Source organism: Mchenga conophoros, linkage group LG22 (genome assembly GCF_057382185.1).
Source record: "Mchenga conophoros isolate Kocher_MC1m ecotype Shallow Benthic linkage group LG22, M_conophoros_male_GT1.1, whole genome shotgun sequence".
In the NCBI taxonomy this organism is placed as follows: domain Eukaryota; kingdom Metazoa; phylum Chordata; class Actinopteri; order Cichliformes; family Cichlidae; genus Mchenga; species Mchenga conophoros.
This window is the reverse complement of record NC_140546.1, coordinates 1,613,276-1,683,622: the sequence shown is the minus strand read 5'-3', so window position 1 is coordinate 1,683,622 and position 70,347 is coordinate 1,613,276. Positions and strand designations below refer to the sequence as shown.

The following is a 70,347-nucleotide window of genomic DNA, read 5'->3' as shown; positions in this document are numbered from 1 at the left end:
GTTGTTGTTGGAGCAGCTGTAGTTGTTGTCGCTGCAGTTGTGGTTGTTGTTGGAGGAGCTGTGGTTGTTGTTGGAGCAGCTGTAGTTGTTGTTGGAGCAGTTGTAGTTGTTGTCGCTGCAACTGTGGTTGTTGTTGGAGCAGCTGTAGTTGTTGTCGCTGCAGCTGTAGTTGTTGTCGCTGCAGTTGTGGTTGTTGTTGGAGAAGCTGTGGTTGTTGTTGGAGCAGCTGTGGTTGTTGTCGCTGCAGTTGTGGTTGTTGTTGGAGCAGCTGTGGTTGTTGTTGTTGGGGCGGTTGTTGTTGTTGGAGCTGCAGTTGTGGTTGTTGGAGCAGCAGTTGTGGTTGTTGTTGGAGAAGCTGTGGTTGTTGTTGGAGCAGCTGTGGTTGTTGTCGCTGCAACTGTGGTTGTTGTTGGTGCAGCTGTAGTTGTTGTCGCTGCAGTTGTGGTTGTTGTTGGAGGAGCTGTGGTTGTTGTTGGAGCAGCTGTAGTTGTTGTTGGAGCAGTTGTAGTTCTTGTCGCTGCAACCGTGGTTGTTGTTGGAGCAGCTGTAGTTGTTGTCGCTGCAGTTGTGGTTGTTGTTGGAGCAGCTGTGGTTGTTGTCGCTGCAACTGTGGTTGTTGTTGGAGCAGCTGTAGTTGTTGTCGCTGCAGTTGTGGTTGTTGTTGGAGCAGCTGTGGTTGTTGTCGCTGCAGTTGTGGTTGTTGTTGGAGCAGCTGTGGTTGTTGTTGTTGGGGCGGTTGTTGTTGTTGGAGCTGCAGTTGTGGTTGTTGGAGCAGCAGTTGTGGTTGTTGTTGGAGCAGCTGTGGTTGTTGTTGTTGGAGGAGCTGTGGTTGTTGTTGTTGGGGCGGTTGTTGTGGTTGTTGTTGGAGCTGCAGTTGTGGTTGTTGGAGCAGCAGTTGTGGTTGTTGGAGCTGTAGTTGTTGTTGGGGCAACAGTTGTTGTTATTGTTGGGGCGGCAGTTGTGGTTGTTGTTGGGGCAGCTGTAGTTGTTGTTATTGGGGCAGCAGTTGTGGTTGTTGTTGGAGCAGCTGTGGTTGTTGTCGCTGCAGGGTTAGGGTTAGGGGTTGTCGCGGCAGCTGTGGCAGCTGTGGTTGTTGTTGGAGCAGCTGTGGTTGTTGTTGGAGGAGCTGTGGTTGTTGTTGGAGCAGCTGTAGTTGTTGTTGGAGCAGTTGTAGTTGTTGTTGGAGCAGTTGTAGTTGTTGTCGCTGCAACTGTGGTTGTTGTTGGAGCAGCTGTAGTTGTTGTCGCTGCAGTTGTGGTTGTTGTTGGAGCAGCTGTGGTTGTTGTCGCTGCAACTGTGGTTGTTGTTGGAGCAGCTGTAGTTGTTGTCGCTGCAGTTGTGGTTGTTGTAGGAGCAGCTGTGGTTGTTGTCGCTGCAGTTGTGGTTGTTGTTGGAGCAGCTGTAGTTGTTGTCGCTGCAACTGTGGTTGTTGTCGCTGCAACTGTGGTTGTTGTTGGAGCAGCTGTAGTTGTTGTTGTTGGAACTGCAGTTGTGGTTGTTGGAGCAGCAGTTGTGGTTGTTGTTGGGGCAGATGTAGTTGTTGTCGCTGCAACTGTGGTTGTTGTTGGAGCAGCTGTGGTTGTTGTTGGAGGAGCTGTGGTTGTTGTTGGAGCAGCTGTAGTTGTTGTTGGAGCAGTTGTAGTTGTTGTCGCTGCAACTGTGGTTGTTGTTGGAGCAGCTGTAGTTGTTGTCGCTGCAGTTGTGGTTGTTGTTGGAGCAGCTGTGGTTGTTGTCGCTGCAACTGTGGTTGTTGTTGGAGTAGCTGTAGTTGTTGTCGCTGCAGTTGTGGTTGTTGTTGGAGCAACTGTGGTTGTTGTTGGAGCAGTTGTAGTTGTTGTCGCTGCAACTGTGGTTGTTGTCGCTGCAACTGTGGTTGTTGTTGGAGCAGCTGTGGTTGTTGTTGGAGCAGCTGTAGTTGTTGTCGCGGCAGCTGTGGTTGTTGTTGGAGGAGCTGTGGTTGTTGTTGGAGGAGCTGTGGTTGTTGTTGGAGCAGCTGTAGTTGTTGTTGGAGCAGTTGTAGTTGTTGTTGGAGCAACTGTGGTTGTTGTTGGAGCAACTGTGGTTGTTGTTGGAGCAGTTGTGGTTGTTGTCGCTGCAACTGTGGTTGTTGTCGCTGCAACTGTGGTTGTTGTTGGAGCAGCTGTGGTTGTTGTTGGAGGAGCTGTGGTTGTTGTTGGAGCAGCTGTAGTTGTTGTTGGAGCAGTTGTAGTTGTTGTCGCTGCAACTGTGGTTGTTGTTGGAGCAGCTGTAGTTGTTGTCGCTGCAGTTGTGGTTGTTGTTGGAGGAGCTGTGGTTGTTGTTGGAGCAGCTGTAGTTGTTGTTGGAGCAGTTGTAGTTGTTGTCGCTGCAACCGTGGTTGTTGTTGGAGCAGCTGTAGTTGTTGTCGCTGCAGTTGTGGTTGTTGTTGGAGCAGCTGTGGTTGTTGTCGCTGCAACTGTGGTTGTTGTTGGAGCAGCTGTAGTTGTTGTCGCTGCAGTTGTGGTTGTTGTTGGAGCAGCTGTGGTTGTTGTTGGAGCAGCTGTGGTTGTTGTTGGAGCAGTTGTGGTTGTTGTTGGAGCAGCTGTGGTTGTTGTTGTTGGGGCGGTTGTTGTTGTTGGAGCTGCAGTTGTGGTTGTTGGAGCAGCAGTTGTGGTTGTTGTTGGAGCAGCTGTGGTTGTTGTTGTTGGAGGAGCTGTGGTTGTTGTTGTTGGGGCGGTTGTTGTGGTTGTTGTTGGATCTGCAGTTGTGGTTGTTGGAGCAGCAGTTGTGGTTGTTGGAGCTGTAGTTGTTGTTGGGGCAACAGTTGTTGTTATTGTTGGGGCGGCAGTTGTGGTTGTTGTTGGGGCAGCTGTAGTTGTTGTTGTTGGGGCAGCAGTTGTGGTTGTTGTTGGAGCAGCTGTGGTTGTTGTCGCTGCAGGGTTAGGGTTAGGGGTTGTCGCGGCAGCTGTGGCAGCTGTAGTTGTTGTTGGAGCAGTTGTAGTTGTTGTTGGAGCAGATGTAGTTGTTGTCACTGCAGTTGTGGTTGTTGTTGGAGCAGCTGTGGTTGTTGTCGCTGCAACTGTGGTTGTTGTTGGAGCAGCTGTAGTTGTTGTCGCTGCAGTTGTGGTTGTTGTTGGAGCAGCTGTGGTTGTTGTCGCTGCAGTTGTGGTTGTTGTTGGAGCAGCTGTAGTTGTTGTCGCTGCAACTGTGGTTGTTGTCGCTGCAACTGTGGTTGTTGTTGGAGCAGCTGTAGTTGTTGTTGTTGGAACTGCAGTTGTGGTTGTTGGAGCAGCAGTTGTGGTTGTTGTTGGGGCAGATGTAGTTGTTGTCGCTGCAACTGTGGTTGTTGTTGGAGCAGCTGTGGTTGTTGTTGGAGGAGCTGTGGTTGTTGTTGGAGCAGCTGTAGTTGTTGTTGGAGCAGTTGTAGTTGTTGTCGCTGCAACTGTGGTTGTTGTTGGAGCAGCTGTAGTTGTTGTCGCTGCAGTTGTGGTTGTTGTTGGAGCAGCTGTAGTTGTTGTTGGAGCAGTTGTAGTTGTTGTCGCTGCAACTGTGGTTGTTGTTGGAGCAGCTGTAGTTGTTGTCGCTGCAGTTGTGGTTGTTGTTGGAGCAGCTGTGGTTGTTGTCGCTGCAACTGTGGTTGTTGTTGGAGCAGCTGTGGTTGTTGTCGCTGCAACTGTGGTTGTTGTTGGAGTAGCTGTAGTTGTTGTCGCTGCAGTTGTGGTTGTTGTTGGAGAAGCTGTGGTTGTTGTTGGAGCAGTTGTAGTTGTTGTCGCGGCAGCTGTGGTTGTTGTTGGAGGAGCTGTGGTTGTTGTTGGAGCAGCTGTAGTTGTTGTTGGAGCAGTTGTAGTTGTTGTTGGAACAGCTGTGGTTGTTGTTGGAGGAGCTGTGGTTGTTGTTGGAGCAGCTGTAGTTGTTGTTGGAGCAGTTGTAGTTGTTGTCGCTGCAACTGTGGTTGTTGTTGGAGCAGCTGTAGTTGTTGTCGCTGCAGTTGTGGTTGTTGTTGGAGCAGCTGTAGTTGTTGTTGGAGCAGTTGTAGTTGTTGTCGCTGCAACTGTGGTTGTTGTTGGAGCAGCTGTAGTTGTTGTCGCTGCAGTTGTGGTTGTTGTTGGAGCAGCTGTGGTTGTTGTCGCTGCAACTGTGGTTGTTGTTGGAGCAGCTGTGGTTGTTGTCGCTGCAACTGTGGTTGTTGTTGGAGTAGCTGTAGTTGTTGTCGCTGCAGTTGTGGTTGTTGTTGGAGAAGCTGTGGTTGTTGTTGGAGCAGTTGTAGTTGTTGTCGCGGCAGCTGTGGTTGTTGTTGGAGGAGCTGTGGTTGTTGTTGGAGCAGCTGTAGTTGTTGTTGGAGCAGTTGTAGTTGTTGTCACTGCAACTGTGGTTGTTGTTGGAGCAACTGTGGTTGTTGTTGGAGCAGTTGTAGTTGTTGTCACGGCAGCTGTGGTTGTTGTTGGAGGAGCTGTGGTTGTTGTTGGAGCAGCTGTGGTTGTTGTTGGAGCAGTTGTGGTTGTTGTCGCTGCAACTGTGGTTGTTGTCGCTGCAACTGTGGTTGTTGTTGGAGCAGCTGTGGTTGTTGTTGGAGGAGCTGTGGTTGTTGTTGGAGCAGCTGTAGTTGTTGTTGGAGCAGTTGTAGTTGTTGTCGCTGCAACTGTGGTTGTTGTTGGAGCAGCTGTAGTTGTTGTCGCTGCAGTTGTGGTTGTTGTTGGAGCAGCTGTGGTTGTTGTCGCTGCGACTGTGGTTGTTGTTGGAGAAGCTGTGGTTGTTGTTGGAGCAGTTGTAGTTGTTGTCGCTGCAACTGTGGTTGTTGTTGGAGCAACTGTGGTTGTTGTTGGAGCAGCTGTGGTTGTTGTTGGAGGAGCTGTGGTTGTTGTTGGAGGAGCTGTAGTTGTTGTTGGAGCAGCTGTAGTTGTTGTTGGAGCAGTTGTAGTTGTTGTCGCTGCAACTGTGGTTGTTGTTGGAGCAGTTGTCGTTGTTGTCGCTGCAGTTGTGGTTGTTGTTGGAGCAGCTGTAGTTGTTGTTGGAGCAGTTGTAGTTGTTGTCGCTGCAACTGTGGTTGTTGTTGGAGCAGCTGTAGTTGTTGTCGCTGCAGTTGTGGTTGTTGTTGGAGCAGCTGTGGTTGTTGTCGCTGCAACTGTGGTTGTTGTTGGAGCAGCTGTGGTTGTTGTCGCTGCAACTGTGGTTGTTGTCGCTGCAACTGTGGTTGTTGTCGCTGCAGTTGTGGTTGTTGTTGGAGCAGCTGTAGTTGTTGTTGTTGGAACTGCAGTTGTGGTTGTTGGAACTGCAGTTGTGGTTGTTGGAGCAGCAGTTGTGGTTGTTGTTGGGGCAGATGTAGTTGTTGTTGGAGCAACTGTGGTTGTTGTTGGAGCAGTTGTAGTTGTTGTCGCTGCAACTGTTGTTGTTGTTGGAGGAGCTGTGGTTGTTGTTGGAGCAGCTGTGGTTGTTGTTGGAGCAGCTGTGGTTGTTGTTGGAGCAGTTGTAGTTGTTGTCGCGGCAGCTGTGGTTGTTGTTGGAGGAGCTGTGGTTGTTGTTGGAGCAGCTGTAGTTGTTGTTGGAGCAGTTGTAGTTGTTGTCGCTGCAACTGTGGTTGTTGTTGGAGCAGTTGTAGTTGTTGTCGCTGCAACTGTGGTTGTTGTTGGAGCAACTGTGGTTGTTGTTGGAGCAGTTGTAGTTGTTGTTGGAGCAACTGTGGTTGTTGTTGGAGCAGCTGTGGTTGTTGTTGGAGGAGCTGTGGTTGTTGTCGCTGCAACTGTGGTTGTTGTTGGAGCAGTTGTAGTTGTTGTCGCTGCAACTGTGGTTGTTGTTGGAGCAGCTGTAGTTGTTGTTGGAGCAGCTGTGGTTGTTGTCGCTGCAACTGTGGTTGTTGTTGGAGCAGCTGTAGTTGTTGTCGCTGCAGTTGTAGTTGTTGTCGCTGCAGTTGTGGTTGTTGTTGGAGAAGCTGTGGTTGTTGTTGGAGCATTTGTAGTTGTTGTCGCTGCAACTGTGGTTGTTGTTGGAGCAACTGTGGTTGTTGTTGGAGCAGTTGTAGTTGTTGTCGCGGCAGCTGTGGTTGTTGTTGGAGGAGCTGTGGTTGTTGTTGGAGCAGCTGTAGTTGGCGTTGGAGCAGTTGTAGTTGTTGTCGCTGCAACTGTGGTTGTTGTTGGAGCAACTGTGGTTGTTGTTGGAGCAGCTGTAGTTGTTGTCGCTGCAGTTGTGGTTGTTGTTGGAGCAGCTGTGGTTGTTGTCGCTGCAACTGTGGTTGTTGTTGGAGAAGCTGTGGTTGTTGTTGGAGCAGTTGTAGTTGTTGTCGCTGCAACTGTGGTTGTTGTTGGAGCAACTGTGGTTGTTGTTGGAGCAGCTGTGGTTGTTGTTGGAGGAGCTGTGGTTGTTGTTGGAGCAGCTGTGGTTGTTGTTGGAGCAACTGTGGTTGTTGTTGGAGCAGTTGTAGTTGTTGTTGGAGCAGTTGTAGTTGTTGTCGCTGCAACTGTGGTTGTTGTTGGAGCAACTGTGGTTGTTGTTGGAGCAACTGTGGTTGTTGTTGGAGCAGTTGTAGTTGTTGTTGGAGCAGCTGTAGTTGTTGTTGGAGCAGCTGTAGTTGTTGTTGGAGCAGCTGTAGTTGTTGTCGCTGCAGTTGTGGTTGTTGTTGGAGCAGCTGTGGTTGTTGTTGGAGGAGCTGTGGTTGTTGTTGGAGCAGCTGTAGTTGTTGTTGGAGCAGTTGTAGTTGTTGTTGGAGCAGTTGTAGTTGTTGTCGCTGCAACTGTGGTTGTTGTTGGAGCAACTGTGGTTGTTGTTGGAGCAGCTGTAGTTGTTGTCGCTGCAGTTGTGGTTGTTGTTGGAGAAGCTGTGGTTGTTGTTGGAGCATTTGTAGTTGTTGTCGCTGCAACTGTGGTTGTTGTTGGAGCAACTGTGGTTGTTGTTGGAGCAGTTGTAGTTGTTGTCGCGGCAGCTGTGGTTGTTGTTGGAGGAGCTGAGGTTGTTGTTGGAGCAGCTGTAGTTGGCGTTGGAGCAGTTGTAGTTGTTGTCGCTGCAACTGTGGTTGTTGTTGGAGCAACTGTGGTTGTTGTTGGAGCAGCTGTAGTTGTTGTCGCTGCAGTTGTGGTTGTTGTTGGAGCAGCTGTGGTTGTTGTCGCTGCAACTGTGGTTGTTGTTGGAGAAGCTGTGGTTGTTGTTGGAGCAGTTGTAGTTGTTGTCGCTGCAACTGTGGTTGTTGTTGGAGCAACTGTGGTTGTTGTTGGAGCAGCTGTGGTTGTTGTTGGAGGAGCTGTGGTTGTTGTTGGAGCAGCTGTAGTTGTTGTTGGAGCAGTTGTAGTTGTTGTCGCTGCAACTGTGGTTGTTGTTGGAGCAACTGTGGTTGTTGTTGGAGCAACTGTGGTTGTTGTTGGAGCAGTTGTAGTTGTTGTTGGAGCAGCTGTAGTTGTTGTTGGAGCAGCTGTGGTTGTTGTTGGAGGAGCTGTGGTTGTTGTTGGAGCAGCTGTAGTTGTTGTTGGAGCAGCTGTGGTTGTTGTCGCTGCAACTGTGGTTGTTGTTGGAGCAGCTGTAGTTGTTGTTGGAGCAGCTGTGGTTGTTGTCGCTGCAACTGTGGTTGTTGTTGGAGCAGCTGTAGTTGTTGTCGCTGCAGTTGTGGTTGTTGTTGGAGCAGCTGTGGTTGTTGTCGCTGCAACTGTGGTTGTTGTTGGAGAAGCTGTAGTTGTTGTCGCTGCAGTTGTGGTTGTTGTTGGAGCAGCTGTGGTTGTTGTCGCTGCAACTGTGGTTGTTGTTGGAGCAACTGTGGTTGTTGTTGGAGCAACTGTGGTTGTTGTTGGAGCAGCTGTGGTTGTTGTCGCTGCAACTGTGGTTGTTGTTGGAGCAGCTGTGGTTGTTGTTGGAGGAGCTGTGGTTGTTGTTGGAGCAGCTGTAGTTGTTGTTGGAGCAGCTGTGGTTGTTGTCGCTGCAACTGTGGTTGTTGTTGGAGCAGCTGTAGTTGTTGTTGGAGCAGCTGTGGTTGTTGTCGCTGCAACTGTGGTTGTTGTTGGAGCAGCTGTAGTTGTTGTCGCTGCAGTTGTGGTTGTTGTTGGAGCAGCTGTGGTTGTTGTCGCTGCAACTGTGGTTGTTGTTGGAGAAGCTGTAGTTGTTGTCGCTGCAGTTGTGGTTGTTGTTGGAGCAGCTGTGGTTGTTGTCGCTGCAACTGTGGTTGTTGTTGGAGAAGCTGTGGTTGTTGTTGGAGCAATTGTAGTTGTTGTCGCTGCAACTGTGGTTGTTGTTGGAGCAACTGTGGTTGTTGTTGGAGCAACTGTGGTTGTTGTTGGAGCAGCTGTAGTTGTTGTTGGAGCAGTTGTAGTTGTTGTCGCTGCAACTGTGGTTGTTGTTGGAGCAACTGTGGTTGTTGTTGGAGCAGCTGTGGTTGTTGTTGGAGGAGCTGTGTTTGTTGTTGGAGCAGTTGTAGTTGTTGTCGCTGCAACTGTGGTTGTTGTTGGAGCAGCTGTAGTTGTTGTCGCTGCAGTTGTGGTTGTTGTTGGAGCAGCTGTGGTTGTTGTCGCTGCAACTGTGGTTGTTGTTGGAGCAGCTGTAGTTGTTGTCGCTGCAGTTGTGGTTGTTGTTGGAGCAGCTGTGGTTGTTGTCGCTGCAACTGTGGTTGTTGTTGGAGCAACTGTGGTTGTTGTTGGAGCAGCTGTAGTTGTTGTTGGAGCAGTTGTAGTTATTGTCGCTGCAACTGTGGTTGTTGTTGGAGCAACTGTGGTTTTTGTTGGAGCAGTTGTAGTTGTTGTCGCTGCAACTGTTGTTGTTGTTGGAGCAACTGTGGTTGTTGTCCCTGTAGCTGTGGTTGTTGTTGGAGCAGCTGTGGTTGTTGTCGCAGCAGTTGTGGTTGTTGTCGCTGCAGATGTGGTTGTTGTCGCTGCAGTTGTGGTTGTTGTTGGAGCAGCTGTGGTTGTTGTCGCAGCAGTTGTGGTTGTTGTCGCAGCAATTGTGGTTGTTGTCGCAGCAATTGTGGTTGTTGTCGCAGCAGTTGTGGTTGTTGTCGCTGCAGTTGTGGTTGTTGTTGGAGCAGTTGTGGTTGTTGTTGGAGCAGCTGTGGTTGTTGTTGCTGCAGATGTGGTTGTTGTCGCTGCAGATGTGGTTGTTGTCGCTGCGTTGCAGCAGGCTGTGTAGAGAATCTTACGTCATTTTCATATTTCATCATATTAACCACATCTTTATGAATAGGAAATTCTTTAACAAATAAATTTTTTTCCTACCAACAACAAGAACGATGACAAACATCTTTGCGATCATGGTGATGCTGTTTTTCTGCTCCTGTCTCTGAAAATAAAAATTCACTGGGGTTATTATGATTTAAAGAAAGCATTATTCCTACAATTGACTTAATTAAGCTTTCTAAAGTTATCTTGAAAAGAAGTTTGAGATCTAAAACTCATAATATAAAAAAGTTCCTATTCAATTACATAATTTAAAATATAGATTTTTTTTCTATAGTACTGTCTTTGTGATAGTCCACATCTCTCAACGAGGTGCTTGTACACGCAAAAGCAACAAGAAGAAATTAAGAAATCATGAAGGAAAGGCTCTGACTATGATGACCTCATTGTTCCTGACTGTAAATCAGAGCAAAAGTCACCACTTCATGTTTATAGTGTTAATCAACTCCAATATTGACATATAATCACTAACCCATTAAATCTATCTATCTATCTATCTATCTATCTATCTATCTATCTATCTATCTATCTATCTATCTATCTATCTATCTGTGTGTGTGTGTGTGTGTGTGTGTGTGTGTGTGTGTGTGTGTGTGTGAATGTGTCATATATTATTTATCAAGGGTAATAGCAAAAAACAAAACAAAAACAGAAGCATAAAAAAACTTCAGAACTTTAAGATAAACACAACCCAACACAACAAATTGCTGCCTAAATTACACCATATGTTGCCAAAAGATCATTTCCAGAAATAAATCTATCAATTCATCTTAAATTCACATGTAGATGTCAGATATATATTTAATATTAGGGTTACTTACATAGTATTTCTTTGCTTGTAAGTCGTCCACTGCAGTGAAAGAAAGTGATGTTCTCTGACTTCATCTCCTCTTTTTATAATCAGCCAACATGAACCTGAGGACAAATATGTGCAGGTGGAGTAATGGTAGTTATCGTCATGGTTTAAGGTGTGTGCACTAAACTTTTATTTACCTGCATCTCTCTCCTATTGTCCTCCTGAAACAGTCATCACTTTAATTTTAGCACTTACACACACACAGACACACACACACACACACACATATTTGTGACATGTTTTGACGTGAGCTTCGACATTTTCTCTGTGTGACTATGACTACATTTATGTGATTGTATCTTTATGGCTACATTAGGACTCTATGTGGTCCATAAAAGATGACCATTGTGGATAATAAAATCTGACAGAAGAAAACAAATATTCGGTGATTAGTTTTGGATTAACTAAATCTCACAACTGGCTGACTAGATTTAGACGGAGAATCAACATTTACAGGTTGGTGGTGCTCGGTGGGCAGTCAGCGTCCACATCAAAATAACTCTGATTTCTCTCTTTTTTGTCTTTTCTTTTACACACATTCTAAATATTACTGGTTCATTTACTTGAAATGAAGAAGTTTTCATCAATGGAAATAAGAAGTCAGTTTTAAAGGCATTCTTGCGAGTTGGGAGCTTGCTTTCATTTTCTTCTTGCAACACTTAATGCAGGAAGTCATTCATCAGTTATCAGAGACACAAGGTGAGACCCGACTAAAAGACACTTACACACTTGTGCTGTAATAAACAAGACCTGAAAATGCTGACTGAGCCTCTCAGTTAATCAGACAACTACATACCATACTCATGTATCAGTTAAAATGGAGGTTTAATGCATTTCAGCATTATCTTCACTTTTTAGACCTGAATCTTCAAATATACACAGGTAAGAGAAAGTGAGGGTAAAGGATTCTTGCAATCTAAGGTCTTTAAAGGTGTAAACTTGTATTTCTCCAAGCTCAATTCTCAGGCGCTTAAGCAGAGTAGCTGGAATAGAAATAATTAAGTCCTTTATTTAAATGGGATTTTTTTTTAGAACACATGGTACATACGTGTGTTGTGATGTTTGTGCGTCAGGATAAGATTTGTTGTGACGTAGTTGCCTACGGTGCATCCTCAATACTCAGTAGTGACGTGTTGTCTCTTGTTTGATAGATATGTGGCATTCCTCAGGGAAGACTCCACCACCTCGAGAATGTGGAAAATGCTTTGAGTTATTTGTGTACCCCAGTTCTAGTTCTGTTAACACACAGGAGACTAAATAATGAGGTGTGGTTGAAGGTTTAGGTAACTAGAAGCAACTTCAGTTTCATGCTTCCAAAACCACACCACATATGACTGAGTCAGCATCACTAGAAAAACAGGAGTAGTCACAGTATACTTTTCTAACCTGCTGACATACTGCTGTTCATCCCTATGTCTCTAAAGAACTAAGAAAATCAGGTACGGGCACTCCATACAGTGGAAAGACTCCAAACTAATTTAATGATCAAATTCCAACTTGTAGTTGGTGTTGCATGCTAAAAAATGCATACATTTATATTAAATAAGAGGGTGGAGGCCATCCAGTGTGACAGTTGTAGGTTGAAGCCAAAGGAACAGCTACAACAAGACATTTGTTGTTATATCAGGGAATCAAGTACTTCTGATTTGAGGCTCTTTTTCACAGCAGATACAGTATCCAGATTCATATGGAACATTATTAACAAGATAACTAACTTCTGTGGGAGCAGCTTTCAGGTAGCTTTTCTGCTCTGTGTTGGTACAGGGCATTGAAAATGCTAACAGTGGGTGAATTATATCCTTAAGCTCAGTTACAGCACTCTCAGACAGACATCTACTGTGATGAAGTCTATTCCCCACTGCTGTGTAACCCATTCACTCAAAAGAGGGTTCTCAGGAAATACTATTAAATCTTCAGTTTCTCGTTCAGTTTTTCATCTTGTAACAAAATGCTGTTTTTGTGGTGACTCCTCCAGTTGAACATCTGAGGATTTTTCACCTGCATATGTGTAGGTTGTGATGTCTGGTGGATATTTCAGGGTTGGTGTCGCGACAGAAAGCAGCAGCCATCCGCTGATGTGAGAAAACAAACACACAGATCATTGCTGTTCCACTAACGTCTTGTCACACTTTTGAAATGCTTCTCTGCCACAAGAAGCAGCTTATTAAAAGGTCACACAGGTTATGTTTAGGTGTGATGGGCAAATCCCAAATATTCAGTAATGCGCTGACTCCTGTTTGATGGATGTGGTGCATTCCTCAGAGAGCAAGAATCAAAGAGAAAAGTCTTAATATTAACAATGATCAACACCAACAGCATATTCAAAACAAGCCCTCAGATACATAAAAATACGCTGTAAAAAGTTTTTAACTGCTTTCATGGTTCAAGATTGATGAGCTACAACACAATGGGGGAGCCAAGATGACAGGTCAGGTGGGAGATGTTGAGAGTGCACTTGGGGCTTGGTACCTACCAAGAATCATTGAGTGCGAGAAGAACTGACCTGAAAGATAGGATCTTGGCGAAGCTTGCAACCTGGACCCTCCATAGCTGGTTACCACCGACATCACGACGAGGAAGCTCCTGACTATGCGTGGAGGATTTCACCCCAAGTCCAGCACCCTGACACTGTACACTAAGCGGAAGAAGGTGGCAGGGGACTGGTGAGTGTCGGCACCACAGTCGAGGATGAAACAATGAAAATCCATGAGTCCATCAGAATGATGGTCATAACCGACCACCTGCTTAGCGAAACACAGTATGTACCACCAGCAGATAGAGGAAGTGGCTGACATCCAGAAATCCTACCTGTAGCTGGACTGAAAGACAGCACAGAGGCACTAATCATGGCAGCACAGCAACAAGCACTAAGATAAGATAAGATAACCTTTATTAGTCCCACACGTGGGAAATTTGTTTTGTCACAGCAGGAAGTGGACAGTGCAAAAGTTATGAGGCAAAAATTAGAATACAATAAGAATAAATACAGTACACAGCTGTACAGAATAGAATAACATAAAATACTATATACAGTAGAATAAAATAAAATAAATATACAATAAGATAAAAATAGAATACAAATACAAATACTATATACAACTGAGTAAAAATACAACAATGACAGAAAGGATTATTGCACTTAGTATTATTGCATATGTATGGATGTGTGTGCTTGATCAGTTAAAGTCTTTATTGTGGAGTCTGACAGCAGTGGGGAGGAAAGACCTGCGAAATCTCTCCGTCCCACACCGTGGGTGCCGCAGTCTCCCACTGAAGGAGCTGCTCAGTGCTGTCACAGTCTGCTGCATGGGGTGGGAGACGTTGTCCATCAGGGATGACAGCTTAGCCGCCGTTCTCCTGTCACTCACCACCTCCACTGGGTCCAGAGGGCATCCTAGAACAGAGCTGGCCCTTCGGATCACCCTGTTCAGTCTCTTCCTGTCCCCAGCAGAGATGCTGCCGCCCCAGCAGACCACGCCATAAAAGATAGCAGAAGCCACAACAGAGTCATAGAAGGTCTTCAGGAGTGGGCCCTCCACTCCAAACGACCTGAGTCTCCGCAGCAGGTACAGCCTGCTCTGCCCTTTCCTGTAGAGGGCGTCTGAGTTATGAGTCCAGTCCAGTCTGTTGTTCAGATGAACACCAAGGTACCTGTAGCTGTCCACAGCCTCAATGTCCATACCTTGGATGTTCAGTGGTTGCAGTGGAGAATGCTTGTGCCTGCAGAAGTCTACCACCAGCTCCTTGGTTTTACTGGCGTTGATCTGGAGGTAGTTCAGCTGGCACCAGTCCACAAAGTCTTGGGTCAGACCTCTGTACTCCTTGTCGTCCCCATCAGTGATGAGGCCGACTATTGCAGAGTCATCAGAGAACTTCTGCAGGAAGCACTGGGTGGAATTGTGGGAGAAGTCTGCAGTGTAGATGGTGAAGAGGAACGGAGCCAGAACCGTTCCCTGTGGGGCCCCCGTACTGCAGACGCCCCTGTGCACAAGATCCATAGAGGCTGGGGTCTGTCACACAAGGCAAGACCCCAGGTGCAGGCTGTGTAAAGATGCCCCTGAGACAATCCAGCAAGATGCTAGCAGAAGATGTGGAGGGTGAAGGTGACAGTGGTCCGAGTGGTGATCGGAGCACTAGGTGCGGTGACTCCCAAGCTAGGCGAGTGGTTCCAGCAGGCAGCAGTTCCCAGGAACAACATTGGAGATCTCTGTCCAGAAGAAAACTGTCCTGGGAACAGGACCCTCAAGCTCCCAGGCCTCTGGTAGAGGACCTGAGCTTAAAGGATAAAAATATGTGTATATATGTTCATATATGCTTGGCCAGTCAAGTACCTTTACCCTCAGTTTACTCAGCAAGCCACTGGTCTTGTTGGAGATGTGTTTGGGGTTGGTATCATGTGGGAGAACTGTCCTGTGGCCCAGTCTCTGAAGGGAGGGGATCATGCTCTGCTTCAGTATGTCACAGTCAGTGTTGGTCAAGTTACTTGAAAAAAGTAATCAGTAACTAATTACTGATTACTTCCCCCAAAAGTAATCCCATTACTTTACTGATTACTTATTTTCAAAAGTAATTAGTTACTTAGTTATGTAGTTAGTTTTTAAAACCATGATTTACAACCTGAACAGGTGATAAAGCGATAGATCTTTCAGCCCAATTCTATGTTTTCTACGTAATCCATCATATAAAATGTAATCAAATGAAAAAGTCTCTTTTTAAAAATTATTTTATTAGTTTTAATCTTTTAATTTTATGCATCAACACATTATCTGACTGGAAGAAATATGTTTAACATTTAAACCTATTTTCTGCACATTCCAGCACATAAAATAAAATATTTTTTGTGTTTACACTCAGTCTTTCAAATAGATGCAAGTAAAACACAGCAGAAAATAAATAAAGTCAAAGACTCAGCGGTCCTGTTGCTCTATTTTCACCTGTATAGCAGGAGTGAGGCAGGCAGAGGTTTACCCTGGTGCAGGTGTGTTGCAGTGGTCAGTGGAAGAATCTGCGAGTTTCTCTGTGGATTTCACATTCCTGTGGCAGTGCACTTGGTGCTTGCTCAGAGGTTTAGGGGTTGTTTTCACTGTAAAAGAAGTTTTCTTCCCATGCGCTGTACAGTGGACACTAATGTTTTTGTCACTTTTTATGAAATCAAACTCAAAGTAAGGTCAGTACTTCCACACTTTAAATGCTACACGCTCATACTCTCTCCGCACTCATTATATTATCGATATTTGGTCTGCACACAGCTGTTGCCACGACCGTCGCAAGTAACACGTTACTGTAATCCGATTACTTTTTTCTGCTGCCCATCTCTGGTCACAGTACATGTTGGCCTTCATGGTTCCGTCAATTAATTCTACAGTGCCAGCAGCAGTCATGCAGCCCCAAACAATAACATCCCACCACCATGCTTGAAAGACACACTTGTCTTTGTGCTCCTCACCTGGTTGCCGCAAAACATTCTTGACTCCATCTGAACCACAATTTGAACATTTTCATTTAAGGGTGTACACACTTTTGTTGCAAGTATTTTAGGCAATAATGGCTGTGTGTTGAGTTATTTAGAGGGGACTGTCATGATCCTGGGTCTGCTGACCCAGCGTTTTGTGTTTAGTTTATATAGCCTTCAGGTTTCCTAAGTTTATCATTATCATGCCTAGGTGTTACTAGTTATTTTCCCCTCGTGTTTCCACTATGTTAAGTCTCCCCTGTGTAACACTGATGTAGCGCTAATGAGTTAATACAGGCTAGGGATTGAGTGTGATTATTATTAATCAGAAGATTTAGGAATGCTACTGGAGCTGATGGGCAGTAATTAAATACACACAACACAAAATGCTTTTGCAGGTACCATGTATTTAACCGAAAGCAAAGAAAATTAAGAAAAGAAAATGAAAGCTTAAATAATCATTCCTGCTGTAGCTATTTAATTAATAGAAAAACCCAGTGGGGGTGCACAAAGACAACTAAGCAAATTCTTCTGGCTTATACCAAGCAATATAGATTCTCAAAAAAAGTTCCCCATAAATAACACATGTTAACATCGAAAACACTGATCCACACTGAAGTCCATGAGTTTTATCTGAATATCCATGAGAGATGTCCAAGCGCTATTGTCCATAAACGGGGGAACTGGTGTGTATGATTGTGGAAATCAGTGTATTCGGAAATTACGGGACAGAGCGTCGTCTTTGATAGCTTCCTACCAGTCCAGTGGAAGCTTCAATGCAGAATGAGTCCTGCTCCTAGCCGTTCATTGGCTCGCCATCCTTTTTTTTTTTTTTTTTTTTTTTTTTTTTTTTTTTTTTTTTAAAATGACATCAGAAACAGCAGTATGCGACATTACGTGATGGCAGAGCTTCAGTTCATCCTTTGTCATTTTTTTTTTTTTTTTTTTTTTTTTTAATAAATAGGACAGGGGGAATGAATGAGAGAGAGAGGGGGAGAGAAAGAAAGAAAACCAAAGGGGAGAAGAGACGGTGAGAAGGGGGGGGAAGAGAGAGAAAAAAAAAAAAAAAAACTCCTGGGTCACCTGTATGGAGAAAAAAAAACAAACAAACAAACAAACAAAAACAAACAGAGGAGACAGCAAACAACAAAGAGCAACATAATAATAGAGAAAACAAAGCACCATCACAATAAACTAGCTAGTCATAGATATCAGTATTTACTAAGTAATAAACGATATTGTGCAGCACGCAAGATAGACAGCGCACAGTGTGCTTTGAGGCAGCAGCCAAGAAAGCTTTAGTCCGCGTCTGTGAATACCCATGTGTGCATACCTGTGTGGATCAGCATGCTTGCATTCCAAAGGTTTCTCCATGTAATGATCTGCTAGGGAGTGTGGGGGGGCCACAGCCCCGTCCTCCAGGGTGTGAAGCTGGCTCGCCATCCTTTTTCATACCCAAAAAAGGTTCACCTGGCCTGCATTAAATAAACAAGGCCAATAAGAAATCACAAGAATAATACAAAACTGTCAGCCAATTAAGCTAAATACATTAAGTTATTCTTGTTCCTGTGTACACAATTTATAAATAAATAAACAAACAATATATTGGTTAAATATAATATTTCTAACCAATAAGGATTTAACTGGAAACATTTCAACTGCTACATACATACATACATACATACTATGTAGCTCCACAACATTTGTTATTCAACAACTATCAGTCAAATCAAAATCAAAGTGTTTGGACCGGCAGCAGCCGATTAGGGTCAGCTGGTAGCAATACAAACAGTCAATTAAAAGTTCAAACTCACCAATTCCGTTCTGTTCAGTGCACAACAACATTATGGCTCTGGCTCACAGTAATCAGCATCTAAGTTGCATAAGTTAGTTGGTGTTAAAAAAATGCATTAAAACGGGAAAAGCAAATGTTTGCCAATACACACCTGCAACAGCTCTGTCACCTGGCTTGCCTCCACGCATCTGACGGGAGGAAGCCGGGACAGGCTTACTATGACCTACATGCCATTCGATTGGCTGAGCAAAGTCATGTGGTTGGAGTCATGCATTAGTGATGGGCAGATGAAGCCCCATGAAGCACTGAAGCTTTTCATCCAATTGGTTCACCCCAACGCGAAGCTTCATGAAGCTTCATTTGCTCTAGCAGGACACCTACTGGACGTAAAAATAATAGCTGGCATGAATTTGAAGAGTGTGGCATTTTGCACACAGCCTGTAAATGTCAACAACAAAAGGAGTGTGTAAAACATGTATATTGTAGTGATGGCAGTATACTGTGTATATTTATAGTGGCAGTATGGGAAATGATTATTTGGAAATGCTTGAAATGGAAATGATCATTTACTGTGAGGTGAGGTGTGGTTGGGGTGTGGACAGTGGTTGTGCTTTTGTAACGTTGAGGTATGGACAGCTACACACTGAGGCTTTGAGCCTCAGTCCTGCCTGTTCACATTTTATTCTGTAAAAACTAAATTTTCACTGCTTTTATGACCTTTTTAGTGGGGAGAACATAGCTAGGATTTAATGATTTAACAAATCTTTTGAATCCTTTGTCCTCCACAATGCTAAATGGCTGGGAGTCCTCAATCACCATGCTGACCAGGTCTTCATCTATTTGAGATTGTTCTCCTGAGGAAAGACAATAAAGATAAAGCACAAATATAAATATCACACACGTAACTTATAACAGTTGTATAATATTGTTATATCATTTAGTAACATTACTGCATCCTATATTATCATTGCATTTGATGGCTCACCTGGTCTTGCTCCACGATCGGTGTCCCCCTTATTCTCATGCAAAGCTCTGTAGTGCCTAAGCATGGATGAGGTGTTGTTGTTATATCCCAGCTCCCTGGCACATAGCAAACACTTCACCTTGTACAAAAGTCAAGACAGCTCAACATAAATTGTATTGCACCATCAGTATCATGAAAATACATCTTCTGTAGAAATTTACATACCTTGTTGGGAGGAATAAGATCAAAATGTTCCCACACAGGGGAGGACATCCTCCTCTTCTTAGCTGGCTCCATTCTCTCCTGACTTTCCTCACTCTCATAAACCTCCAAACTGTCTCCAAACTCTCACTAACCGCAACTCTCGATCAAACACCCACATTTTTGAATGAAGTCTGAGGGGTTTATATCGCTGTCATATCTCGCGGCAAAGTTCGAACCACTTCATGAACCAGTCACGTGGTACAGCCGGGCAGCGAGGCTTCGGACGTCATCATTTTCAGCTCCTCCCATAAATGAAGCAAGCCTCGATACGCGCTTCGCGGAAACGCCCCCTCCATTACTCGACACACGCTCCGAAGCCTCGATACAGAACGTCCCATCACTATCATGCATTTGTGATGCGTTCAATGGCAGGAAATAAGTGCAGGAAATAAGTGCAGGAAATTACTCTGGGTTACTCTGGGTTCATGTATTTTATGTCTGTGGCGTATGTTGTCAGTCCAGGTTGTCATGTTTATATCTCACTGTGTTTCCTGTTTTATTGTGAAGAGGTCTGGTGTTCTGTGTTCATCATGTTCAGTTTTACTCTCCCACTGTGACGTCATTATGTTCATGTGTGCCAGCTGTTTCCCCATGTGTTCCCACTTCCCTCATCATCCTGTGTGTATTTAGTCCGTGTGCTTTCAGTCATTTGTTGTCAGGTCGTCTGCTCATCCATGTCTCATCTCCAGGTACCCATGTCAGTTCACTATGGTTAAGGTTTTTCATGTTTTGTTATTAGTTCACCCAGTTTAGGTTATTGTTTAGTTTTCACCGATGCCCTATTATTTTGTACCCTCGTTGCTAACCTCAATAAACGGCTTGTTTTGTTAATCCACACCACGTTTTGGTCTGCGTTTGAGTCCTCCTCTGCAACACATACGGTCTGCCCCAGTCAGACCGTGACAGTGACAGCACATTTGCAATGTTAATCAAGCTGTAAACTGACTACTTTACATTTTATCAAAGTGTCATATCATCAATGTTGTCCCATGAAATGATGTAAAAAAATATTTACAAAAATGTGAGGGGTGAACTCAATTTCGTGAGATAATGTATATATGAACATGTTTTTTGGTTATGAATCAAGAAGACGAATAATCAAAGAATAATTTTAAAATATGGTTCTACTAAAAAGAGAGAAATCAGAGTTATTTTGATGTGGACGCTGACTGTGAGCACCACCAACCTGTAAATGTTGATTCTCCGTCTAAATCTAGTCAGCCAGTTGTGAGATTTAGTTAATCCAAAACTAATCACCGAATATTTGTTTTCTTCTGTCAGATTTTATTATCCAAAATGGTCATCTTTTATGGACCACATAGAGTCCTAATGTAGCCATAAAGATACAATCACATAAATGTAGTCATAGTCACACAGAGAAAATGTCGAAGCTCACGTCAAAACATGTCACAAATATGTGTGTGTGTGTCTGTGTGTGTGTAAGTGCTAAAATTAAAGTGATGACTGTTTCAGGAGGACAATAGGAGAGAGATGCAGGTAAATAAAAGTTTAGTGCACACACCTTAAACCATGACGATAACTACCATTACTCCACCTGCACATATTTGTCCTCAGGTTCATGTTGGCTGATTATAAAAAGAGGAGATGAAGTCAGAGAACATCACTTTCTTTCACTGCAGTGGACGACTTACAAGCAAAGAAATACTATGTAAGTAACCCTAATATTAAATATATATCTGACATCTACATGTGAATTTAAGATGAATTGATAGATTTATTTCTGGAAATGATCTTTTGGCAACATATAAGATAAGATAAGATAGAACTTTATTAATCCCTCGGGTGGGTTCCTCTGGGAAATTCGATTTCCAAAAAAGCACAGCACCGACAGAAGTTACAGAGTTACAGAATATTATATATACACACACACACACACACACACACACACACACACACACACATATATATATATATATATATATATATATATATATATATATATATATATATATATATAAATACAGAGACAATATAAATAAAATATACGAAGGGGATAAATAGAATAAATAGGAATAAAAAATAAAAAATAAAAATACAAGTGAATTGCACATTTCAAGTATTGAGTCTATTGCACTGTTGACTATTTACAAAAGTATTGCACAAAAGGTATTGCACAGTGAGGTGAAGAGGCACTACAGCTTAGTTGTTCCCCCCTCCTTTGTCCTCCTGTTTCCCCTCCCTCTCCCCTCCAGAGAGGAGTTAAACAGTTTGATGGCGTGTGGGACAAAGGAGTTTTTAAGTCTGTTAGTTCTTGTCTTGGGGAGAAGCAACCTGTCACTGAACAGACTCCTCTGGTTGTTAACGGCCGTGTGCAGAGGATGCCCAGCATTGTCCATAATGTCCAGCAGTTTCTTTGGCAACATATGGTGTAATTTAGGCAGCAATTTGTTGTGTTGGGTTGTGTTTATCTTAAAGTTCTGAAGGTTTTTTTATGCTTCTGTTTTTGTTTTGTTTTTTGCTATTACCCTTGATAAATAATATATGACACATTCACACACACACACACACACAGATAGATAGATAGATAGATAGATAGATTTAATGGGTTAGTGATTATATGTCAATATTGGAGTTGATTAACACTATAAACATGAAGTGGTGACTTTTGCTCTGATTTACAGTCAGGAACAATGAGGTCATCATAGTCAGAGCCTTTCCTTCATGATTTCTTAATTTCTTCTTGTTGCTTTTGCGTGTACAAGCACCTCGTTGAGAGATGTGGACTATCACAAAGACAGTACTATAGAAAAAAAATCTATATTTTAAATTATGTAATTGAATAGGAACTTTTTTATATTATGGGTTTTAGATCTCAAACTTCTTTTCAAGATAACTTTAGAAAGCTTAATTAAGGCAATTGTAGGAATAATGCTTTCTTTAAATCATAATAACCACAGTGAATTTTTATTTTCAGAGACAGGAGCAGAAAAACAGCATCACCATGATCGCAAAGATGTTTGTCATCGTTCTTGTTGTTGGTAGGAAAAAAATTTATTTGTTAAAGAATTTCCTATTCATAAAGATGTGGTTAATGTGATGAAATATGAAAATGACGTAAGATTCTCTACACAGCCTGCTGCAACGCAGCGACAACAACCACATCTGCAGCGACAACAACCACATCTGCAGCAACAACAACCACAGCTGCTCCAACAACAACCACAACTGCTCCAACAACAACCACAACTGCAGCGACAACAACCACAACTGCTGCGACAACAACCACAATTGCTGCGACAACAACCACAATTGCTGCGACAACAACCACAACTGCTGCGACAACAACCACAGCTGCTCCAACAACAACCACAACTGCAGCGACAACAACCACATCTGCAGCGACAACAACCACAACTGCTGCGACAACAACCACAGCTGCTCCAACAACAACCACAACTGCTGCGACAACAACCACAGCTGCTCCAACAACAATCACAACTGCTGCGACAACCACAGCTGGTCCAACAACAACCACAACTGCTGCGACAACAACCACAGCTGCTCCAACAACAACCACAACTGCTCCAACAACAACCACAACTGCTGCGACAACAACCACAGCTGCTCCAACAACAACCACAACTGCTGCGACAACAACCACAACTGCTCCAACAACAACCACAACTGCTGCGACAACAACCACAGCTGTTCCAACAACAACCACAACTGCTGCGACAACAACCACAGCTGTTCCAACAACAACCACAGCTGCCCTGACAACAACCACATCTGCAGCGACAACAACCACAGCTGTTCCAACAACAACCACAACTGCTCCAACAACAACCACAACTGCTTCAACAACAACCACATCTGCAGCGACAACAACCACAGCTGTTCCAACAACAACCACAACTGCTCCAACAACAACCACAACTGCTTCAACAACAACCACATCTGAAGCGACAACAACCACAGCTGTTCCAACAACAACCACAACTGCTCCAACAACAACCACAACTGTTCCAACAACAACCACAACTGCTTCAACAACAACCACAACTGCTCCAACAACAACCACAACTGCTCCAACAACAACCACAACTGCTCCAACAACAACCACAACTGCTCCAACAACAACCACAACTGTTCCAACAACAACCACAACTGCTCCAACAACAACCACAACTGCTCCAACAACAACCACAACTGCTTCAACAACAACCACATCTGCAGCGACAACAACCACAGCTGCTCCAACAACAACCACAGCTGCTCCAACAACAACCACAACTGCTGCGACAACAACCACAGCTGTTCCAACAACAACCACAACTGCTGCGACAACAACCACAGCTGTTCCAACAACAACCACAGCTGCCCTGACAACAACCACATCTGCAGCGACAACAACCACAGCTGTTCCAACAACAACCACAACTGCTCCAACAACAACCACAACTGCTTCAACAACAACCACATCTGCAGCGACAACAACCACAGCTGTTCCAACAACAACCACAACTGCTCCAACAACAACCACAACTGCTTCAACAACAACCACATCTGCAGCGACAACAACCACAGCTGTTCCAACAACAACCACAACTGCTCCAACAACAACCACAACTGTTCCAACAACAACCACAACTGCTGCGACAACAACCACAACTGCTTCAACAACAACCACATCTGTAGCGACAACAACTACAGCTGCTCCAACAACAACCACAGCTGTTCCAACAACAACCACATCTGTAGCGACAACAACAACAACACCAGCAACAACAACCACAACTGTTCCAACAACAACCAAAACTGCAGCGACAACAACTACAGCTGCTTCAACAACCATAACTGCAGCGACAGCAACAACCACCTCCTCTGCTATTCTCAACAACATCAGCTTCCTTACAGTAGTTCTGGCTCTGTCGTCACATGTACTCAGATCATGTTTTTAACATTTCTTAAGTTCACATCCTCCAAATGAAGCAACAAACTGAAGTACCTGTGACGATTTGAAATGTTTAAGTAACCAAATGTTTAATCATATATTTATTCTTATTTATTATGGTTTTATTTATTTATTTATATCTATCAGAGAGAAGTTGTTAAATGTTTTCCTGATGTTTGTGTGTTCCAAACTTGTGTGATCAGAGGACTGATATTAAAAATATAGTGATGTCTACAATCTCAACACTGAGCTTATCATAAATAAAGTCTTTTTGCACTGATTAATAAGTGTCTCCTGACTTTTTAAAGATGAGAATAATTTCTCATAATAATCATTTCTCTACAATAGTCAGTGTTAATACTGAGTTATATTCAGCTTTGTTTATATTTCTGCAAATCACAATAGTTATTTCATCATGTTTCCTGTTGTAAATTAAAGACCCTGCAGTATTTGGAAGATGAGATGAGACGAGATGAGATGCCTTTATTAGTCCCACGAGTGGGAAATTTCATGTTAAGGCTGCCGACCATTTGCACGCAATGGCGGCGCCATCATACCCTCTGACCATACATACATTGCACGAAAACATCACATGGGGAAGACAGGTCAGAGAGGTATAACAATGGAAAATGCACAACATGAGGAAAGCTAAGGAGAAAAAAAATAACACCACCCAGAAAAAGACAAAACAGGTAAACACAAACTGTGGGAGAAAATTGAGTGACATGCTGCAGTGGTATATAAACACACAGAGACAAAAAAGAGTAGATAAGGATAAAAATGAGTGATTCTGATAATCCAGAGTATATGACTGTGGTTTTATGGGGTCTGATATCTCCTTGTAATGTAAACAATCAACTCAAATATCCAATTTGATTATTAAACTTGACAGTGGTAATCTAACACAACTAACAGTTGACACTCACATACAGCTGCTTTTACAACCACAGAGGTGCAGAAGAATGTGATGTAAGCAGAAACTTTGCGTCTCACTCCCACATATGGACATTTGGTCAGGACCTGTTGTCATCACACTTTAATGCAACAGGTAACTGACACAACTTTTCCCCTTAAATAAACGAGACCTCAAAGAAGACCAATACGAATCTTACTGCAGGTACGAGAATTCTAATTAGAGGACTGAACCTGTTCACAGTCACAGCGGTAAAATGTAGCAGGTCACTTCTGAAAAATGTCACAGAGCATGTGTGAAACAGCACTGCAACAGTCAGTGTTGTTGGCTGTTTCAGGAGGACAAAAGCAGAGAGACACTTGCATTCAAGCTGTGTCTGCACACACCTTTAACCAGGACGATATCTACCATTACTCCACCTGCACATATTTATCTGGATGCTGATGTTATCACATGTCGCTGGCTCATAAAACATCACAGTTTCTCTCTGCAGCTGAAACTACCAGTCAGCCATGACACTTTTACCACACAACCTTGAAGTGAAATCTGCATTCAGGTAGCCTAATGTAGGCAGACTGGAAAGAACAAGAAAGCATTACTCTGATTTAAAACTTTAGCACCACGTAGTCTGTGAGTGGTGGAGCCAGAACTCTGTCAGACGGACTCAAAACTCCACAACACATTTCATGTTCACATGTTGAACCCATTGTGAATTGGACCTTGGTAACATTCAGCTTATCATTTTACTCTAATAATTAACTGTCCAAAACCCCAGATAGGTGATAGTTTAAGATTTTGTTACAATTCTTCCTGTGCTTTGAGACAACACCTGTTTAGCCATACTGCCATACCACAATCATTTTTATTCAGCAGCGAGCAGTGTCTATCAGCCATGCATCCATTTCATTTATCAGTCCACTTCCATTAGCTCATCATTTCTGTCGGCAGCAAATGATTTTAAACATTTGTTCAATTTTGGACCTTTTTGAGTGGTCTGTATTTGAGTTTTACACTACTGCGAAAGAAAGCATATAGAAAACTTTAATGTTTAACTTTCATCATCGATTGAGCCAATATGACAAATTGTACGAGAAAAGCAAAAATACAGTCAAATCCAAATATAGCAAAATGCTGGAGTTTCCAAATATCCTCTAATTATAATTCAGAAAATAACTTTCACTAGTGTTTCTTCCCATCAAAAAGAATCCGGATCTGTAATTTCGGACCGATATATTTGGTGATAGCAATATGAAAAAATCACACCGTCTTGTAAATCTAACATGTGAGCACACACACCAATAAAAGCTTCACAATGGAAAACACAATTGTGTCAGTTCATAAATATGTTTATAGTAATATTTCAAAATATTGCAAAAACGACTTTATTTGAACTATTTATTTTGTGTTTGAAGAATTTTACAGTGGTACTCCAGAATTTCTTTTCTTGTTTATGACTGACTTTCTCCACCAGTTTGATAGGTAAGCTTCAGTCAACATAAGTTACTTTTACAGGAAATGTTTTGCAGGAAGTCTTTGCTAAATATTGCACAGAGGTGATTCATGTGTGCAGCAGCTGCTGGCGTCAGTGATCAGAACCAGGAGCTTTTTTTAATCTCCTGGTAAATACCAACAAGCTGACTGACAGCACAGTCTATTACAGTTTATTGCATGTCTGATGATGCATTTAAGCAGCAACACACCCAATGCACAGAAATGTTCTTCACTTTTGTGAGTGAGTTTAAACCTTCCAGGAAGATGTTGTTGGAAATTTAAAAGCACAATAATTTATTCAAGAATGAACCTAAACTGGCATTAAATACACACAGTCTTTGGCCATAAACTATAGTCGGCATGCATCCAGGACAGTATTGAAGTTCCACCCTTCTTTCTTCTAGCTCTCATAAAATACATAAATATTTATTAATGTTTAATGAAGATGTTTTATGTTCAGGTGACTCATTTGTTAAGTAAAAGCACAATGATGATTAGTATCCACTCCAGCCTCCATTCAGTCGTTATATATGGATTTAATAAAGGCTGTTCTAGTTTGTGAGGCGTGTCATCAATGTCACACAGAAACAACAAGCCTCAACATGACATCCTGACATAAAAAGAAAAGTCATGTACCGGTCTGAAGCACAAACAGGAAGCCTAGTTATTTATATACTTCCTCTAGACGTCACACACACTTTGAGTTTCGATCAAAGACTCTGCTTAGTTTCACTTTCTGGCTGCAGCTCCTATTTTCTCTGCAAAAGCACGCAGTTTCCTGTTAGTACTTTTGGCACAGACTGTACTCAGAGTTGGGCCTCTCTTATACATATAATCAGCAAATAAGCATTCAGATTGTATATTTAAATCCCAACAGTTTCCCCTTTCGTGTTTCCCAAGAAACCAGAAACATAATTCCTAATTTCTCCCATTAAGTTTACTTTCATGTGAGAATAATAGCTAAAATATAACAAAAGAAATCATATCAAAAATGAAACCTTTCAATTGCCCAACCCTTTCAATGTTCCCTTATTACTATGGCGTAGTTACTTGTATCCACAACAAATAAATCAAACAAATAAATCACGCCCTTATACAGCACCTCGCGTTTACGCTGGGCTGTGAGCTATCATTGCTTCTCTTCCTACCATCCGCTTTTGACCCCAGAGTCACAATTTAACCGCACTTCTGACTTCCCTCAATGCTCACTATAAAATCCAATCATGTATAATTAACTTTATCCTATTAAAAGGCCTCTATAGAGTTAAAATGTAAAATTTACTCCTGGTTTTCACCCCCTCTAGGGGTAACATATATCCGGTCTTAACACTATTCTTGGGCAATTTACATAACATAGAAATCCTGCAAACTATTCCTAAAGTCCCTCTCATTACTCTTCATTACTTTTACGCGCACATTCAACCTGTGTCTAACAAGCTTTTAGTCTCTTAAACAACACATTTGCTGGTACTGTGGTTCTCTGTGCTGTGCTTCTTTTCGGGGTCCCCCTTCCTCTGGTTGGTTCCTGGATTCTCGCCATGGTTTTGCTCTGGTTCTGGAATCTCCTGTAAAGAATAAACAAACACTTTCCCTGCTACGCCTCCATAACCTATTATGTTCATCAATTGTTCTCTTAATTCTTCAAACTTGGTTCAACCTATCATGTTCGGGACTCTCTAATCAAAAGGATCAGCCTCATTATGTGTATAAGCATGTTGGCATTCATCCATCGGCACTCAGGGTCCTCCCTACAATATATCAGTTCAGTCAGTCACGCTGAACGACGTTTTTGACCTTCACTTTACCGAGTGACAACTCCTATGAGCACGATTGCAATGTGTGTATAAAAAATCATTTATACATAAATAATCTTCAATGTTATTCATTTGGTTAAGCGACACTTTTGACACAATTTTAAGAAGCTCTCTTCTTCTCTTATCTGATCATAAACATCCTGTACAAAAATAAAAAAAAAATTTATTTTGCAGGCGCACATTCAGTTGCAAGCTCACCCACATTTTTCTGTCTCAGTCTTCATATCCTTCCTGTCGACCTATTCAGAGCAGGCCTATTTCCACACCTTCTGCATTACTTCTTGCTAAGCAAAGACAAAGCAAACTGTTTTTCATCTTTACCCCAGAAACTAATCTATGTCATGTCTGTGACTGTAAGTGTGCATGATAACCGCTTATTCTAGAAATCAAAAAGAAATCAAACATTTTTACTCCACAAATCTTCCTTTCTACAAAGCATATGTTTTATTCAAGCTGTCCCACAGTTTCCCTTTAAGATTGGTATTCAACTTATTATGAACAGGATTCAGTTCATTTTAATCCTTTAGCTTAAAAATGAAAATAACAATTTCTGCCTCTTTCATGGTCCGGGTGTGTGCCAGTGTGTCTCCCTCCGAGCCGGCGTCTCCACCCCGGGGAGGGGCCTCAGTGTTTTTGCTGATCGCTTACACCTGTGGGTAATTTAGCCGGGGACTCATAAGGCCAGCGTACTCAATCTCTCTTCGCCAGATTCTCTGCTAACATCAGTCAGTGCAGGCCACCACCATCATTCCCTATGTATTTTGTGAATCGCTTTGCCTCACTGTATGTTTGTCTTTTGTGCGCCTCTCTCTTAGCTACACCCAACTGTCAACCCCTGTCGAAGAGCACCTACTTGGATGCTGGACCATCTAGCAGTCCCACAGGCTATTACCCAAATTACCTACCTGCCTCTCTGCCTCCACGCCAGGAGTTTTTTGGATTTCACACCCGGACTACTCACCCCTCTACGTCATCTCCGACCTCCTTTGGCAAGTACGCAGTACGAAGGAGAATTCTGAATCAGCAACATATTCATATGTCTCCTTATCCGTATCTGAACATCTGCACTCTGTTACAGTGACCCCGACCTTTTCCTGGATCAAATGTGACTTGCTTTCCAGTCCAATCCCTGGAATAGCTGTCCTCTCTGACCCGGACCAGATCATTACTTAGTTTCAGTGGTGGAACGTCGTACTTGTCTACTCTCACCTTTTGTTTATGAATATTTGTGGAAACATTAAACTTTATTCTTAAAATCTACTTACGAGCTGTTCGGCGTCCTGCGTTTGAGTCCTGTCACTCGTCCAAAACGGTCTCGGCCGTAACAGCCTGTTTTACCGTATCTAAATTATCAAAACACCCCAAAAGTCATAAAATGATTATAAAGCCCCTTATTTCAAATTAAATCCAAAATAATCTAAAAAACCCTCAGCAATTCTCCTCTCTGAGTACCCGTCCTCTGGACCTCCAAACCTGTGTTCAGAAATAAAATCAGTTCAATCATCATGTTAAATCTTTTAAACTCCTGACTCCATTCAGAGCTGCCTAGAAACAAAACCTTCATTTTAAAACTCAATTTCCCCCCTTGTAATGCAATCTGTGTTATAACAAAACTTAAGACACAACAGTTATCAGTCATGTTCTTCATACACAATTTCCCTATTTTGATTTCATTTTGCTCCTCTTAATGTAATGGTACATTTTGATTTTACTTTATCAGGGATAAATAGAATAAATAGGAATAAGAACACAAGGGAATGGCACATTTCACGTATTGAAGTCTATTGTACTGTTGGATATTAACAAAGTATTGCACAGTGAAAAGGCACTACAGCTTAGTCGTGTGGCATTCTTCAGTGAAGACTCAACCACCTCGAGTCTACCGTGAGGAAAATGCTTAAGCTGCTAATTCCAAGCAGCTGTTAATGCGTAGACTAAACTCTGAGGTGTGGCTGAAAGTTTATGTAACTAGAAGCAGCTTCAGTGTCACGCTTCAGTAACCGCTCCTCATATTACTGAAGATTTGGAGACCGGCCAGATTAAACCTGCTCAGCTAGTTTTTCTGAAATGCTGTTTTTACTGCTGTTCCATATGTTAGAATAACTTCAAACTTCAGTGCAAGGTACAGCATCATATACATATATAAGATGCTGTACCTGCAATTAAAAAAAATGTAATCTAAACTGGTGGATAAGTTGGTAACAGAAAAAAAAAGATTACATTACTGAAGAACTCAAAGACAAAAGATCCTCTTTTGGCAGTTGCCACTCAAATTATAAATGAAGCTATTTAGAGGGCGTAATTCTCTTTGTCCTTAAAAATGTAGTTGTTCCTCCAGTATATAAAGCTGGAAACAAACATTTAGTGATTTTACCTGGGCTTTTCTGAGGTTATTGAAAAAGTAAAGCAAGCAGCTGAAAGAACATACAGAAAGACAAACCCTGTCTGGATTTAGAGCATTCGACCGAAACTGCATGTTGTTACTTTATCCTTAAAACCAAAGAACTCATAATGGACTTCAGGAGGCACAGACAGGTCCACTCCACTCTTGGACCCACAACACCATCAGCCTGGTAACGAAGGCCCAGCAGCAGCTGCACTTCCTCCGTGTCCTGAGGAAGAATAACCTGGACCAGAAGCTGCTGCTAGCCTTTACCGCTCCTCAGTGGAGAGCATACTCTCCTTCTGCCTGGTGTTTGGTGTTCAGGAACCACGACTGAGAACAGGAAGGCTGCACAGAGGGTCATTAACCAAAAGTATCACCTGGACACACCTGGAGGCATTCGCCAGATCCTCCTGTATCAGGTAAACCAGGGCTATCACAGGTGAGCCTGCCGACTACCCGTTTGACCCGCTGCCTTCTGGTTAGTCAGGCAGGCCCCAAACCTCCAGACTCACTAACAGCTTCTTCCTCTGGGCCATTCAGACTGTCAACAAACACTACTGCCATCCCTGCCCACGACCTCACTAATCTGATCCATGGTCTGAGTGACCCTCATCATTCAGGACACTCACATGCAGATCAAGTCTTTTGCACTACTTCAAAGCACTTTTTCTTTTAATGTGTAATTCTGTACATATTCCTCTTGACTATTTCTTCTGTTTGCTCTTTATTCCTGATGTCTGTACTATTTATATTTTTTTCCTCCTGCACCCCATTCATGCTGTAAATGTACAGTGACAGTAAAGGAGTATTCTATTCTATTCTATTCTATTCTATTCTATTCTATTCTAATAACACCAGAAGAATAACCTGAGGTATGTTTGAGTGAATTATGTATTACTCACTGTGCACTATCTGCTGTGTAGAACACTCTGCCTAGACAGTGAGCTTAGACACAAGCTGTAAACAAATATGAATAATGGGCATCCATAGAAAGGGTATCCATGCAATCAACGCAAGTCTCACAAGTGTGCACTGCCAAATGTGCCAAACATCTATGTAACACCCGGTTTTTGAGTTTATTATATTATTTACAGTTTCTAGTCTTTGGGTTTTTGTTACAGTCATGTCTTATGGTTTGTCTATGTGTAATCCTTAGTTGCTATATCCCCGTGTCCAGTCAGTGTCTCTGTCTGCCCTGGTCCCACGTCTCTGTTGTAGTGCCTGCATGTGAGTCTGTGTCTTTGTTCAGTCTGTGTTATGTGTTTCCTGTTTTACTTTGAAGGTCTCTGTCTTATCTCAGTGTGTTCAGTTTACGCTTCCTTGTCTCGTCAGTTCTGATTTGCCCCAGCTGTGTCTCCCTCCTGTTGTCCATTCCCTGATTGCTCCCTCGATGTATTTAAGCCCTGTGTTTCAGTTTGTCATGGTTGTGATCTACTCTTATCTACCCTTGCTTATGCTTTGTGCTTTGATTTTTCCCCTGCCTGCGTTAATGTTTGTACTTTGGAGGTTTGTTACTTTGAGTTCAGCATTAAAGCTGTTTTTTGAGTTCACGTCTGTCTCCGGAGTCTGCACTCTGGGTCCTTTTCCTGCCTGCACACAGCTGTCACATAACACATCCACTATGTAAGTCTATGTGCTGCAGTCATTGCCGAGGGCTTGTTTATTACCGGCCACCATAACACCGTGTCTTTGTGTGACACAGAAAAGGTGAACGATGGTCTCTACATGCATAGTTCCCACCATGAAGCATGGAGGAGGTGTGATAGTGTGGGGAGGCTTTGTGGTGACACTATCAAGGATTTATTCAAAATTGACGGCACACTGAACCAGCATGGCTACCACAGCATCCTGCAGCCACATGCCATCCTGTCATTTATTTTTCTTTTTTTCTTTTTTTTTTGCCCGTTTGGATCTTTAGCCGTCAGAATTGTTGTCTGAAGGCAGAAAGATGCCAAACAGATTTACTTCACCAAGTGGATCATCATGGCCTTGCCATATTGGTCCATTTGATTGACCTTTATTATTATTATGTATTTATTTTATTTTCGTTTTTTAAAGACGGGACAGACATGACTGGGGGATAGGACAGGGAGAAAGAATGAAAGAAAGAGAGGGAGAGAAAGAAAAAGAGAGGAGGGGAGAAGAGACGGTGAGTAAGGGGGAAGAAAGAAAGAAAAACACCTGGATCACCTGTGTGGAGAAAAAAAACCAGAAGAGAAAACAAACAACAAAGAGCAACATAATAAAAACAACACCATCACAATAAACTAGCTAACAGTAGATAACAGTAGATAACAGTAGATACTAAATATTACATGTTATTGTTTTTTTGTTTTATTTTTTAAATTTCACCTGTTGAGAAAGAAAAAAGAAAACAAGCAGAAGAAAACGAGAGCAACATAATAAACAACATCACAATGATATATGGGAATATGACAGTAAATACTAAATATTAAACATTATTGTGGAACACGTGAGATCAACAGAACACAGTGTGCTTTGAGGTAGGAGCCAAAAAGGGTGTAGTTTGTGTGTGTGATCACCCGTGTGTACACCTGTGAGCATGGACGCGCTTGTTGTTTTTAAAAGGTTCCTTCATGTAATGATCTGCTAGAGGGTGTGGGGGGGCCACAGCCCCGTCCTCCAGGGCATGAAGCAGGTATGGAGGAGATCAAAACTCCAGACATCCAGAGGCCCCCAGAACACAAGAGACCAAGGAAGACCAACAGAGGGGCAGCTGCGCCACTGTCCCAGAAAGAGCTGAGGAGAGTCCCAGATGAGGGCTCACTCAGCAGCCGCGGAGCAGAAGCCAGGGGGAGTTGCAGTTACGCGCCCGTGAGCTCCGCCGGCAGCCAGCCGTGCCTGAGTGGCGGGGAAACCTAATAGACCAATCCCACCTGCTCCGCTACATCCTATTCCAGTAATAGGTGAGCCGTTTGAAAAAGTAATATTGGATTGTGTTGGTCCCCTGCCAAAAACTAAATCCGGACACCAATACATACTTACAATAATGTGTTCAGCAACAAGGTTCCCAGAGGCAATTCCACTACACACACTGAAAGCAAAAACGATAATAAAAGCACTAATTAAGTTTTGCTCTACTTTCGGGCTTCCAAAGGTTATTCAAACAGACCGAGGAACAAATTTTACTTCAAAAGTGTTTGTGCAGGTTGTGGATGAGTTGCAGATAAAACATGTAACATCCAGTCCATATCACCCAGAAAGTCAGGGTGCTCTGGAGAAATTCCATTAAACCCTCAAAGCTATGCTGCGCAAGTTCTGTGCGGAGTCTGGTAGAGAATGGGATGAGGGTCTGCCGTTATTGTTGTTTGCCGTCAGGGAGGCCACTCAGGAATTCTTGGGATTCAGTCCTACGGATCTGGTGTTTGGACATGTGGTCCGTGGTCCTCTCCAGCTTCTGAAGGAGTGGTTGTCAGAAACGTCTGAAACTCAACATAATGTCCTTGATTATGTTAGTGGACTTCAGGAAAAACTCCACCTTGCATGCCAATTAGCTCGGGAAAATCTGACTCATACGCAGGCTAAAATGAAAGCTGGTTATCATACAAAGGCTGTTTACAGAAGTTTCCAGCCGGGCTAGAAAGTGTTGGTGTTGCTGCCTGTGGTAGGGTCCAGTTTGCTAGCCCAGTTCGCTGGCCCATATGTGGTGGAACAGAAACTCAGCGAGAACAATTATGTGATCCAGACCCCAGACCGTCGGAGAAAGTCTAGGGTTTGTCACATTAATATGTTGAAATCGTGTCACTCAAGGAGCCCTTTGGGTGCGCCATCTCCAGTGTGCGCCGCTAGTGTTGTTTCTCCTTATGAACCCTCTGATGACGGACTGCTCCAGAAAAGTGAAGCGCTGGGTAGCGGTTGAAAAATTCGGAGATCTTAAATGATTTAGAGACATATTTAGCCCACCTATCTGAGCCCGCTCGAGCTGACATCACTGATCTGATAGAGGATAATTTATCACTTTTTTCTGATCATCCTCATCAAACTGCAGTCCTGTACCACGACATTGACGTGGAAGGACATTAAGCAGCATGCCTATCGAGTGAACCCAGTGAAAAGAGTAATAATGCAGAAGGAAGTCAGCTATCTCTTAGAACACGGTTTAGCCAGCGCGTGGAGTTTGCCGTGTGTGCTGGTACCAAAATCTGACAACACTCCTCGGCTTTGTAATGATTACAGGAAAGTTAACGTTGTTACCAAACATGATTCATTTCCTCTTCCTTGAATGGAGGATTGTATTGATAGAGTGGGATCGGCATCTTTTGTAACCAAACTTGATCTGTTAAAAGGTTACTGGCAAGTACCTTTAACTCCCAGAGCATCTGAAATATCTGCTTTTGTCACGCCAGATCATTTTCTCCAGTAGACGGTTATGCCGTTTAGGTTGCGTAACGCACCCGCTACGTTCCAGCGCCTTATGGGCAGTACTGGCCGGCGTGAATAACTGTGATGCCTACTTGGATGATGTTGTCATTTACTCATCCACCTGGTCTGACCACTTACAAACACTCTCTCTCGTTTTCAGCCGTTTTCAGGAAGCCTCGCTTACTCTGAACCTGGCCAAATGTGAATTTGGCAGAGCCACCATCACATACCTGGGAAAACAGTTGGGTCAGGGACAGGTAAGGCCGGTGACTGTGGAGATACAGGCTATTGTCGAGTTTCCGGTCCCACAAACGAGAAGGGCGCTACGCCGATTTCTAGGAATGTGTGGTTATTACAGAGGTCCATGAAAGAACTTCGCCACTGTTGTCGTTCCTCTCATCGATTTGATCAGCCAAGTGAAGCCTTTTGTGTGGACGCCTGTTTGTCAGACTGCTTTCGAGTCTGCGAAAGCATTGCTGTGCAGTTCCCCTGTTCTTACGGGACCTAATTTCAGGTGCCCTTTCAAGCTCGAGGTTGACGCTAGTGCGGCTGGTGCAGGAGCTGTCCTTATGCAGGAAGCCCATCGCGGGGTGGATCGCCCAATTTGCTATTTTTCCAAAATGTTCAACAAACATCAGATGAACTACAGCACTATTGAAAAGGAAGCCCTTGCCTTGTTGTTAGCCCTGCAGCATTTCGAGGTGTATATTGGATCCAGCTCTATACCCATTCAAGTATTCACTGACCACAAACCATTGGTGTTTCTCTCCCGGATGCAAAACTCAAATGAGAGACTTATGCGTTGGTCACTACTTTTGTCAGGATCCTGGGTCATTCGACCCAGCGTTCGTAGTTTTTCCTGTGTTCCTGTTTCATGTTAAGTTCATTTGTTATTCTTGGAGGTATTTTATTGGAGGTCCTAAGATGTTTAGTTTACTGGGCTTCCCCTCCTTGTGTTTCATTCCATGTTTTCCCAGCCCGTCATGTCTGTGCTCCCCCCTCGTGCTTCTCTGTGCTTTATTCTCCCCTTTGGTCTGTGTCTCTGTGTATTTCCTGTTTTACTTTGAAGTTCCATGTCTTATGTGAATGTGTCCTACTTTGCTTCCTTGTCTTGTCAGTTCTGATTTCCCCCAGCTGTGCTCTCCTTCTGTGTCTCGTTATTTCCCAGTGTATTTAAACCCTGTGTTTCTCTGAGTCTGTGTCGCGTCGTCCCTCAAGCTGTGTGTTCCCTCATGTGCCTCTCTGTAAAGTATAGTTTATATTTTCCCAGTATACTTTAGTTTTGTATCTTTTCCTGGTGTCTTCGAATAAAATCTACATTCTGAGTTCATCCCTCGAGTCTGAGTGCCTGCATTTTGGGTCCAACTCCTGCCTGCCACACAGCGCTTCCTGACAACGTTTGCAGGATTTTAACCTGCAAATCAAGAAAGGAACGGAAAATGTCATCGCTGACGCCTTGTAAAGAGCAATTTCTTAGTTTGGGAATTAAACAATAGGAGGGTTGTTTAATTCAGGTAATATATCTGTTTATACTAATTCAGCTGTGCCAGGGCCCTGCTCCAATTGGTGCGTGGATACACCGCCCCGTCGTGACTGGTTCCAGCTGGAGGACCCGGGTAGGGGTGAGCTGCAGTTTCTTTTGATCACCAGTTTTCTCCTGTTTTGAATTAGTTAAGCAGGTCAGACTCTGTCTTTATTTTTTGACTTGTTTTAGTAAGGTCAGGGGTGTAATATTTGCAGAGTTCATATTTGGTGGAAGTCTGCCACACAATAAATAAGATTTAGAATATGCTTTGTAACTTCTATAGAATTATTTTTGATGTTTGATATAGAATAAAGGGCCATGATCCAACTGATGTTTACCCAGTATTTTAATCTCCTCTTCAAATCACTCGGATCAAATCACTTTTTTATTGTCACATCACATGTGCAGGCACACTGGCACAGCACATGCGAGTGAAATTCTTGTGTGCGAGCCCCACAAGCAACAGAGATGTGCAAACACAAAACCACAAACGAGCAAAATACAAGAATGGCCAACCTGAAACTAATAAATATATGTACAATATATAATAGTGTATGCATTTCTGGATGTGTATACTAAATCTCTTTACCAGCAAACACTGTGAAAAACTATGGTGAAATACAAGCACAGATATTCTGCCAGCAAAATAAAACCACAACCCAAAAAAAGTATAAACACAAGTAAAATACTCAAGTTCACCAGTAAATGGCAACAAAACAGCAACGGGGATTAGATTAAATGCTCAGTTTTGAACATTATAATCACATAAATTGAGAACAATTAAACACATTTCACTGAGAACGAGCTACATGCTAATTTAAACATTTCATAAATTCTCATAAATAATTTTCTGTTATATTTATATTATTTACAGGAAGTGAACTGAAGAGAAAAATGTTAACAGTATGAGCTGAGTACATGTGACATCACAGGAATAATAACGGACAAGAAGCTGATGTTGATGAGGATGGCAGAGGAGGTGGTGGTTGTTGTTGCTGCAGTTGTGGTTGTTGTTGGGGCAGTTGTGGTTGTTGTCGCTGAGGTTGTGGTTGTTGTTGGAACAGCTGTGGTTGTTGTCGCTGAGGTTGTGGTTGTTGTTGGGGCAGTTGTGGTTGTTGTTGCTGCAGTTGTGGTTGTTGTTGCTGCAGTTGTGGTTGTTGTTGCTGCAGTTGTGGTTGTTGTTGCTGCAGTTGTGGTTGTTGTTGGAACAGCTGCGGTTGTTGTCGGGGCAGTTGTGGTTGTTGTTGGAACAGCTGTGGTTGTTGTCGGGGCAGTTGTGGTTGTTGTTGCTGCAGTTGTGGTTGTTGTCGGAACAGCTGTGGTTGTTGTCGGAACAGCTGTGGTTGTTGTCGGAACAGCTGTGGTTGTTGTCGCTGCAGTTGTGGTTGTTGTTGGAACAGCTGTGGTTGGTGTCGCTGCAGTTGTGGTTGTTGTTGGAACAGCTGTGGTTGGTGTCGGAACAGCTGTGGTTGTTGTTGCTGCAGTTGTGGTTGTTGTCGGGGCAGTTGTGGTTGTTGTCGGGGCAGTTGTGGTTGTTGTTGGAACAGCTGTGGTTGTTGTCGGGGCAGTTGTGGTTGTTGTTGGAACAGCTGTGGTTGTTGTCGGGGCAGTTGTGGTTGTTGTTGGAACAGCTGTGGTTGTTGTTGGAACAGCTGTGGTTGTTGTCGCTGCAGTTGTGGTTGTTGTTGGAACAGCTGTGGTTGTTGTCGCTGCAGTTGTGGTTGTTGTTGGAACAGCTGTGGTTGTTGTCGCTGCAGTTGTGGTTGTTGTTGGAACAGCTGTGGTTGTTGTCGCTGCAGTTGTGGTTGTTGCTGCAGTTGTGGTTGTTGTCGCTGCAGTTGTGGTTGTTGCTGCAGTTGTGGTTGTTGTCGCTGCAGTTGTGGTTGTTGTTGGAACAGCTGTGGTTGTTGTCGCTGCAGTTGTGGTTGTTGTCGCTGCGGTTGTTGTTGCTGCAGTTGTGGTTGTTGTTGCTGCAGTTGTGGTTGTTGTCGCTGCGGTTGTTGTTGCTGCAGTTGTGGTTGTTGTTGCTGCAGTTGTGGTTGTTGTTGCTGCAGTTGTGGTTGTTGTTGCTGCAGTTGTGGTTGTTGTCGGGGCAGTTGTGGTTGTTGTCGGAACAGCTGTGGTTGTTGTCGCTGCAGTTGTGGTTGTTGTCGCTGCAGTTGTGGTTGTTGTTGCTGCAGTTGTGGTTGTCGGGGCAGTTGTAGTTGTTGTTGGAACAGCTGTGGTTGTTGTCGCTGCAGTTGTTGTCGCTGCAGTTGTAGTTGTTGTTGGGGCAGTTGTGGTTGTTGGAGCAGCAGTTGTGGTTGTTGTTGGGGCAGATGTGGTTGTTGTTGGAGGAGCTGTGGTTGTTGTTGGAGAAGCTGTAGTTGTTGTTGGAGCAGTTGTAGTTGTTGTCGCTGCAACTGTGGTTGTTGTTGGAGGAGCTGTAGTTGTTGGAGCAGCTGTAGTTGTTGTCGCTGCAGTTGTGGTTGTTGTTGTCGCTGCAACTGTGGTTGTTGTCGCTGCAACTGTGGTTGTTGTTGGAGCAGCTGTAGTTGTTGTCGCTGCAGTTGTGGTTGTTGTTGGAGCAGCTGTGGTTGTTGTCGCTGCAGTTGTGGTTGTTGTTGGAGCAGCTGTGGTTGTTGTCGCTGCAGTTGTGGTTGTTGTTGGAGCAGCTGTGGTTGTTGTTGGAGCAGCTGTAGTTGTTGTCGCTGCAGTTGTGGTTGTTGTTGGAGCAGCTGTGGTTGTTGTCGCTGCAACTGTGGTTGTTGTTGGAGCAGCTGTAGTTGTTGTTGGAGCAGTTGTAGTTGTTGTTGGAGCAGCTGTGGTTGTTGTCGCTGCAACTGTGGTTGTTGTTGGAGCAGCTGTAGTTGTTGTTGGAGCAGTTGTAGTTGTTGTCGCTGCAACTGTGGTTGTTGTTGGAGAAGCTGTGTTTGTTGTTGGAGCAGTTGTAGTTGTTGTCGCTGCAACTGTGGTTGTTGTCGCTGCAACTGTGGTTGTTGTTGGAGCAGCTGTGGTTGTTGTTGGAGCAGCTGTAGTTGTTGTTGGAGCAGTTGTAGTTGTTGTCGCGGCAGCTGTGGTTGTTGTTGGAGGAGCTGTGGTTGTTGTTGGAGCAGCTGTAGTTGTTGTTGGAGCAGTTGTTGTTGTTGGAGCAGTTGTTGTTGTCGGAGCAACTGTGGTTGTTGTCGGAGCAACTGTGGTTGTTGTCGGAGCAGTTGTAGTTGTTGTCGGAGCAGTTGTATTTGTTGTCGCTGCAACTGTGGTTGTTGTCGCTGCAACTGTGGTTGTTGTCGGAGCAGCTGTGGTTGTTGTTGGAGGAGCTGCAGTTGTTGTTGGAGCAGTTGTTGTTGGAGCAGTTGTTGTTGGAGCAGTTGTTGTTGGAGCAGTTGTAGTTGTCGCGGCAGCTGTGGTTGTTGTTGGAGCAGCTGTGGTTGTTGTTGGAGCAGTTGTAGTTGTTGTCGCTGCAACTGTGGTTGTTGTCGCTGCAACTGTGGTTGTTGTCGCTGCAACTGTGGTTGTTGTCGCTGCAACTGTGGTTGTTGTTGGAGGAGCTGTGGTTGTTGTTGGAGCAGCTGTAGTTGTTGTTGGAGCAGTTGTAGTTGTTGTCGCGGCAGCTGTGGTTGTTGTTGGAGGAGCTGTGGTTGTTGTTGGAGCAGCTGTAGTTGTTGTTGGAGCAGTTGTAGTTGTTGTCGCTGCAACTGTGGTTGTTGTTGGAGCAACTGTGGTTGTTGTTGGAGCAGCTGTGGTTGTTGTCGCTGCAACTGTGGTTGTTGTTGGAGCAGTTGTAGTTGTTGTTGGAGCAGTTGTAGTTGTTGTTGGAGCAACTGTGTTTGTTGTCGCTGCAACTGTGGTTGTTGTCGCTGCAACTGTGGTTGTTGTCGCTGCAACTGTGGTTGTTGTTGGAGCAGCTGTAGTTGTTGTTGGAGCAGTTGTAGTTGTTGTCGCGGCAGCTGTGGGTGTTGTTGGAGCAGCTGTGGTTGTTGTTGGAGCAGTTGTGGTTGTTGTTGGAGCAGTTGTAGTTGTTGTTGGAGCAGTTGTAGTTGTTGTCGCTGCAACTGTGGTTGTTGTCGCTGCAACTGTGGTTGTTGTTGGAGCAGCTGTGGTTGTTGTTGGAGGAGCTGTGGTTGTTGTTGGAGCAGCTGTAGTTGTTGTCGGAGCAGTTGTAGTTGTTGTCGTGGCAGCTGTGGTTGTTGTCGCGGCAGCTGTGGTTGTTGTTGGAGCAGCTGTGGTTGTTGTTGGAGCAGTTGTAGTTGTTGTCGGAGCAGTTGTAGTTGTTGTCGGAGCAGTTGTAGTTGTTGTCGCTGCAACTGTGGTTGTTGTTGGAGGAGCTGTGGTTGTTGTTGGAGCAGCTGTAGTTGTTGTTGGAGCAGTTGTAGTTGTTGTCGCTGCAACTGTGGTTGTTGTTGGAGCAACTGTGGTTGTTGTTGGAGCAGTTGTAGTTGTTGTCGCTGCAACTGTGGTTGTTGTTGGAGCAACTGTGGTTGCTGTTGGAGCAGCTGTAGTTGTTGTCGCTGCAGTTGTGGTTGTTGTTGGAGGAGCTGTGGTTGTTGTTGGAGCAGCTGTAGTTGTTGTTGGAGCAGTTGTAGTTGTTGTCGCTGCAACTGTGGTTGTTGTTGGAGCAGCTGTAGTTGTTGCCGCTGCAGTTGTGGTTGTTGTTGGAGCAGCTGTGGTTGTTGTCGGAGCAGCTGTGGTTGTTGTCGCTGCAACTGTGGTTGTTGTTGGAGCAGCTGTGGTTGTTGTTGGAGCATTTGTAGTTGTTGTCGCGGCAGCTGTGGTTGTTGTTGGAGGAGCTGTAGTTGTTGTTTGAGCAGTTGTAGTTGTTGTCGCTGCAACTGTGGTTGTTGTTGGAGCAGCTGTAGTTGTTGTCGCTGCAGTTGTGGTTGTTGTTGGAGCAGCTGTGGTTGTCGCTGCAACTGTGGTGGTTGTTGTTGGAGCAGCTGTAGTTGTTGTCGCTGCAGTTGTGGTTGTTGTTGGAGCAGCTGTGGTTGTTGTCGGAGCAGCTGTGGTTGTTGTCGGAGCAGCTGTGGTTGTTGTCGCTGCAACTGTGGTTGTTGTTGGAGCAGCTGTGGTTGTTGTTGGAGCAGCTGTGGTTGTTGTTGGAGCAGTTGTAGTTGTTGTCGGAGCAGTTGTAGTTGTTGTCGCTGCAACTGTGGTTGTTGTTGGAGGAGCTGTGGTTGTTGTTGGAGGAGCTGTGGTTGTTGTTGGAGCAGCTGTAGTTGTTGTTGGAGCAGTTGTAGTTGTTGTCGCTGCAACTGTGGTTGTTGTTGGAGCAACTGTGGTTGTTGTTGGAGCAGTTGTAGTTGTTGTCGCTGCAACTGTGGTTGTTGTTGGAGCAACTGTGGTTGCTGTTGGAGCAGCTGTAGTTGTTGTCGCTGCAGTTGTGGTTGTTGTTGGAGGAGCTGTGGTTGTTGTTGGAGCAGCTGTAGTTGTTGTTGGAGCAGTTGTAGTTGTTGTCGCTGCAACTGTGGTTGTTGTTGGAGCAGCTGTAGTTGTTGCCGCTGCAGTTGTGGTTGTTGTTGGAGCAGCTGTGGTTGTTGTCGGAGCAGCTGTGGTTGTTGTCGCTGCAACTGTGGTTGTTGTTGGAGCAGCTGTGGTTGTTGTTGGAGCAGTTGTAGTTGTTGTCGCTGCAACTGTGGTTGTTGTTGGAGCAGCTGTAGTTGTTGTCGCTGCAGTTGTGGTTGTTGTTGGAGCAGCTGTGGTTGTCGCTGCAACTGTGGTGGTTGTTGTTGGAGCAGCTGTAGTTGTTGTCGCTGCAGTTGTGGTTGTTGTTGGAGCAGCTGTGGTTGTTGTCCCTGTAGCTGTGGTTGTTGTTGTTGGAACAGCTGTAGTTGTTGTTGGAACAGCTGTAGTTGTTGTTGGAACAGCTGTAGTTGTTGTCGCTGCAACTGTGGTTGTTGTTGGAGCAGCTGTAGTTGTTGTTGGAGCAGTTGTAGTTGTTGTCGCTGCAACTGTGGTTGTTGTTGGAGCAGCTGTAGTTGTTGTCGCTGCAGTTGTGGTTGTTGTTGGAGCAGCTGTGGTTGTTGTTGGAGCAGCTGTGGTTGTTGTTGGAGCAGTTGTAGTTGTTGTCGCTGCAACTGTGGTTGTTGTTGGAGCAGCTGTAGTTGTTGTCGCTGCAGTTGTGGTTGTTGTTGGAGCAGCTGTGGTTGTTGTCGCTGCAACTGTGGTTGTTGTTGGAGCAGCTGTAGTTGTTGTCGCTGCAGTTGTGGTTGTTGGAGAAGCTGTGGTTGTTGTTGGAGCATTTGTAGTTGTTGTCGCGGCAGCTGTGGTTGTTGTTGGAGGAGCTGTGGTTGTTGTTGGAGCAGCTGTAGTTGTTGTTGGAGCAGTTGTAGTTGTTGTCGCTGCAACTGTGGTTGTTGTTGGAGCAACTGTGGTTGTTGTTGGAGCAGTTGTAGTTGTTGTCGCTGCAACTGTGGTTGTTGTTGGAGCAGCTGTAGTTGTTGTCGCTGCAGTTGTGGTTGTTGTTGGAGCAGCTGTGGTTGTTGTCGCTGCAACTGTGGTTGTTGTTGGAGGAGCTGTGGTTGTTGTTGGAGCAACTGTAGTTGTTGTTGGAGCAGTTGTAGTTGTTGTCGCTGCAACTGTGGTTGTTGTTGGAGCAGCTGTGGTTGTTGTCGCTGCAACTGTGGTTGTTGTTGTCGCAGCTGTGGTTGTTGTCGCTGCAACTGTGGTTGTTGTTGTCGCAGCTGTAGTTGTTGTCGCTGCAGTTGTGGTTGTTGTCGCTGCAACTGTGGTTGTTGTTGGAGCAGCTGTGGTTGTTGTTGGAGCAGTTGTAGTTGTTGTCGCTGCAACTGTGGTTGTTGTTGGAGCAGCTGTGGTTGTTGTTGGAGCAGTTGTAGTTGTTGTCGGAGCAGTTGTAGTTGTTGTCGCTGCAACTGTGGTTGTTGTTGGAGCAGCTGTAGTTGTTGTTGGAGCAGCTGTAGTTGTTGTCGCTGCAGTTGTGGTTGTTGTTGGAACAGCTGTAGTTGTTGTTGGAACAGCTGTAGTTGTTGTTGGAACAGCTGTAGTTGTTGTCGCTGCAGATGTGGTTGTTGTCGCTGCGTTGCAGCAGGCTGTGTAGAGAATCTTACGTCATTTTCATATTTCATCACATTAACCACATCTTTATGAATAGGAAATTCTTTGACAAATTATTTTTTTTCCTACCAACAACAAGAAGAACGATGACAAACATCTTGGCGATCATGGCGATGCTGATTTTCTGCTCCTGTCTCTGAAAATAAAAATTCACTGGGGTTATTATGATTTAAAGAAAGCATTATTCCTACAATTGCCTTAATTAAGCTTTCTAAAGTTATCTTGAAAAGAAGTTTGAGATCTAAAACCCATAATATAAAAAAGTTCCTATTCAATTACATAATTTAAAATATAGATTTTTTTTCTATAGTACTGTCTTTGTGATAGTCCACATCTCTCAACGAGGTGCTTGTACACGCAAAAGCAACAAGAAGAAATTAAGAAATCATGAAGGAAAGGCTCTGACTATCATGACCTCATTGTTCCTGACTGTAAATCAGAGCATAAGAAAACACTTGATGTTTATAGTGTTAATCAACTCCAATATAATCACTCACCCATTAAATCTATCTATCTATCTATCTATCTATCTATCTACCTACCTGTGTGTGTGTGTGAGAATGTGTCATATATTATTTATCAAGGGTAATAGCAAAAAACAAAACAAAAACAGAAGCATAAAAAAACTTCAGAACTTTAAGATAAACACAACCCAACACAACAAATTGCTGCCTAAATTACACCATATGTTGCCAAAAGATCATTTCCAGAAATAAATCTATCAATTCATCTTAAATTCACATGTAGATGTCAGATATATATTTAATATTAGGGTTACTTACATAGTATTTCTTTGCTTGTAAGTCGTCCACTGCAGTGAAAGAAAGTGATGTTCTCTGACTTCATCTCCTCTTTTTATAATCAGCCAACATGAACCTGAGGACAAATATGTGCAGGTGGAGTAATGGTAGTTATCGTCATGGTTTAAGGTGTGTGCACTAAACTTTTATTTACCTGCATCTCTCTCCTATTGTCCTCCTGAAACAGTCATCACTTTAATTTTAGCACTTACACACACACAGACACACACACACATATTTGTGACATGTTTTGACGTGAGCTTCGACATTTTCTCTGTGTGACTATGACTACATTTATGTGATTGTATCTTTATGGCTACATTAGGACTCTATGTGGTCCATAAAAGATGACCATTTTGGATAATAAAATCTGACAGAAGAAAACAAATATTCGGTGATTAGTTTTGGATTAACTAAATCTCACAACTGGCTGACTAGATTTAGACGGAGAATCAACATTTACAGGTCGGTGGTGCTCGGTGGGCAGTCAGCGTCCACATCAAAATAACTCTGATTTCTCTCTTTTTTGTCTTTTCTTTTACACACATTCTAAATATTACTGGTTCATTTACTTGAAATGAAGAAGTTTTCATCAATGGAAATAAGAAGTCAGTTTTAAAGGCATTCTTGCGAGTTGGGAGCTTGCTTTCATTTTCTTCTTGCAACACTTAATGCAGGAAGTCATTCCTCAGTTATCAGAGACACAAGGTGAGACCCGACTAAAAGACACTTACACACTTGTGCTGTAATAAACAAGACCTGAAAATGCTGACTGAGCCTCTCAGTTAATCAGACAACTACATACCATACTCATGTATCAGTTAAAATGGAGGTTTAATGCATTTCAGCATTATCTTCACTTTTTAGACCTGAATCTTCAAATATACACAGGTAAGAGAAAGTGAGGGTAAAGGATTCTTGCAATCTAAGGTCTTTAAAGGTGTAAACTTGTATTTCTCCAAGCTCAATTCTCAGGCGCTTAAGCAGAGTAGCTGGAATAGAAATAATTAAGTCCTTTATTTAAATGGGATTTTTTTTTAGAACACATGGTACATACGTGTGTTGTGATTTTTGTGCGTCAGGATAAGATTTGTTGTGACGTAGTTGCCTACGGTGCATCCTCAATACTCAGTAGTGACGTGTTGTCTCTTGTTTGATAGATATGTGGCATTCCTCAGGGAAGACTCCACCACCTCGAGAATGTGGAAAATGCTTTGAGTTATTTGTGTACCCCAGTTCTAGTTCTGTTAACACACAGGAGACTAAATAATGAGGTGTGGTTGAAGGTTTAGGTAACTAGAAGCAACTTCAGTTTCATGCTTCCAAAACCACACCACATATGACTGAGTCAGCATCACTAGAAAAACAGGAGTAGTCACAGTATACTTTTCTAACCTGCTGACATACTGCTGTTCATCCCTATGTCTCTAAAGAACTAAGAAAATCAGGTACGGGCACTCCATACAGTGGAAAGACTCCAAACTAATTTAATGATCAAATTCCAACTTGTAGTTGGTGTTGCATGCTAAAAAATGCATACATTTATATTAAATAAGAGGGTGGAGGCCATCCAGTGTGACAGTTGTAGGTTGAAGCCAAAGGAACAGCTACAACAAGACATTTGTTGTTATATCAGGGAATCAAGTACTTCTGATTTGAGGCTCTTTTTCACAGCAGATACAGTATCCAGATTCATATGGAACATTATTAACAAGATAACTAACTTCTGTGGGAGCAGCTTTCAGGTAGCTTTTCTGCTCTGTGTTGGTACAGGGCATTGAAAATGCTAACAGTGGGTGAATTATATCCTTAAGCTCAGTTACAGCACTCTCAGACAGACATCTACTGTGATGAAGTCTATTCCCCACTGCTGTGTAACCCATTCACTCAAAAGAGGGTTCTCAGGAAATACTATTAAATCTTCAGTTTCTCGTTCAGTTTTTCATCTTGTAACAAAATGCTGTTTTTGTGGTGACTCCTCCAGTTGAACATCTGAGGATTTTTCACCTGCATATGTGTAGGTTGTGATGTCTGGTGGATATTTCAGGGTTGGTGTCGCGACAGAAAGCAGCAGCCATCCGCTGATGTGAGAAAACAAACACACAGATCATTGCTGTTCCACTAACGTCTTGTCACACTTTTGAAATGCTTCTCTGCCACAAGAAGCAGCTTATTAAAAGGTCACACAGGTTATGTTTAGGTGTGATGGGCAAATCCCAAACATTCAGTAATGCGCTGACTCCTGTTTGATGGATGTGGTGCATTCCTCAGAGAGCAAGAATCAAAGAGAAAAGTCTTAATATTAACAATGATCAACACCAACAGCATATTCAAAACAAGCCCTCAGATACATAAAAATACGCTGTAAAAAGTTTTTAACTGCTTTCATGGTTCAAGATTGATGAGCTACAACACAATGGGGGAGCCAAGATGACAGGTCAGGTGGGAGATGTTGAGAGTGCACTTGGGGCTTGGTACCTACCAAGAATCATTGAGTGCGAGAAGAACTGACCTGAAAGATAGGATCTTGGCGAAGCTTGCAACCTGGACCCTCCATAGCTGGTTACCACCGACATCACGACGAGGAAGCTCCTGACTATGCGTGGAGGATTTCACCCCAAGTCCAGCACCCTGACACTGTACACTAAGCGGAAGAAGGTGGCAGGGGACTGGTGAGTGTCGGCACCACAGTCGAGGATGAAACAATGAAAATCCATGAGTCCATCAGAATGATGGTCATAACCGACCACCTGCTTAGCGAAACACAGTATGTACCACCAGCAGATAGAGGAAGTGGCTGACATCCAGAAATCCTACCTGTAGCTGGACTGAAAGACAGCACAGAGGCACTAATCATGGCAGCACAGCAACAAGCACTAAGATAAGATAAGATAACCTTTATTAGTCCCACACGTGGGAAATTTGTTTTGTCACAGCAGGAAGTGGACAGTGCAAAAGTTATGAGGCAAAAATTAGAATACAATAAGAATAAATACAGTACACAGCTGTACAGAATAGAATAACATAAAATACTATATACAGTAGAATAAAATAAAATAAATATACAATAAGATAAAAATAGAATACAAATACAAATACTATATACAACTGAGTAAAAATACAACGATGACAGAAAAGATTATTGCACTTAGTATTATTGCATATGTATGGATGTGTGTGCTTGATCAGTTAAAGTCTTTATTGTGGAGTCTGACAGCAGTGGGGAGGAAAGACCTGCGAAATCTCTCCGCCCCACACCGTGGGTGCCGCAGTCTCCCACTGAAGGAGCTGCTCAGTGCTGTCACAGTCTGCTGCATGGGGTGGGAGATGTTGTCCAACAGGGATGACAGCTTAGCCGCCGTTCTCCTGTCACTCACCACCTCCACTGGGTCCAGAGGGCATCCTAGAACAGAGCTGGCCCTTCGGATCACCCTGTTCAGTCTCTTCCTGTCCCCAGCAGAGATGCTGCCGCCCCAGCAGACCACGCCATAAAAGATAGCAGAAGCCACAACAGAGTCATAGAAGGTCTTCAGGAGTGGGCCCTCCACTCCAAACGACCTGAGTCTCCGCAGCAGGTACAGCCTGCTCTGCCCTTTCCTGTAGAGGGCGTCTGAGTTATGAGTCCAGTCTATTGTTCAGATGAACACCAAGGTACCTGTAGCTGTCCACAGCCTCAATGTCCATACCTTGGATGTTCAGTGGTTGCAGTGGAGAATGCTTGTGCCTGCAGAAGTCTACCACCAGTTCCTTGGTTTTACTGGCGTTGATCTGGAGGTAGTTCAGCTGGCACCAGTCCACAAAGTCTTGGGTCAGACCTCTGTACTCCTTGTCGTCCCCATCAGTGATGAGGCCGACTATTGCAGAGTCATCAGAGAACTTCTGCAGGAAGCACTGGGTGGAATTGTGGGAGAAGTCTGCAGTGTAGATGGTGAAGAGGAACGGAGCCAGAACCGTTCCCTGTGGGGCCCCCGTACTGCAGACGCCCCTGTGCACAAGATCCATAGAGGCTGGGGTCTGTCACACAAGGCAAGACCCCAGGTGCAGGCTGTGTAAAGATGCCCCTGAGACAATCCAGCAAGATGCTAGCAGAAGATGTGGAGGGTGAAGGTGACAGTGGTCCGAGTGGTGATCGGAGCACTAGGTGCGGTGACTCCCAAGCTAGGCGAGTGGTTCCAGCAGGCAGCAGTTCCCAGGAACAACATTGGAGATCTCTGTCCAGAAGAAAACTGTCCTGGGAACAGGACCCTCAAGCTCCCAGGCCTCTGGTAGAGGACCCGAGCTTAAAGGATAAAAATATGTGTATATATGTTCATATATGCTTGGCCAGTCAAGTACCTTTACCCTCAGTTTACTCAGCAAGCCACTGGTCTTGTTGGAGATGTGTTTGGGGTTGGTATCATGTGGGAGAACTGTCCTGTGGCCCAGTCTCTGAAGGGAGGGGATCATGCTCTGCTTCAGTATGTCACAGTCAGTGTTGGTCAAGTTACTTGAAAAAAGTAATCAGTAACTAATTACTGATTACTTCCCCCAAAAGTAATCCCATTACTTTACTGATTACTTATTTTCAAAAGTAATTAGTTACTTAGTTTTTAAAACCATGATTTACAACCTGAACAGGTGATAAAGCGATAGATCTTTCAGCCCAATTCTATGTTTTCTACGTAATCCATCATATAAAATGTAATCAAATGAAAAAGTCTCTTTTTAAAAATTATTTTATTAGTTTTAATCTTTTAATTTTATGCATCAACACATTATCTGACTGGAAGAAATATGTTTAACATTTAAACCTATTTTCTGCACATTCCAGCACATAAAATAAAATATTTTTTGTGTTTACACTCAGTCTTTCAAATAGATGCAAGTAAAACACAGCAGAAAATAAATAAAGTCAAAGACTCAGCGGTCCTGTTGCTCTATTTTCACCTGTATAGCAGGAGTGAGGCAGGCAGAGGTTTACCCTGGTGCAGGTGTGTTGCAGTGGTCAGTGGAAGAATCCGCGAGTTTCTCTGTGGATTTCACATTCCTGTGGCAGTGCACTTGGTGCTTGCTCAGAGGTTTAGGGGTTGTTTTCACTGTAAAAGAAGTTTTCTTCCCATGCGCTGTACAGTGGACACTAATGTTTTTGTCACTTTTTATGAAATCAAACTCAAAGTAAGGTCAGTACTTCCACACTTTAAATGCTACACGCTCATACTCTCTCCGCACTCATTATATTATCGATATTTGGTCTGCACACAGCTGTTGCCACGACCGTCGCAAGTAACACGTTACTGTAATCCGATTACTTTTTTCTGCTGCCCATCTCTGGTCACAGTACATGTTGGCCTTCATGGTTCCGTCAATTAATTCTACAGTGCCAGCAGCAGTCATGCAGCCCCAAACAATAACATCCCACCACCATGCTTGAAAGACACACTTGTCTTTGTGCTCCTCACCTGGTTGCCGCAAAACATTCTTGACTCCATCTGAACCACAATTTGAACATTTTCATTTAAGGGTGTACACACTTTTGTTGCAAGTATTTTAGGCAATAATGGCTGTGTGTTGAGTTATTTAGAGGGGACTGTCATGATCCTGGGTCTGCTGACCCAGCGTTTTGTGTTTAGTTTATGTAGCCTTCAGGTTTCCTAAGTTTATCATTATCATGCCTAGGTGTTACTAGTTATTTTCCCCTCGTGTTTCCACTATGTTAAGTCTCCCCTGTGTAACACTGATGTAGCGCTAATGAGTTAATACAGGCTAGGGATTGAGTGTGATTATTATTAATCAGAAGATTTAGGAATGCTACTGGAGCTGATGGGCAGTAATTAAATACACACAACACAAAATGCTTTTGCAGGTACCATGTATTTAACCGAAAGCAAAGAAAATTAAGAAAAGAAAATGAAAGCTTAAATAATCATTCCTGCTGTAGCTATTTAATTAATAGAAAAACCCAGTGGGGGTGCACAAAGACAACTAAGCAAATTCTTCTGGCTTATACCAAGCAATATAGATTCTCAAAAAAAGTTCCCCATAAATAACACATGTTAACATCGAAAACACTGATCCACACTGAAGTCCATGAGTTTTATCTGAATATCCATGAGAGATGTCCAAGCGCTATTGTCCATAAACGGGGGAACTGGTGTGTATGATTGTGGAAATCAGTGTATTCGGAAATTACGGGACAGAGCGTCGTCTTTGATAGCTTCCTACCAGTCCAGTGGAAGCTTCAATGCAGAATGAGTCCTGCTCCTAGCCGTTCATTGGCTCGCCATCCTTTTTCATACCCAAAAAAGGTTCACCTGGCCTGCATTAAATAAACAAGGCCAATAAGAAATCACAAGAATAATACAAAACTGTCAGCCAATTAAGCTAAATACATTAAGTTATTCTTGTTCCTGTGTACACAATTTATAAATAAATAAACAAACAATATATTGGTTAAATATAATATTTCTAACCAATAAGGATTTAACTGGAAACATTTCAACTGCTACATACATACATACATACTATGTAGCTCCACAACATTTGTTATTCAACAACTATCAGTCAAATCAAAATCAAAGTGTTTGGACCGGCAGCAGCCGATTAGGGTCAGCTGGTAGCAATACAAACAGTCAATTAAAAGTTCAAACTCACCAATTCCGTTCTGTTCAGTGCACAACAACATTATGGCTCTGGCTCACAGTAATCAGCATCTAAGTTGCATAAGTTAGTTGGTGTTAAAAAAATGCATTAAAACGGGAAAAGCAAATGTTTGCCAATACACACCTGCAACAGCTCTGTCACCTGGCTTGCCTCCACGCATCTGACGGGAGGAAGCCGGGACAGGCTTACTATGACCTACATGCCATTCGATTGGCTGAGCAAAGTCATGTGGTTGGAGTCATGCATTAGTGATGGGCAGATGAAGCCCCATGAAGCACTGAAGCTTTTCATCCAATTGGTTCACCCCAACGCGAAGCTTCATGAAGCTTCATTTGCTCTAGCAGGACACCTACTGGACGTAAAAATAATAGCTGGCATGAATTTGAAGAGTGTGGCATTTTGCACACAGCCTGTAAATGTCAACAACAAAAGGAGTGTGTAAAACATGTATATTGTAGTGATGGCAGTATACTGTGTATATTTATAGTGGCAGTATGGGAAATGATTATTTGGAAATGCTTGAAATGGAAATGATCATTTAGTGTGAGGTGAGGTGTGGTTGGGGTGTGGACAGTGGTTGTGCTTTTGTAACGTTGAGGTATGGACAGCTACACACTGAGGCTTTGAGCCTCAGTCCTGCCTGTTCACATTTTATTCTGTAAAAACTAAATTTTCACTGCTTTTATGACCTTTTTAGTGGGGAGAACATAGCTAGGATTTAATGATTTAACAAATCTTTTGAATCCTTTGTCCTCCACAATGCTAAATGGCTGGGAGTCCTCAATCACCATGCTGACCAGGTCTTCATCTATTTGAGATTGTTCTCCTGAGGAAAGACAATAAAGATAAAGCACAAATATAAATATCACACACGTAACTTATAACAGTTGTATAATATTGTTATATCATTTAGTAACATTACTGCATGCTATATTATCATTGCATTTGATGGCTCACCTGGTCTTGCTCCACGATCGGTGTTCCCCTTATTCTCATGCAAAGCTCTGTAGTGCCTAAGCATGGATGAGGTGTTGTTGTTATATCCCAGCTCCCTGGCACATAGCAAACACTTCACCTTGTACAAAAGTCAAGACAGCTCAACATAAATTGTATTGCACCATCAGTATCATGAAAATACATCTTCTGTAGAAATTTACATACCTTGTTGGGAGGAATAAGATCAAAATGTTCCCACACAGGGGAGGACATCCTCCTCTTCTTAGCTGGCTCCATTCTCTCCTGACTTTCCTCACGCTCATAAACCTCCAAACGGTCTCCAAACTCTCACTAACAACTCTCCATCAAACACCTACATTTTTGAATGAAGTCTGAGGGGTTTATATCGCTGTCATATCTCGCGGCAAAGTTCGAACCACTTCATGAACCAGTCACGTGGTACAGCCGGGCAGCGAGGCTTCGGACGTCATCATTTTCAGCTCCTCCCATAAATGAAGCAAGCCTCGATACGCGCTTCGCGGAAACGCCCCCTCCATTACTCGACACACGCTCCGAAGCCTCGATACAGAACGTCACATCACTATCATGCATTTGTGATGCGTTCAATGGCAGGAAATAAGTGCAGGAAATAAGTGCAGGAAATTACTCTGGGTTACTCTGGGTTCATGTATTTTATGTCTGTGGCGTATGTTGTCAGTCCAGGTTGTCATGTTTATATCTCACTGTGTTTCCTGTTTTATTGTGAAGAGGTCTGGTGTTCTGTGTTCATCATGTTCAGTTTTACTCTCCCACTGTGACGTCATTATGTTCATGTGTGCCAGCTGTTTCCCCATGTGTTCCCACTTCCCTCATCATCCTGTGTGTATTTAGTCCGTGTGCTTTCAGTCATTTGTTGTCAGGTCGTCTGCTCATCCATGTCTCATCTCCAGGTACCCATGTCAGTTCACTATGGTTAAGGTTTTTCACGTTTTGTTATTAGTTCACCCAGTTTAGGTTATTGTTTAGTTTTCACCGATGCCCTATTATTTTGTACCCTCGTTGCTAACCTCAATAAACGGCTTGTTTTGTTAATCCACACCACGTTTTGGTCTGCGTTTGAGTCCTCCTCTGCAACACATACGGTCTGCCCCAGTCAGACCGTGACAGTGACAGCACATTTGCAATGTTAATCAAGCTGTAAACTGACTACTTTACATTTTATCAAAGTGTCATATCATCAATGTTGTCCCATGAAATGATGTAAAAAAATATTTACAAAAATGTGAGGGGTGAACTCAATTTCGTGAGATAATGTATATATGAACATGTTTTTTGGTTATGAATCAAGAAGACGAATAATCAAAGAATAATTTTAAAATATGGTTCTACTAAAAAGAGAGAAATCAGAGTTATTTTGATGTGGACGCTGACTGTGAGCACCACCAACCTGTAAATGTTGATTCTCCGTCTAAATCTAGTCAGCCAGTTGTGAGATTTAGTTAATCCAAAACTAATCACCGAATATTTGTTTTCTTCTGTCAGATTTTATTATCCAAAATGGTCATCTTTTATGGACCACATAGAGTCCTAATGTAGCCATAAAGATACAATCACATAAATGTAGTCATAGTCACACAGAGAAAATGTCGAAGCTCACGTCAAAACATGTCACAAATATGTGTGTGTGTGTCTGTGTGTGTGTAAGTGCTAAAATTAAAGTGATGACTGTTTCAGGAGGACAATAGGAGAGAGATGCAGGTAAATAAAAGTTTAGTGCACACACCTTAAACCATGACGATAACTACCATTACTCCACCTGCACATATTTGTCCTCAGGTTCATGTTGGCTGATTATAAAAAGAGGAGATGAAGTCAGAGAACATCACTTTCTTTCACTGCAGTGGACGACTTACAAGCAAAGAAATACTATGTAAGTAACCCTAATATTAAATATATATCTGACATCTACATGTGAATTTAAGATGAATTGATAGATTTATTTCTGGAAATGATCTTTTGGCAACATATGGTGTAATTTAGGCAGCAATTTGTTGTGTTGGGTTGTGTTTATCTTAAAGTTCTGAAGGTTTTTTTATGCTTCTGTTTTTGTTTTGTTTTTTGCTATTACCCTTGATAAATAATATATGACACATTCACCCACACACACAGGTAGATAGATAGATAGATAGATAGATAGATAGATTTAATGGGTTAGTGATTATATGTCAATATTGGAGTTGATTAACACTATAAACATGAAGTGGTGACTTTTGCTCTGATTTACAGTCAGGAACAATGAGGTCATGATAGTCAGAGCCTTTCCTTCATGATTTCTTAATTTCTTCTTGTTGCTTTTGCGTGTACAAGCACCTCGTTGAGAGATGTGGACTATCACAAAGACAGTACTATAGAAAAAAAATCTATATTTTAAATTATGTAATTGAATAGGAACTTTTTTATATTATGGGTTTTAGATCTCAAACTTCTTTTCAAGATAACTTTAGAAAGCTTAATTAAGGCAATTGTAGGAATAATGCTTTCTTTAAATCATAATAACCACAGTGAATTTTTATTTTCAGAGACAGGAGCAGAAAAACAGCATCACCATGATCGCCAAGATGTTTGTCATCGTTCTTCTTGTTGTTGGTAGGAAAAAAATTAATTTGTCAAAGAATTTCCTATTCATAAAGATGTGGTTAATGTGATGAAATATGAAAATGACGTAAGATCCTCTACACAGCCTGCTGCAACGCAGCGACAACAACCACATCTGCAGCGACAACAACCACAGCTGCTCCAACAACAACCACAACTGCTGCTCCAACAACCACAGCTGCTCCAACAACCACAACTGCTGCGACAACAACCACAGCTGCTCCAACAACAACCACAACTGCTGCGACAACAACCACAGCTGCTCCAACAACAACCACAACTGCTGCGACAACAACCAAAACTGCTCCAACAACAACCACAACTGCTGCGACAACAACCACAGCTGCTCCAACAACAACCACAACTGCTGCGACAACAACCAAAACTGCTCCAACAACCACAGCTGTTCCAACAACAACCACAACTGCTGCGACAACAACCACAGCTGCTCCAACAACAACCACAGCTGCTCCAACAACAACCACAGCTGCTGCGACAACAACCAAAACTGCTGCGACAACAACCAAAACTGCTCCAACAACAACCACAACTGCTGCGACAACAACCAAAACTGCTCCAACAACAACCACAACTGCTCCAACAACAACCACAGCTGCTGCGACAACAACCAAAACTGCTGCGACAACAACCAAAACTGCTGCGACAACAACCACAGCTGCTCCAACAACAACCACAGCTGCTCCAACAACAACCACAGCTGCCCTGACAACAACCACATCTGCAGCGACAACAACCACAGCTGTTCCAACAACAACCACAACTGCTGCGACAACAACCACAACTGCTCCAACAACAACCACAACTGCTCCAACAACAACCACAACTGTTCCAACAACAACCAAAACTGCCGCGACAACAACTACAGCTGCTTCAACAACCATAACTGCAGCGACAGCAACAACCACCTCCTCTGCTATTCTCAACAACATCAGCTTCCTTACAGTAGTTCTGGCTCTGTCGTCACATGTACTCAGATCATGTTTTTAACATTTCTTAAGTTCACATCCTCCAAATGAAGCAACAAACTGAAGTACCTGTGACGATTTGAAATGTTTAAGTAACCAAATGTTTAATCATATATTTATTCTTATTTATTATGGTTTTATTTATTTATTTATATCTATCAGAGAGAAGTTGTTAAATGTTTTCCTGATGTTTGTGTGTTCCAAACTTGTGTGATCAGAGGACTGATATTAAAAATATAGTGATGTCTACAATCTCAACACTGAGCTTATCATAAATAAAGTCTTTTTGCACTGATTAATAAGTGTCTCCTGACTTTTTAAAGATGAGAATAATTTCTCATAATAATCATTTCTCTACAATAGTCAGTGTTAATACTGAGTTATATTCAGCTTTGTTTATATTTCTGCAAATCACAATAGTTATTTCATCATGTTTCCTGTTGTAAATTAAAGACCCTGCAGTATTTGGAAGATGAGATGAGACGAGATGAGATGCCTTTATTAGTCCCACGAGTGGGAAATTTCAACCTTGAAGCAGAGTCGATTATGAGCTCCCGAAGCTCCTTCTGTGGGGCGAATGCCGCTGGATCCATAACCTGGCGGGTCAATACTGTCACGGCAAATGGGATGAGCCGTGTGGAGAAAAATAAAGGAGGATCCAATTGTAGGCACTCGTGGAGGTGCGAAGGACGTTTATTGTAAAAAATAAAACACAAGTGGAAAACGGCAAACGGAACTAAAGATAATCTGAACTGGGAAAACTAAACTACTAGACATGAACACGAACATGGAGGAGGTTGAGCAGAGGCATATGACGGTAGACAGCAGGGAGAACACGTGGATGAAACACGGTAGATTCACAGACAGACCAGCGACTACAACATAAGAAGACATGACTTAAATACACACAGAAGAACACAAGGAGATTACACACAGGTGGGGAACACAGCTGGAAGTAATTGACGAGATGAGACAAGGGAGGCAAAACTGAATACACTCACATAAAACACGGACCTTCACAATAAAACAGGAAACAGGAAATAACAACACAAAGACGCAGACTAGACACTGAACTAAACATGCAGAAAAATGAGGGCATCGAAACTGAACCTAAGAACTGACCCCTCAACCAGAATGACCTGAAACATAGAATTGTAATAATAATCAACAAAGCACAACAAGAGAATCAGAAAATAATCCATAATACAAAATCAAACCAAAACATCTCAAAATACTGTGTCAAAACTGACCCAGAACCATGACAATTAGTATCCACTCCAGCATCCATTCAGTCTTTATATATGGATTTAATAACGGCTGTTCTAGTGTGTGAGGTGTGCTCACAATGTCACACAGACAATACAAGGCTCAACATGACGACCTGTCCTGAAGATTAAAGTCACGTAAGGTAGAGTTCATTTGAAAAGTAAAATAAATTAAAGCTGCCAGCAGTGATGATGGGGAACTTGCACATCAGCGCACGTTGAAGTGTGCTGCAGTTGAAGTAGGCTGGTGGTCACTTCCTGTCCCGGGAAGACATCGTCTGATATGTCATGTAGTTGTGTGTCCTTTGAAATCCACAACAGAAATCTCACGTACATCGCCTGTTGCTTATTTAATGCTACCAGCAAAGAATCAAGACTTTTCATGAAAACTGAAAAGCTCTGAGCATTAACATCAAGAAGTCACCAAAGATCATGCTACTCCAATTCAGTCTCTAGCAGTTCATTAGAATACAAGGTTTGACTATAGTGAAAACACCACCAAAATTACACTTGACCCAAACATTGACTTGTTGTTGGGTTTACGGCAGCGAGGTCAAACTCATTTTACATCTCCAAACACACTCACCTCATTTTGAGTCTATGTGGGCCAGACCAGTGAAACTCTCCTTTCTGTTAGTGCACAGAAGTTTGACAACACATTTTATCCCTGAGATATCTTAAATAACAAATGAAACAACAACCAGCAGCGAGCAGCAGGGACAATATCCCCGCCTATCCTGGGTAACGCACCTGCCCCCAAGATCCTACGTGTATGTTGCTATGTCAAGAGATGTAATGGCTATAGCGTAATTAAAAAGGAGCAACAAATGGCCGCACAGCACAGCCAGCTAAGATAAAATCAGATAGAAAAGATAGATCTTTATTGTCACTGTTACAACAACAATGAAAGGCAGTTTGGCATCTCTCCATTAGCAGTATGTAGATTCTTTACATTAAAATTACTTTAGAATAAAAGATAAAAGACACACAGCTATATACATTTGTATACAAGTTATATATGCTGTAAGGTGCCATATAAAGGCACCCCCCCCCCCCCCCCCAAGACCCTGCCTGTGTGAATAATGTGTTGTCACAGGAAGCCTCGAGAGGAGAAGGCATGGGATGGCCAGGAGGTAGAGGACTACCCTCAGAAAGAGAGCGCTAGTAAGCACCCCTATTTCCTAAATCCTACCACAGGGAGAGTGGAGCACTCCCTGGCTACCTGTTGGACTTCCCAAGACTACACACAGATCCCAGGCTGGTGTAAGTTTGAGATAAGTCCCTGCAAACATCCACCCAAACTGTATCAACTGCACCCCATCCTCCCTCACCCCCTTGTGGCCCAACGGGCACTCAGGAGCCCCAGAGACAGACCGGATGTGGGTCAAGACGTGTTATTATTTGTGTTGTAGATGCCTCAGTTGAAGATCTAGGGACTTTTTCCAGTTCATAATGTACATACGTGTGTGTTGTGATATTAGTTTTGTTGTGTTGTTGCCTAACAGAATCTCCATTTTCCTACATCATGTTGTATCACAACATAGAAATGCATCATCACAGAACTGAAGGTCACACAGGACAGGTTTTCGTGTGACGTGTTGTCTCCTGTTTGACGGATATGTGGCATTCCTCAGTGAAGGCTCAACCATCTCAAGTACATGCTGGGAAATGCTTTAAGCTGTTTTTGGACCTCAGTACAGAAACAATGAATGTTAATTCTCAACATCTGTTAACGCACAGGAGACTAAACTATGAGGTGTGGCTGCAAGTTTATGCAACTAGAAGCAGCTTCAATAACCACACCTCTTATGACTGATTGTGCGACAGAGAAAGGCCGGGATCAAACCTGCTCAGCTATATTTTATAAACTGCTGTGTGTGCTGCTGTTCATATGCATATCTCCAAAGAACTAAAAGAAAATCCATGTGTTGGAATAACTTCAGAATAAATTAATGAACAAATCTGCATCAATTAATTTCCAGAGTTGCACCAGATCAGCAAGATTCATAAAACAAGTTCAACAAAGCAGAAATATGTTGTGTATATATATATATATATAAATCCCTGACCTGTGTTACAGTATAAGACACTTACTGGGCATCTGTGGTACTATTATTTTAACTGTGTTGATAATATGTGGTTTATTGCAGCTGCACTTTTTTTACTCTTTATCATGCTGCTGTTACAGAAAAAAATAAACCCTCGTGCGATCAATGAAGGATGTGTATATCTAAAGTCTTTACAAATAAACTATTTACATAAAGTGACTGATTCACACTGGTGTTGTTTTAGGCTCAAAGAAATAAAAGTTTACACCTTTAAAGACTGTAAGCATCCTTTACTCTCACTTTTTGATACCTGTGTATATTTGAAGATTTGAAGGTGCAAAAGATGAACCCAGTCAGGTCTGAAAAGTGAACATAATGCTGAAATGCATTAAACCTGCATTTTTAATCATGGCCAGCGGTACTCGGTGGCTATATTCAATTTATTACAGCACAAGTGTGTAAGTGTCTTTTAGTCGGGTCTCACCTTGTGTCTCTGATAACTGAGGAATGACTTCCTGCATTAAGTGTTGCAAGAAGAAAATGAAAGCAAGCTCCCAACTCGCAAGAATGCCTTTAAAACTGACTTCTTATTTCCATTGATGAAAACTTCTTCATTTCAAGTAAATGAACCAGTAATATTTAGAATGTGTGTAAAAGAAAAGACAAAAAAGAGAGAAATCAGAGTTATTTTGATGTGGACGCTGACTGCCCACCGAGCACCACCAACCTGTAAATGTTGATTCTCCGTCTAAATCTAGTCAGCCAGTTGTGAGATTTAGTTAATCCAAAACTAATCACCGAATATTTGTTTTCTTCTGTCAGATTTTATTATCCAAAATGGTCATCTTTTATGGACCACATAGAGTCCTAATGTAGCCATAAAGATACAATCACATAAATGTAGTCATAGTCACACAGAGAAAATGTCGAAGCTCACGTCAAAACATGTCACAAATATGTGTGTGTGTGTGTGTGTGTGTGTCTGTGTGTGTGTAAGTGCTAAAATTAAAGTGATGACTGTTTCAGGAGGACAATAGGAGAGAGATGCAGGTAAATAAAAGTTTAGTGCACACACCTTAAACCATGACGATAACTACCATTACTCCACCTGCACATATTTGTCCTCAGGTTCATGTTGGCTGATTATAAAAAGAGGAGATGAAGTCAGAGAACATCACTTTCTTTCACTGCAGTGGACGACTTACAAGCAAAGAAATACTATGTAAGTAACCCTAATATTAAATATATATCTGACATCTACATGTGAATTTAAGATGAATTGATAGATTTATTTCTGGAAATGATCTTTTGGCAACATATGGTGTAATTTAGGCAGCAATTTGTTGTGTTGGGTTGTGTTTATCTTAAAGTTCTGAAGTTTTTTTATGCTTCTGTTTTTGTTTTGTTTTTTGCTATTACCCTTGATAAATAATATATGACACATTCACACACACACACACACACACAGATAGATAGATAGATAGATAGATAGATAGATAGATAGATAGATAGATAGATAGATAGATAGATAGATAGATAGATAGATGATAGATAGATAGATTTAATGGGTTAGTGATTATATGTCAATATTGGAGTTGATTAACACTATAAACATGAAGTGGTGACTTTTGCTCTGATTTACAGTCAGGAACAATGAGGTCATGATAGTCAGAGCCTTTCCTTCATGATTTCTTAATTTCTTCTTGTTGCTTTTGCGTGTACAAGCACCTCGTTGAGAGATGTGGACTATCACAAAGACAGTACTATAGAAAAAAAATCTATATTTTAAATTATGTAATTGAATAGGAACTTTTTTATATTATGGGTTTTAGATCTCAAACTTCTTTTCAAGATAACTTTAGAAAGCTTAATTAAGGCAATTGTAGGAATAATGCTTTCTTTAAATCATAATAACCACAGTGAATTTTTATTTTCAGAGACAGGAGCAGAAAAACAGCATCACCATGATCGCCAAGATGTTTGTCATCGTTCTTCTTGTTGTTGGTAGGAAAAAAATTAATTTGTCAAAGAATTTCCTATTCATAAAGATGTGGTTAATGTGATGAAATATGAAAATGACGTAAGATTCTCTACACAGCCTGCTGCAACGCAGCGACAACAACCACATCTGCAGCGACAACAACCACATCTGCAGCGACAACAACCACAGCTGCTCCAACAACAACCACAACTGCTCCAACAACAACCACAACTGCAGCGACAACAACCACATCTGCAGCGACAACAACCACATCTGCAGTGACAACAACCACAGCTGCTCCAACAACAACCACAACTGCTCCAACAACAACCACAACTGCAGCGACAACAACCACATCTGCAGCGACAACAACCACATCTGCAGTGACAACAACCACAGCTGCTCCAACAACAACCACAACTGCTCCAACAACAACCACAACTGCAGCGACAACAACCACATCTGCAGCGACAACAACCACATCTGCAGCGACAACAACCACATCTGCAGCGACAACAACCACAACTGCTCCAACAACAACCACAACTGCTGTTCCAACAACAACCACATCTGCAGCGACAACAACCACATCTGCAGCGACAACAACCACAGCTGTTCCAACAACAACCACAGCTGCACCGACAACAACTACAGCTGCTCCAACAACAACCACAGCTGCAGCGACAACAACTACAGCTGCTCCAACAACAACCACAGCTGCACCGACAACAACTACAGCTGTTCCAACAACAACCACAGCTGCAGCGACAACAACTACAGCTGTTCCAACAACAACCACAGCTGCAGCGACAACAACCACAGCTGCACCGACAACAACTACAGCTGTTCCAACAACAACCACAGCTGCACCGACAACAACTACAGCTGCTCCAACAACAACCACAGCTGCAGCGACAACAACTACAGCTGCTCCAACAACAACCACAGCTGCACCGACAACAACTACAGCTGTTCCAACAACAACCACAGCTGCAGCGACAACAACTACAGCTGCTCCAACAACAACCACAGCTGCACCGACAACAACTACAGCTGTTCCAACAACAACCACAGCTGCAGCGACAACAACTACAGCTGCACCGACAACAACTACAGCTGCGACAACAACAACCACAGCTGCTCCAACAACAACTACAGTTGCAGCGACAACAACTACAGCTGTTCCGACAACAACCACAGCTGCTCCAACAACAATCACAGCTGCCCCAACAACAACCACAGCTGTTCCAACGACAACCACAACTGCAGCGACAACAACCACAGCTGCTCCAACAACAACCACAGCTGCACCGACAACAACTACAGCTGCGACAACAACAACCACAACTGCAGCGACAACAACCACAGCTGCTCCAACAACAACCACAGCTGCACCAACAACAACCACAGTTGTAGCGACAACAACCACAGCTGCTCCAACAACAACCACAGCTGCACCGACAACAACTACAGCTGCGACAACAACAACCACAACTGCAGCGACAACAACCACAGCTGCTCCAACAACAACTACAGCTGCACCGTCAACAACTACAGTTGCAGCGACAACAACCACAGCTGCTCCAACAACAACCACAGCTGCACCGTCAACAACTACAGCTGCGACAACAACAACCACAACTGCAGCGACAACAACCACAGCTGCTCCAACAACAACCACAGCTGCACCAACAACAACCACAGCTGCAGGGACAACAACCACAGCTGCTCCAACAACAACCACAGTTGCAGCGACAACAACCACATCTGCAGTGACAACAACCACAGCTGTTCCAACAACAACCACAACTGCAGCGACAACAACCACAGCTGCTCCAACAACCACAGCTGTTCCAACAACAATCACAACTGCAGTGACAACAACCACAGCTGTTCCAACAACAACCACAACTGCAGCGACAACAACCACAGCTGCTCCAACAACAACCACAGCTGCTCCAACAACAATCACAACTGCAGCGGCAACAACTACAGCTGTTCCAACAACAATCACAACTGCAGCGACAACAACTACAGCTGTTCCAACAACAATCACAACTGCAGTGACAACAACCACAGCTGTTCCAACAACAACCACAACTGCAGCGACAACAACCACAGCTGCTCCAACAACAATCACAACTGCAGCAACAACAACCACAGCTGCTCCAACAACAATCACAACTGCAGCGACAACAACCACAGCTGCTCCAACAACAATCACAACTGCAGCAACAACAACCACAGCTGCTCCAACAACAATCACAACTGCAGCAACAACAACCACAGCTGTTCCAACAATAACCACAACTGCCGCGACAACAACTGCAGCTGCTTCAACAACAACCACAACTGCAGCAACAACAACCACAGCTGCTCCAACAACAATCACAACTGCAGCGACAACAACCACAGCTGCTCCAACAACAATCACAACTGCAGCAACAACAACCACAGCTGCTCCAACAACAATCACAACTGCAGCAACAACAAACACAGCTGTTCCAACAATAACCACAACTGCCGCGACAACAACCACAGCTGCTCCAACAACAATCACAACTGCAGCAACAACAACCACAGCTGTTCCAACAATAACCACAACTGCCGCGACAACAACTGCAGCTGCTTCAACAACAACCACAACCGCAGCAACAACAACAACAACACCAGCAACAACAACCACAACTGTTCCAACAACAACCAAAACTGCCGCGACAACAACTACAGCTGCTTCAACAACCATAACTGCAGCGACAGCAACAACCACCTCCTCTGCTATTCTCAACAACATCAGCTTCCTTACAGTAGTTCTGGCTCTGTCGTCACATGTACTCAGATCATGTTTTTAACATTTCTTAAGTTCACATCCTCCAAATGAAGCAACAAACTGAAGTACCTGTGACCATTTGAAATGTTTAAGTAACCAAATGTTTAATCATATATTTATTCTTATTTATTATGGTTTTATTTATTTATTTATATCTATCAGAGAGAAGTTGTTAAATGTTTTCCTGATGTTTGTGTGTTCCAAACTTGTGTGATCAGAGGACTGATATTAAAAATATAGTGATGTCTACAATCTCAACACTGAGCTTATCATAAATAAAGTCTTTTTGCACTGATTAATAAGTGTCTCCTGACTTTTTAAAGATGAGAATAATTTCTCATAATAATCATTTCTCTACAATAGTCAGTGTTAATACTGAGTTATATTCAGCTTTGTTTATATTGCTGCAAATCACAATAGTTATTTCATCATGTTTCCTGTTGTAAATTAAAGACCCTGCAGTATTTGGAAGATGAGATGAGACGAGATGAGATGCCTTTATTAGTCCCACGAGTGGGAAATTTCATGTTAAGGCTGCCGACCATTTGCACGCAATGGCGGCGCCATCATACCCTCTGACCATACATACATTGCACGAAAACATCACATGGGGAAGACAGGTCAGAGAGGTATAACAATGGAAAATGCACAACATGAGGAAAGCTAAGGAGATAAAAATAACTCCCCCCAGAAAAAGACAAAACAGGTAAACACAAACTGTGGGAGAAAATTGAGTGACATGCTGCAGTGGTATATAAACACACAGAGACAAAAAAGAGTAGATAAGGATAAAAATGAGTGATTCTGATAATCCAGAGTATATGACTGTGGTTTTATGGGGTCTGATATCTCCTTGTAATGTAAACAATCAACTCAAATATCCAATTTGATTATTAAACTTGACAGTGGTAATCTAACACAACTAACAGTTGACACTCACATACAGCTGCTTTTACAACCACAGAGGTGCAGAAGAATGTGATGTAAGCAGAAACTTTGCGTCTCACTCCCACTGCGCCACATATGGACATTTGGTCAGGACCTGTTGTCATCACACTTTAATGCAACAGGTAACTGACACAACTTTTCCCCTTAAATAAACGAGACCTCAAAGAAGACCAATACGAATCTTACTGCAGGTACGAGAATTCTAATTAGAGGACTGAACCTGTTCACAGTCACAGCGGTAAAATGTAGCAGGTCACTTCTGAAAAATGTCACAGAGCATGTGTGAAACAGCACTGCAACAGTCAGTGTTGTTGGCTGTTTCAGGAGGACAAAAGCAGAGAGACACTTGCATTCAAGCTGTGTCTGCACACACCTTTAACCAGGACGATATCTACCATTACTCCACCTGCACATATTTATCTGGAGGCTGATGTTATCACATGTCGCTGGCTCATAAAACATCACAGTTTCTCTCTGCAGCTGAAACTACCAGTCAGCCATGACACTTTTACCACACAACCTTGAAGTGAAATCTGCATTCAGGTAGCCTAATGTAGGCAGACTGGAAAGAACAAGAAAGCATTACTCTGATTTAAAACTTCAGCACCACGTAGTCTGTGAGTGGTGGAGCCAGAACTCTGTCAGACGGACTCAAAACTCCACAACACATTTCATGTTCACATGTTGAACCCATTGTGAATTGGACCTTGGTACACAGCAAAATCTCCAGTGTTAAACTGACACTAGAGAGTGTCTATATGAGTCCACTCCTCTGAGTGTTAAATATAACACTGTTGAGTGTTAAATGAACACGTTTGACAGTATTGTATTTTTAAAAGTAACCTAGTCAGTTTTGAAGTTTAACAATGACTAACACTTAGCAGTGCTGATTTTCTTACACTGGAAAATAACTCAAAATGTTAGAAATATTCAAAAATAGCTACATAATTTTTCTGTGCTGTTTTTCTGTGCCCTTTTGTTATCGCTTCTTGTCACTGATGTGTTGGCTGCCTTAGTCTATGATCGCCTGGTGTCACGGCCTTTTATGTTCCAAACACCCAAAAAGTCCAAGAAAAGGCCGTGGGTGGTGTTTTAGAACGCACTTCTGACTCCATTGTTTAAAAATCATATGCCGTGTATTTCGTGGAAAATTACAAACAAAAATCAACCAAATAACTTCTTAAAACTTACAATTAAACGAAAGTTCATTTAATTTGCTTTAACAACTTCAAAAATGTTCAAAAAATCATTTTCTAACCCTCCCGTCTTCCTATCAGACATTTAGCAAACAAAAAAACATCTTTACCACACCCCTCCAGGGTGCTCTTAGTCCCCTGATTAATGGGAGGGTCCATAAGCTAATAAACCAATCACTTTCCAAAAACGTTTCCAAGAAAATGAATTACAAATTTACATAACAAGACTAGGTCAGCATATTCTTACAACTTTAAAGAAAAAACAAAAATGGATACAAATTGCATTTTATAAACATTCAACAAAAATGGCCACAACATTTCTGTGTAACATGAATTATATCTGTCTGTGTGGCCATCACAAAAAGCAATACCATTAATTTTCTTCAGTAGTCCATATACATCTTCTTAAAAAACAAACAAAAGGAAAGGTCAATGTTCTATGATTTCAAGTCTTTGTTGTTCATGTGTTTACTTTGTGTGTATTGAAAAAAGGTGTATGTTGCATAATGGAGTGACTTTAAAACTGACCAGTTAAGAGCCTTGTCTATAAATGCAGATGTTATCTTTGCTCTGTTACCAAAGTTCCACTCAAGCTGCTTTTTTGCCTCAGTATAAGCTGCATGCACATAACATGTGCATGCAGCTTCTCACTAAAATTCTGGGCTGTCCTGTAGTAAACTGTTCTAAATAATAAAGTCTATCCTGCATGTTATCAGTCTTAGTTTCTATTCCTTGCTCAAACGCCTTAAGAAAGGGTCTAAAAAGCAAAGGATCACAACCAAAAACAGGAATTTCTATTGCTGGAAGCAGTGACAACCTCTGTTATTTTACAAGCATCTCAGTAATCTCATTTTGCTTTCTCATGATATCTGTTAGGGCACTGTGGACATCAACCTGAGAAGAGATTGGCCTTGGGCTTTCCCCTTCTGGTTTAACCTTAGCAGGTGCATGTGTCTCTAGGGGCATTGGCAAAGGTGAATGAACTAAAGGGGCTTTCTTTATTCTTGGAGCCTTTTGAGCTGTAGCAGCAGGTATGAACTTAGTAGATGTTCCAGAAGGAGCTTCTGATTCAACCTCAGCCCTGGAATCAAGGCTCTGCTGATCCTGAGCAGAGGTGAAAATTTGCATTTTTGCATCTGCCATAACCAACTTCTATAAGTAGTTTAGAAGAAATGCTGATTAAACAGTATAATCAAGATTTTGTGGAGAACCGGTGTAATGAGCGTGCAGAAATGTCTGTAGAAGATAAACAGTTCATGACCATAATGTCAGAGTCAGCTGTACTTGATACGGGACAGACTTGACTGGGGAAAAGAAAGAGGGAAAAAAACAGTGGGGAAGAGGGACGGGGATAAAGGGCAAAAAACAAAAACCAACAAAATAAGCAGACAACAAATACAAATATCAATCACCTGGATCACCTGTTGACAAAGAAAAAAGAAAACAAGCAGAAGAAAAAGAGCAACATAATAAACATCATCACGATGATCTATGGGAATATAACAGTAAATACTAAATATTAAACATTATTGTGCAGCACGTAGGATCGACAGCGCACAGTGTGCTTTGAGGTAGGACTCAAAAAGGGTGTAGTTTGTGTGTGTGAGCACCCGTGTGTACACCTGTGAGCATGGACGCGCTTGTTTTTAAAAGGTTCCTTCATGTAATGGTCTGCTAGAGGGTGTGGGGGAAGCCATTGCATAAGTGCATGGAGGCAGGACCTCACAGCAGAAGCATACTCCATAATGTGCATTATTATATGTATATTATATGTAACGTGGTGTTTTTCAATTATTGAATATACCAACATCAAGAAGTCACAAGCAAAGAAAGACCAAACCATGGTGCATGTTTAAACAAGGAAAGTTTCCTGGTCAAAATTATTTATAAAAGAAATAAAACACAATTTTGTCACCCCAAAAAATACACGTTTAAAGCAACACAGCGGTGGCCCAATATCAGACAGAACTCCACTCTGTAGAGTGGGCAATCATTACGAAGCAGTTGGTTTTATTTTGTGGATTCAAGCTGCTCTTCATATTTCTGGCCACCAGATGTCACCAGAGAGGACTGTGTTGAAAAGCTTCAAGTAATGAACCGTTTTTCAATACAAGCTTCAGAAAGCTTCATCTGCCCATCACTAGCTTTTTGTATCCTTCCCCTATATGATGTTGAACAATCTTTGTTTTCAGGTCATTTGAGGGTTGTTTTGTTGCTTTGAGGCTCCCATTTTGCCACACTTCAGAGAAGATGCAAAGAGGAGAAAAACTTGCAATTGGCCACCTTAAATATCCTTTATCATGATTGGATTCACCTGTGTATGTAGGTCAAGGGTCAATAAGCTTACCAAACAAATTTTGTGTTCCAATAATTAGTGCTAAAGGTATTCAAATCAATAAAATGACAAGGGTGCCCAAATATATGCGCCCGCTTAATTTTGTTTAAGTAACTATTGCAGACTCTCTGTAAATCCTATAAACTTCATTTCATGTGTCAAATATCATTGTGATTGTCGGCTATATGGTATATTTAAATGAAACTGCTGATCAAAACAACCAAAGTTTTGTAAAGGAAAATCATAAAATGTATCAGGTTATGAATGATAAGTCTAATTATTATTTATGTGTGTAAGAGTGTTTGCATTTACCCCTCAGCACTCTAAGTCCTTCATTATTGCAATGTGAAAATAATTATAACCACTTACTTTAGTAGAAGTAAGTGGGTTACCTGCCAGGTCTAGCCTATCTTAGAATAGAATAGAATAGAATAGCCTTTATTGTCATTGTACAGAGTACAACGAAATTGGAGTGCCACTCCCTTGGTGCAAGTTTCAATAATAAATATAAATGTAAAATATAAAAAGTACAAAAAAACAATCGTAAGTACTCAAACAATAGTATGTACAATATATACAGGATAGCAGCATTAATATAATGACAGTATGAATAGCAGCATAATATAATGACAGTGACGGTATGGAATAGGTTCAATTGTTTTTGTGCTTATTTACTACGGTGATAGCTCTGGGAAAGAAGCTATCCCTGAATCTGTTTGTCCTGGTTTTATGTGACCTGTACCGTCGGCCTGACGGTAATAGTTCAAACAGTTGGTTGCTGGGGTGAGAGTGGTCCTTGATGATATTGCCAGCTCTGCTGAGGTACCGAGAGTTTGCAGTGACCTCCAGGCTGGGCAGAGAGCAGCCAGTGATCTTCTGGGCTGTGTTGATGACCCTCTGCAGTACTTTCCTGTCTGCAGCTGAGCACCCTGCATACCATGTTGTTATGCCGTACGTTAGGATGCTCTCTATGGTGGCTCTGTAAAATGTCACCAGCAGCCTCTCCTCCAGGTTGTTCCTCCTGAGCACTCTCAGAAAGTGGAGACGCTGCTGGGCCTTTTTAACCACCGCTGTAGTATTTGCTGTAGTATCTTGATACATCAAGAGGTGTGCAGCCAATTGTGGAAAAGCTCCCTTTATATCTCCAAGACAAGTGGCTGTCACAGGGGTGCAAATACAAAAGAGATCATCATGCTGCCTTTCCTCCTTTTTCCTACTTCAAAGAATTCATCTGCAGAGAGGCTGAAGAGAGAAATGGTCCCAGTTTTAACTATCCAGATCTTTTCACAAATTCTTACAGAGAAGAAAGGTCAAATCAAGTGAGACCTGTCTCCGTGCACAAGACGAACGATCTATGGCTTCAGAGCCCAAAATAGGAAATCCAGAGAAGCTATGCCCCATGCACCACAAGCCTCATTCTCTTCAAAAATGCAGAGGTTTTCAAAAACTGCTCTTGGAAGAGAGGAAAAGGTTCTTAAAAGAAAACAACATATGTTTTCGCTGCTGCGCCTCTACGACTCATCAAGCCAAATCTTGTGAGGCCATCGTAAAATGCGAGGAATGTGATAGCGATAAACACATTCCCGCTCTGCACCCTGGACCAGCTTCGCGCTCAGATGCAGTTCCTACTTCCTCGACAGAGAATGGCGGGGAGAGGTCAGACACAGAGGTACAGAGTGTCACATCCAGATGTACCCAGGTATGTGGGGATGGGTTTCAAGGGAAATCCTGCTCAAAGATCTGGCTGGTGAATGTGTACCCAAATGGCCACCAAGAGCTATGGCAGAAGATGTATGTCATTTTAGATGACCAAAGTAATGTTTCACTGGCCAGATCTGAGTTTTTTGACATGTTTGGTCTCAAGGGAGCAACCGTGCCATACACACTGAAAACCTGTGCAGGCGTCATAGAAGCATCTGGGAGAAGAGCCCACAGTTTTATGATAGAATCGTTGGATGGGAAAGTTACCATGCCCTTGCCTGCACTTATATCCCGCAATGATATCCCAAACAACAGGTCAGAGATACCCACACCCGAAGCTGCATGTCACCACCATCATCTTAAAAGAGTGACAGATAAGATTCCACTGCTTGACCCAGATGCAGACATTCTTCTTCTATTGGGAAGAGACATTATCAGAGCGCATAAGGTTCAAGACCAGTATAATGGTCCACTAAACGCCCCACATGCACAACGCTTAGACCTAGGGTGGGTCATAGTTGGAGAGGTGTGCATAGGAGGTGCACACAACACGACTACAGTGAGTGCTATGAAAACCTGCATCCTGGAAAATGGCAGACCAAGTCACTTTGCCACGTGTGAGAATAAGATAAAGGTGAAAGAAAATCCTAATGGCAAAGATGAGAAAAAGAGAACCCGACCCAATAGAGACATCCAAAATGCATCGACAGTGACAAATCTTGGAGAAACAGTCTTCAATGCCACAAAAGATGACAACCAGCTAGCACACTCCATTGAGGATTCAGTCTTCCTACAGATCATGGACAAAAATCATGGGTTGCCCCTCTTCCTTTTCGGCACCCACGTAAACAGTGGGTGCAATTCGCAACAGTGGTCTGTGGATTGTTGGAGGGAAACGTCTCATCAGCAGTATTATTCACAAGTGTGTTACATGCAGGAAACTAAGAGGAAGAACCGAGCAGCAACAAATGTCAGACCTACCCACAGAGCGCCTTCAAGCTGACCCTCCATTTTCCTATGTTGGCCTTGATGTTTTTGGACCATGGGAAGTGGTGATACGCCGTACCAGAGGTGGTCAAGCTCAAGACAAAAGGTGGGCTGTCCTTTTCACGTGTATGTCC

The 70,347-nt window shown here is 42.8% G+C and overlaps 5 protein-coding genes and 2 long non-coding RNA genes across 7 annotated transcripts in view; 2 read left to right on the top strand and 5 right to left on the bottom strand.

Annotated features, from left to right (window-relative positions):
* The window catches only part of LOC146548472 (uncharacterized), an 18,412-nt gene extending 3,116 nt beyond the window's left edge, over window positions 1–15,296 (bottom strand). The window contains exon 1 of the mRNA XM_085263352.1: window positions 15,283–15,296. Within this exon, the coding sequence (XP_085119478.1) occupies window positions 15,283–15,296 (14 nt within the window). The remainder of the gene's footprint in view (window positions 1–15,282) is intronic.
* Window positions 15,297–15,793: 497 nt separating this feature from the next.
* On the bottom strand, window positions 15,794–17,449 carry LOC146548471 (uncharacterized). Its single transcript, XR_014890395.1, has 2 exons — window positions 17,221–17,449; window positions 15,794–16,881 (listed from the first exon to the last, which is right to left on the bottom strand). It is a non-coding gene; the product is annotated as an uncharacterized LOC146548471 (long non-coding RNA).
* Window positions 17,450–21,403: 3,954 nt separating this feature from the next.
* On the top strand, window positions 21,404–23,589 carry LOC146548470 (uncharacterized). Its single transcript, XM_085263351.1, has 2 exons — window positions 21,404–21,424; window positions 21,510–23,589. The coding sequence occupies exons 1-2, from the start codon at window positions 21,404–21,406 to the stop codon at window positions 23,349–23,351; spliced, it is 1,863 nt and encodes a 620-aa protein (XP_085119477.1). The 3' UTR covers window positions 23,352–23,589.
* Window positions 23,590–36,753: 13,164 nt separating this feature from the next.
* Window positions 36,754–43,030, bottom strand: LOC146548468 (uncharacterized). Its single transcript, XM_085262020.1, has 7 exons — window positions 42,976–43,030; window positions 42,794–42,881; window positions 41,805–42,325; window positions 40,710–41,444; window positions 38,379–38,909; window positions 37,884–38,030; window positions 36,754–37,502 (listed from the first exon to the last, which is right to left on the bottom strand). Exons 1-7 carry the CDS (start codon window positions 43,013–43,015, stop codon window positions 36,754–36,756), a joined length of 2,811 nt encoding a protein of 936 aa, XP_085118146.1. The 5' UTR covers window positions 43,016–43,030.
* On the bottom strand, window positions 39,497–40,582 carry LOC146548469 (uncharacterized; the record flags this gene model as incomplete). The annotated part of the gene is made up of 1 exon (XM_085263296.1): window positions 39,497–40,582. A coding segment is annotated over one exon (1,086 nt), but the record flags the coding sequence as incomplete, so codon positions are not given.
* Window positions 43,031–49,537: 6,507 nt separating the features above from the next.
* LOC146548467 (uncharacterized) lies at window positions 49,538–50,565 on the bottom strand. The gene is made up of 2 exons (XR_014890447.1): window positions 50,337–50,565; window positions 49,538–50,001 (listed from the first exon to the last, which is right to left on the bottom strand). It is a non-coding gene; the product is annotated as an uncharacterized LOC146548467 (long non-coding RNA).
* Window positions 50,566–53,814: 3,249 nt separating this feature from the next.
* Window positions 53,815–63,306, top strand: LOC146548466 (uncharacterized). Its single transcript, XM_085262675.1, has 6 exons — window positions 53,815–53,927; window positions 54,022–54,554; window positions 60,390–60,487; window positions 60,764–61,632; window positions 61,906–62,673; window positions 62,905–63,306. The coding sequence occupies exons 1-6, from the start codon at window positions 53,815–53,817 to the stop codon at window positions 63,095–63,097; spliced, it is 2,574 nt and encodes an 857-aa protein (XP_085118801.1). The 3' UTR covers window positions 63,098–63,306.
* Window positions 63,307–70,347: the final 7,041 nt, after the last annotated feature.

Coding starts and splice junctions, on each gene's coding strand:
- LOC146548466 (XM_085262675.1), top strand. CDS start 53,815: ATGCTTTCTTTAAATCATAATAACCACAGTGAATTTTTATTTTCAGAG. Junction 53,928..54,021: donor CATCGTTCTTCTTGTTGTTG/GTAGGAAAAAAA, acceptor TCCTCTACACAG/CCTGCTGCAACGCAGCGACA. Junction 62,674..62,904: donor TGCAGCAACAACAACCACAG/CTGCTCCAACAA, acceptor CAACAACCACAA/CTGTTCCAACAACAACCAAA.
- LOC146548470 (XM_085263351.1), top strand. CDS start 21,404: ATGTTTGTCATCGTTCTTGTT. Junction 21,425..21,509: donor TGTTTGTCATCGTTCTTGTT/GTTGGTAGGAAA, acceptor AAATGACGTAAG/ATTCTCTACACAGCCTGCTG.
- LOC146548468 (XM_085262020.1), bottom strand. CDS start 43,015: ATGATCGCCAAGATGTTTGTCATCGTTCTTCTTGTTGTTG. Junction 42,882..42,975: donor CATCGTTCTTCTTGTTGTTG/GTAGGAAAAAAA, acceptor TTCTCTACACAG/CCTGCTGCAACGCAGCGACA. Junction 37,503..37,883: donor AACAACAACCACAACTGCAG/CAACAACAACCA, acceptor CCACAGCTGTTC/CAACAACAACCACAGCTGTT.